Source organism: Cryptomeria japonica, chromosome 11 (genome assembly GCF_030272615.1).
Source record: "Cryptomeria japonica chromosome 11, Sugi_1.0, whole genome shotgun sequence".
In the NCBI taxonomy this organism is placed as follows: domain Eukaryota; kingdom Viridiplantae; phylum Streptophyta; class Pinopsida; order Cupressales; family Cupressaceae; genus Cryptomeria; species Cryptomeria japonica.
In genome coordinates this window covers 179,708,327-179,780,415 of record NC_081415.1, presented here as the reverse complement: position 1 = coordinate 179,780,415, position 72,089 = coordinate 179,708,327, and the positions used below count along the sequence as shown (strand labels likewise).

General features: G+C 38.0%; 1 long non-coding RNA gene across 4 annotated transcripts; it reads left to right on the top strand.

The window, feature by feature from the left end:
• The first annotated feature begins 14,323 nt into the window (after positions 1–14,323).
• LOC131068121 (uncharacterized) lies at positions 14,324–71,341 on the top strand. Of its 4 annotated transcripts, none has more exons than XR_009359381.1 (5): positions 14,324–14,827; positions 28,206–28,293; positions 28,418–28,528; positions 29,102–29,318; positions 70,921–71,341. It is a non-coding gene; the product is annotated as an uncharacterized LOC131068121 (long non-coding RNA). The 4 variants fall into 4 exon arrangements; XR_009359379.1 differs by having other exon boundaries at positions 29,102–29,325; XR_009359380.1 differs by lacking the exon at positions 70,921–71,341 and adding an exon at positions 28,729–28,929 and having other exon boundaries at positions 29,102–29,494.
• Positions 71,342–72,089: the final 748 nt, after the last annotated feature.

Sequence of the window (72,089 nt, the reverse complement as noted above, 5' to 3'; positions counted from 1 at the left end):
CCATAAACACAACATTTATAATGATGATGTAGTACTATAGATTCCTATGAAGATGCTTTCAAATTGAATACAAATTTTGAGTAGTCCTTGTCAATGCTTATGCTTGATAGTACTTGATAATACTAGTTGATGGTAAGACTTTTGGCTTGTTGATTGATGATATATCAAATATATCAAGTAACAACTAGCCTTGAGGCAAGCAATTTACAATTAAAATAGGGAGACTGGTTCATGCCATGTGGCCTAATATGAGGACCAAGATATATTGGGTGACATTGCATAACATAATTGCAATTCAAGAAATGTCATGATTAGTGATTGGTTCAAACCAAGGGAAACTATAGTGATAATTAGTCATTTGGTTCAAGGTAAGTGCCAATTAGTATAGTAAACAAAACAAAATGAATGATATGACAATGCATTTAGATATTTGTTCAAAGTAACAGAAATAAAACCGTAAAAATATAATATATGTACTTTTATATCTCACACCAACAAAATAAAAAATTAGCACATACATCATTAAGAAGTGAATATGTTTGTCAATAAAGAATACAAATACATGTCAATTTAAACAATTTTTTTATACTACAAAAATAATATTTCTCATAAAATAAAACAATTCAAAAAACTAAAAAATATTTTCCAATATAAAACAACTCAATTAACATTTTTTATACTTGAAAGAATTTTTAAAAAAACCCCAAAAAAGCCTTACAACTAATATGCCATGCTTTATTAATAAAATATATTAATAGAAAGATTGAAAAAAATGTCCTCAACATAAAATTAAAAAATCCCAAATATTAATAAAAATAGGCTACATCAAAGATGATTTAAAAAGAGATGCAAATACTTTTAGACACATTTTATATATTTTAACTTGTTTTTAGACCACATTAATAAATATTTATTTAAGTATCTTTGACCTCTTAAGATATAAAACAAATAGGAGACATTTATTTTCCCTAAGTTGATATGTGTAATATATCTGTCAAGCAATACCTATATAGGTGGGGTTGCCTTCAAAACAATACCTATATAGGTGGGGTTGCCTTCAAAACTAAGTGCTGAAAGAAACCATTATACAATCTACAAAATTCCATTCAAGCTGAATACAAAGAGAAGAAAACAAAGGCCCCCAAACATAACCACGTGAAAAGCTCTCCAAAAGACTAACGACCAAATTATAAAACGTTTCTAAGGGAGACATGAGATTTTGTATGCAAGAATATGAAAATCTTGCGCCTCACAACTCCTATTTTTTTTAATTATTGAATAAAGTTAGGTGAGACCTTATAATTGGGATCTCATGTTTATGAGGAAATTGAATATAATATTTTTTTATAAATATATATATATAATTTGTAAAGATATTTAAGAGTATTTTTAAAATTAATTATGTTTCTAATAATGTTTTCAATTATATTCGATGATCCATCATCATGTTTTATGATCTTGTTATTCTTTGGTATTGTACTTCTTGCTACACTATGTGCCATTGACAAACCTAAATATTATAGCCATTAGGTTTCCATAGTCCATGATAGTGTGATTTGAGCTTCTAAATTTGACAGTGTGTACTTTTTTTCTCATCGACGTTTTAATTCATAATCTATGATTCATCATATAAGCTAGAGAAGAAAAAAGATACACACAGTCAAATCCAGAAGCTCAAATCACAAACCTAAATATTATTTACTTAGAGGTGAATTAGATGAAGTAAGGATTTTGTCTTTTGATCAGTTGGTTCAATGTTACCATTTCAACTAGTTGTTTACAAGTGAAATATAATAAATCTAACATCAAAATATTTCAGCAATTATGATAATCTAGATTTTATAAAGGGTTGTTTTTTATTCTCATTCATATTTGTCGTAATTTACAAGTGTGTGGGAATATATTTGGGTTTAAATGAGCCTTAATTATAAGCTAACAAAGTCTCTTTGTTTATGGTTGTTTTTATTACTGAGGAGAAACTTACTAGAGATATCATTTTTTATGGGTGAATCAAAGGTTCTATTGAAGCTCTCACCTATAAAAAAATAAAACATTTACATTCTAAGAGATAAAAAAATCAAAGACAAAAGAAACAAAAAATTCAAAATTTTAACATAGCAGAACCAAAAAAAACTATCATATCACAAACACTTGATTCTAGCATCAACTTGATTTTGGACCATTGATTTTAAAACCTTTAAGTCTTTCAAAAGCTTCAGATTTTTCTCTAAAAAATGTAACCGATGCTGTTCTAGAATAATCATCTATGAGTAACATAAAATACATTTCACCATTAAGTCTGTTTTTTCTTGTAGGGTCACACAAATCTATATGAATTATCTCTAATGGATATGACGTATAATACTCCTTGTTCATAAAAATTCTCTTTGTTTGCTTCGCCAACAAACATTCCCTACACACACTGTCAATAGGCTTGATGATTTTGGTAAATCTCTTACTACCTTAAAGTTATCGATCTTTATCATGTTATCAAAGTTAACATGTCCCATCCTCTTATACTGTAACTAGGATTCATTGCTCTTACTCAAATAACATCTATTTCCACTTTTGTCCTTTATATAATAAACATTTCCACTTGTCTTGATTCCTTCTGCTACCAACTTTTCAGTTTTACCTTTTTTGATCATACATCCGGTATCGGTGAACACAACTTCATAAACTCTATTGCACATCTGACTAACACTCAACAAAATATGTATCAAACCTTCTATATAATAAGCACCATCAATTTTATGCTTACCATCAATCAAGATACTTCCTCTTGCAACTTCTTCTCATGCAAATTTCATTGATCCACCATCATACTTCTTAAAAGTGATAAACTCGTCTTTGTCTCTGGTCATGTGAATTGAGCATTTGTAATCAATGATCCATGATCTTGATTTAACTTTAGCATGCAGTGCAGTCTTCTCTTCCGATCTTTGGATTTATCCTGATTCTTCTCTTCTATAGCCAAGATTAAAGATTCTTCATTCGAGTCTTCAACATATTCTTCCTCAAATTAATGTGCCTCCTCAAAACCAAAACTTATTTTCCCCTTTATCTCTATCATTTGTTCTTTTTTTTAAATCATGTCTTCTATATCTACTTTTCTTTTCATCATCATCAAATTTTTATTAGTCTTTTTTGTATACACATTTAGCAACATAATGAACAATTCTTCCACAAGTAAAGCATTTCAAGGTCAACTTAATTGTGTACTTTCCAGTTCCTCTTTTCAGTCTTCTTACAAGTTTTGCTTCAATCTCATCCAGGTTCTCATTTGTTTCCAATTTATCTCCTAATATCCTTGAAATATTAAATGCAACTTCTCTTTGATAGGATTTTATATCTCCCATCTCTCCAATTTTATATGCAGACAATGTTCCAATAAGCTGATCAATTGTGTAGTTATTTAGGTCATGACATTCTTCAATAACACACTTCTTCTGTTTGTGAGGTTTGGTCAATGTAAATAAGATTTATTTGATGACATCACTTTCTTCTAAAATTCCACCAACATCTCAGATAGACTCTGTGGTATCATTCACTCTATGTATTTAGCTCTCAACACATTCATCATCATCCATTCTAAAACCTTTGAATTTTCGCTTCAGGTTCAAAAGTCTTGCTTGCTGAGTCTTCAAATCACCTTCATATGCATTAAACAGTTGACTTATTCCAAATTCCTTTAGCTTATTTCATTCATTTAACCTTGCCAAATACTTCATCACTAAGACAACTAATAAGTATTGTTCTAGCTTTTGCATTTGTCTCATGAGCCTTAATTTCATTTGGATTTGATGGTCCATTCGAAGGGTGTTGATAACCCGTTTGAATAATCTCTCAGATTCCATTTTGCAAAGCTTTTAAGTAAGACTCCAATCTTTCCTTCCAATAATTAAAGTTTGTTCCATCAAATATCGATGCTTTAACATGAAGTTCTTGCACCATCTCTATATCTACCTCAAGCAGTTAAGCTTTCCAGAGAGAAACTTTGCTCTGATACCAATTGTTGAACACCTGACAAGACTGAGAGGGGGTGAAATAGTTCAGAAATTCAAAATCAATTATTAATAAACAAAATTAACTTACTTAGCATTAACACATTAATCATCAACACACAAGCATCAACAATCAACACATGAACACCAGATTCACGTGGAAAATCCAAACAGGGAAAAACTATTGTGAGAATCTAACTCACAATATGAATAACAATGTTTACAATGTTTTAGGATTATTGCCAAGGAGCACCAACACCTGAAGGACTTGCAAAACTAAGGTGCACAACCTTAGGCAAAATAAAAAAGAGGACTTGCACAACTGAAGAACACTTCTTCAGGACAATATACAAATTGTTGCTGAAGGACTCACTATCAATCAACAACAAATGAAATAGTTGAATTAAAATTGAGAAGGATTCTCTTGAACATGAAATTGTCCTTGAACAAATAGATCAAGCGACCAATATCATGACAAACATCTATGCTAATCTTCACTGTCACAACACACTATCTTGTAGAATATATCACCTTCAAAGCTCTTCTCAAATTGTCTTTTGCATCACCAAAAATGCAAATATGCTTGCAAATCATTCACATACACTTATCACACAATTCACTTCTCATCCACACAGAATTCATCCATTCACACACCTTAAATATGAGATACAACATTGAAATCCTAATTAAGGGTCGACCAAGATAGAATAAACAATATTACACAAAATAAGCCACTCGAACCTAAAACACTTAAATGGGTCCACTCCAAAAGAAAGAGGGAACCAAAACATATCACAACACATCCTTCTAGATTGGTCCAACAATTTGCAGATGCTAACACATACTCCAAAGGTATTACAAAATGTAACATGTAGAAATAATAACCATTCGACCACACAACCTCTTCTGATGCAAAATAATCCATGTGGATCTCCACACATCATGGTGAGACCCAAATTAACATTTAAACACATCTTTTAACACATATCCGGACCAAAAGAATATGATCCACTAAACCACAATACAATTAGCAACATATCCGAGGGAATTAAAAGAATTCCAGACCACCCTAAATATAAGATGACAAAACCAACACCAAAAAAATTAATTACAACATAAAATATAATTTCGCAACAACCAAAAGCATATCTAGAACAACATCTATCTGGATAACTAGGTTTGACATCAATGATAACCACACAAGCTCATGCTATCAACAAACTCGAAGAATCTCCAGCATATCATGACAAACACAACACACACATTCGTTGCTTCAAGACACTATCATACTAAAAGATGTGATCATCAAAGTTCATCACAAATTGATATTCACACTTATGCTTCCCACACATACTTCTACATCACTTTAAATCGATCCACACCAAAATTCACATATTCCGTTATCTATTTTAATCAGCTTATTCACTGAAACTCTCAACTAGGTCGGCCGAAAACAGTATAAACATAATTTACACAAAGTTGGCCACCTTGAGCAACTACACAAAATGTGATCCACTCTAGGATATAAAGTGGATCAAAATACATGACAACATGTATTCCTAAGTCAATTCCAATGAACCACACATGACAACGCATCTTTTAAAGTCGGTATCAAATATAATGTGTAGATAAATAGTAAAACACGTTTAACTAGTCAGCCCAAAAATATTATCCAATACAAATGACTTAATGCAGATCTTAACACTCCACAATAAGACCCATAACAACACCTTAACACAACCTCTAATGTATATTCAAACCAAAAAGTATGATCCAAATAGGATGAACCAATTGAGTCAGCTAGAGACCAACACAAATGATAGCACTAAACAACATAACTTCACTTGCAGAGAAAACCAACAGTTGAATTTTGAACTGGAACGTTGCGTGAACAATATGAACATATCCTCCAAGCTGCAACACATGAAACAACACTGCAAAGTGTTCTCTAGACCAATCCTAATAGACAACCTTACTGTCAGCAAACTACAATAACCAACTTAAACACCTGAACTACCGAGGACCTAAAAAAATAATAGTGCAATATTCACATAATACATACATTAAATCCAAAATTGCAAGCCATCATCTTCAAAAGCAAAGTAATCTTGAGTATTCTCCTGTAAAGACTAAAAATATTCTTTCTTGCATATTTTAGCTTCCAATATTGTCACCTTTTAGAAACACCACATACTAACTCAATATCACCATTAGGCATCATAACAACATTTGAACACTCATTTCTAGACCTTTACATATTAGGCAACAATCCACACATATCAAGTTGACATCAGTGGCAATGTTGGGCTCATATGGATAACAATCTCCCCCTTTGTAATTGATGGGAACACCAACAATAAACACAACTGACTACTTCCTCTTACTATTCTCCTTTGTCATCAATACACACAAGTGTGACATCAATGACAACACAATGCAAACTACCAACAATCTACCTGTTTTCAATTGATGGAAACACTTGTACCACCAATCGGCAATTAACTCTCCAACTATAACTCTTTCCTCCATTGACATCAAGGAAAAAGTGCACAACACTTCAAACCTCTAAACAACTCTCTAAATAGTCAACCCCCTTCTAATTATATCTTTGATATCTGCAACATTTTCCTACAATCAAGAAACCACAACCTTCACTATTCTCCCTAAGAGTAGCCACCACATCAATCTAGGAGACAAAAGATATACTTTGAATCTCTCCTTAGAAATATGCACCACTTTTGTGCATCTAGTTTGAAGTAGGAGGGGCAATAACCCCTAACTTTTGTCAGAGTTACTCAAAAGTATCCTTTGATAGTGCCTTGGTGAAAATATCTACAATCTGATCCTTTGTAGGCACATATTCCAATCCGACTTCCTTCACTGCAACCTTCTCTCTTAAGAAATGATACCAAATAAAAATGTGTTTAGTCCTTGAATGCATCACTAGATTCTTTGAAATGTTAATTGCACTTGTTTTATCACACATAATAGGAATTGCCTCATCATACATCACCTTGATATCTTTGAGAGTTTGTTTCATCCACATTACTTGAGTGCAACAAGTTGCAATTGCAATATATTTTACTTCTATTGTAGATAACGACATTGAATCTTGCTTCTCTCTCAACCAAGAGACCAATCTATCTCCCAAGAAAAATGTACCACTACTTGTACTTCTTTTGTCATCAACACATTTAGTCCAATTAGCATATGTGTAACCTTTCAAAGAGAAATCATCATCCTTCTTATACCACAAGCCAAAATCTAGAGTCCCTTTCAAATATCTGAATAATTTTTTCACTGCTTTATCATGAGACTGCTTTGGATTAGCTTGATATCTGGCAACCAAACAAACTGCATGGATAATATCCGATCTTGAAGTAGTCAAATACAACAATCCACCAATCATAAATCTATAAAGTTTTTGATCCACTTTTAGAGATTCATGATCTTTGCTCAAGTGACAACCAGTAGCCATGGGAGATCCAACTAGCTTACAATTCTCCATACCAAACTTCTTAAACATCTCCTTGATATACTTGGCCTAAGAAATTAAAATACCATCTTATGTGCTACTTGAAGACCAAGAAAAAATGACAACTCACCAATCATTGACATCTCAAATTTATTCTACAAACCTCTTGCAAACATCGCCATCTCCACAAAAAATGATATCATCAATATATACAACTGCTATCAATAGTTTCTCACTTTCAACCATGCAATAAAGATTACTATTTGTGGTACCTTTCTTGAAGTTCTGTTGCAACAAATATTTGTCCAACCTTGCATACCAAGCTCTAGTAGCTTGCTTGAGTCCATAAAGTGTCTTCTTGAGTCTATAGACCATATCCAGATATTCTGACAATTGAAACCCATCTGATTGTTCAATGTAAACCTTTTCTTCAAGTTTTCCATTTAGGAATGTTGACTTAAAATTCATCGGATATACCTTAAAGTTCTTGCAGGAAGGAAATGCAAGAAACATCCTTATAGCTTCCATCCTAGCTACTAGATAAAAAATTTCCTCAAAGTCTATACCTTCAACTTGTGAATAGCCATTACAAACCAGTCTTGCCTTGTTTCTTGTAATTTCTCCATCTTTATTTAGCTTGTTTTGGAACACCCACTTTGTTCCTATCACATTCTTGTCCACTGGTCTGGGTACCAATTCTTATGCCTAATTTAGCTCTTCTTCCATTGCCTTCATCCATCCATCATCTTTGGAAGCCTCTGCAAGGGTCTTTGGCTCCACCTTTATTAAGAAACAAAAATTTTCTTGTTCACTAGCACTGGCTAGTCTTTTTCTAATCTGAACTCCTTTGTCTACATCCCTAATGATATGATCTTTTGAATGATTCTTTTGCACATGCTTTGTAGGTGTATTAGGTTCTTGTTCAGGTTCCTTCTCTTTTGCATCTCTCTCAATGTAACCAACAAGTCTAAATTTATCATAATGGATATAATAGTTTTGGGAGAAAGTATTTTGTTATGTTTATGTGATTATGATTTGTCTTATGGGATTATGATTAGTCTTTAGCATCAAGTTTTGACACGATGGTTGCATACTATTGTAAATGTGCATTTCAAAATCCATGTAAAGGATATTTTGGATTCTTGAAGAAATATCATCTCAATTGATGTATTTTTATTTTTTATAAAATTCAAATGCAAATTGATTTGACTCCATAATAAATTCTAGCTTACCTAATGGAATTCCCAAAATGTATTCCCCCTTTTTCTATATTCTTGACTTCATTTTGAATTAAAATAGGTAAAAATCACAAGTCGTTGATTATTAAAAAAATCAAATAATATTAAGTTTCTAATAAATATAATGTTATGTCCCACCAATTAATATAAACTTATTGATACTTAGCTCTACTGAATATCTTGAGATTTTGTACTTGTTAGTTATTTTAAGAGAAATGTGTATTTCTAGCTTTTCACAGGCTATAGATTAAGTATCAATCTACAACAAAGATCCATGGTCTAAGAGAATGGTAAGATACTATAAGAGGTATTTATTGAAAACCTTTTGGAGTGCATCCTTATGGACAATACCCAAAATGACATCTCTCTCAATGTAACCAATAAGTCTAGGCTCACAAAATATTTGTTAGAGGTAAGTGTTTGATGAAGTATCGAAGTACAATAGGGATCTATAGTCTAAAAGAATAGTAAGCTAGTATAAGGAGATGTCCACTAACAAGTTTTTGGAGTACATCCTCATGTGTAAGGTGTGGCTAAGTTTATTTTCATTATTCTATAGAATCTTTTTGAGCACCTTCCTTAGCTTGGTAGAACTAGAAGTGTAGAATAGTTGCTTGTTCTTGTTAGCTGACAAAACTAGTTGCAATTTAATAAAAAAAAGCTATTTGATTTCCTAGGGTTACTTATGATTGTGTACTTTTCTAGAATTGTTGAGTGTAGTTTATAGCAATAATACAATGATGTGCTTATGGCCAACATTAAGAGAAAATTGGGAAGAGGATACATCATTAAAAGAACTTGAAGGAGTCACTTTGACACCAACATCTTGGATTACTTTATACCCAAATGGCTCAGTAAGTGATAAATCATGAAAAATTGAACCACATTTCGAGTGGTATCACAAACAACTAAACTTGTTCGATCATGTGTAAATTGGTGTTGTTCCAAATGTGCTTCATGAGCATAATCTTCAATACCATTTTCAACAACAAAAATGATATTAATGTGTATGGGAACATCATTAAGAACACCATTCTCAATAGATTGATTTATATGATGATTCAAACAAGGATTTATTTTTAATAAAATGTGAGCATGTAATGAGATCTTGGTATGCACATGATAAATAAAACCCTAAAGGCAAAAAAAGGTAAGATTTGATTTAAAATTAGTTAACGCTTAGATTTGAAAATTTTACTAGCAAATGAAACCCTAGAGGCAAAATGGACAATGAGTGAAAACAAGATCAGTAAATGAATCACAGAATCCTAAGGAAATGTATATCTATAGAGTCCAAATAAAAGGGGATTCTAAACCTTATTAATATTTAAAACAATATAATGCAATAAAAAATAGATCTTAAAACCCAGTAAAAGGAAAACCCCTAAGGTCACAACCCTAGAGGTGAATGAGTGGACGTGTCCACCAAAAATGTGAAGAAAAATACCTTTATTTTAAATTGTCTAGGATACTTATATACAAGAAATCAAGTAGCAAATATTTAACCTATAGATAAAATGAGTTAGGATTGATGATTAAAACATGTTAAAAATTAAATGCTTAAATGCAATAAAATAATTATAATACTTTCTTGAAATTTGATGATAAAGTGTTGTGACATATGTTAGAAGTTGATCCAACAATGATTAGAAAAAAATGGATTGACTCAAATAAAAATTTAGGATCTTGCAAAATGACCATTTTGTGCTCTAAGGTCACCTATGTGAGTGTCAATTTGAACCTATGTGCACAACTAAATTAAAACTCACAAATCCAAATTGACAAATATGAATTGTTGTAATTCCCTTCACCTAAATTTTTGTTGTTTGAATGTAAGGATAGTTGATGTTGAGGAACACCTTTAGAAAATATTTTATCAAGTTTTGAGGGTCACATTCTTCTTAATTAGATCCTTCATGAAATGATTTTATGACTCCAAGAAAAATATTGGAGACAACAAGAAAGTGCACACTACAACTTAGGATAATGTTTTGTCGTATACTATGCTAATAATTCTACTATATTGCTCTCATAAATGCTAAAAATGATAAGACCTTGCACAAGTCCAAGGCAATATTCAACATTCCAGCATGATTCAAATGAATGAATGCCCTTAAATACAACCAAGTACACGAATCAACTTAACATGCATTAAGTTAACACACAATTAATAGTGAAGAGGTTGGTGAGATGTTATTTAAATTTTGAATATTAAAATGTTACTGATTAGATTTACAACTACAAAAATGACCCAAGTTAAGTATACACCCATGGTTTTGATATAAGACGACACATAGTAAATATCAGAGACCATGAATAAATATCAAGTTGTAATGATAAAGGGAAGCAATATGTGTGATTTTGTGAGTTGAACTCATGCAAGAATATGCCACTTGTAAACTAGATATTCTAGTTAGGAGAATCTAATCAAAAGACGTCTAAAACATAAGGGAAAAGGTCATGTGTATGCAATTTTCACCATTATAATTAAAAAAAGAACACATGAAGATGAAGAAAGCACACTAGAGCACACTCTTTAACTCTTAGGGTATCTAAAGACCACTCACACACATAGGCAACACGAATCTAATACAATGGGACCTCCATTATTAAACCACCATTGTTGTGGCAACACATACTCTTTTTCACCTATCTTTTGGTGCACATTCCAACCATTTTATAATATCTTTGTTCAATCAAGCTAAGTTTTTATTTGAGGTAGATATCCATTTGTGTCATAGGCACCATTTTAACTAAAAATAAGGATTTTAACTATAAGCATAGATGTAGAGGAAGTCAATAAAGTTTGCAAGTTTTTTTGTTGGAAGTTACAAAGGGTGTTACCACAGCTATATGTGACACTTGTGCCATTTGAATGCCAACATGACTATATAAATCACAAAACCCCCAGTTGGACATTATTGTCCACATTTCTATCCTTGATGAAACAGTTAGAATTCAAAGAACAAAATTTGATTATAGTAGTGTCACCCCTCCTCTTTCTCTTTTGTAGCCATCAATATTAACATCAAGTATTAAAACAAACACATTCTCTTCCCTCTTTTCTTTGTTTCCCACATTTAATCTCAATATCAACTCTCTAGTTCTTAGTGATTTACTATTCACCATGCTTTGCACTAGAATCTCTAAAACAAAATAAAATATCTTTTATCCTTTTTACCCCTTTCTTTTGGTGTAAATGCCTTTATTATAAAAAAAAATGAGGAATTTTTTTTGGCAGAACTTTGAAGAAAAGCATTAGATAGCTCTATAGCCTAGGATAAAATCATTAAACCAAAAAGTCAAGGAGGTCTAGGAATCAGAAACCTTTAGCTTCATAACAAGGCCTTGGGTGCCAAGCTCATATGAAAAATTCTTCAAGCTCCAAAAACCAAATGGGTTAAGATGGTCACTACTAAATACCTAACAGATGGAGATCCCCAGAATCTCCTAAGATCCAACTCCCACCCAAAAGGATCCAGGATCTAGAATTTCATTCTAGAATGCAAAAGCCTAATTGAAAATGCCATCTCCTGCGACATACATAATGGAAACTCTAGCCTATTCTGGGAGGACTCCTGGGCAGGGCATCCAAGCATTGATAATGTTATAATTGTTCCAGCAACCAAGCAATGACTAAAACAACATTGGGGCCTATGGGTTAGTGACTATGTAATAAAGGACAATCCTCAAAGCATTCAAGGCTGGAGTTGGAAACAACTGGAAGCTCAACCTACCCCTTTGATTGAGCTAAGGCAGCTAGTTGATCTCCTCAAAGATAGACAACTCCAGTTTAGGGACAGAGAGGATACATTAGTCTGGACTTCCTCTAAATCTGGCCAATATAATGCAAAGGATGGTTATAATTTGCTAGCTTTACAAGGAGAGCAGGAAAACCAAGAAATCCCACAAAATCTTTTTTGGAGTAGTAGGGGTGTCCCTAAAGTAGGCATCTTTACATGGTTGGCTACAAAAGGAAAGATACTCACTACCAAAAGATTCCAAAGGATGGGGTATGAAGGACCTTCCAGATGTATCCTATGCAAAGGTCACGAGGAAACAATGAACCACCTTTTACTGAATTGCTCCTTTACCTCTAAATGCCGGAGATGGTTATGTGGAAAATTGGGCTGGATAACAGCTTTACCGAATGACATTGTCTCTCTCTTTCAAAGTTGGCCAATGAAATCTAAGGAAATCACCCTAAGCTCTATTTCGGAAATATCCCCCTTGTGCTTGTTATGGGAGATTTGGAAAGAGAGGAACAAAAGACTCTTTGAGGATAAAGCTAGAAATGTAGAGTCAGTACTTGCCTCATTAGAAGCCTCTATTGTTGAGATTACCAACATCAGGTTAGCAACATCACCAAATCTTAGCAGGGTATTCACAACCTGGGATGACAAAATCAGGTTCAAATGGAATGGAATTAGGATCCCCCCCTCTGTAGGGACAATCCCTATTGCAAGAAAGAATGCCAAATGGTCTCCACCGAAGCAAGGGTGGTTGAAACTTAACTTTGATGGTGCCTCAAGAGGCAACCTGGGTGCCTCTGCCATAGGCTGTGTGATTAGAGACCACAAAGGAAGAGAAGTAGGCAGGATAGCCATGCCATTACCCCTTGATACCAACAATATTGCGGAATTCAAAGCTCTTCAACTAGGCCTCACTGATTCCCTCAATCGTGGAGTTAGGAATCTAATTATTGAAGGGGATTCTGCAATTGCCATTAATGCAATCAAGACCAAAAGCACCCCAAACTGGAGATTGCAAGATTTACTGGATAACATTCTCAAGAACCTATCAAAATTGGAAAACTTCAGTGCAAGGCATGTATACAGGGAAGCTAATACAGAAGCGAATGCTTTGTCCAAAGTAGCTGCCGAGGGGGGGAATATTTATTGGTGGGAGGACAACCTCTATCCTTATGGATAACGAAGTGTTTGAAAAGCTACACTAGCTGTTAGTTATATGGGGAAAGAGTAACAAATGGGCGATGGCCTCTGCATTTGCCTTCCATTGAATTCAGGTTGCATAGTAACTTGAAGACGACTGCAACATTTCAAAATAACAGATTGTAAATCCGGAAACTTCTAATCTGTGAATCAAGAAACTTCCAATTGAGATTTTCCTGTTTTGCTTAGTGCTTCACATTAAAATGATTCTAGAGAACTGGCAAATCACGCCTGTCTCAGCATCGCATACAACGGATATGATACCAGAATATTTCGGGATGGCTCTCAACAACCTGATAATGCAATCAGACTCAACCCTTTATGGAAATTCCATGGTTGCAAGTATCATATCAGACTTCAATGGTGCAGCTCGTGGCTCCAAATATTTGTCAACCTTGACATCTAATTGCCTATTTCTGAAACTGGGTAAGACCGAAGGTTTTCTTTCGTCTATTCTTTCCTACCAGTGCCCTTTGAATGGAGGTGTATTTTCTTTTATTATTATAAAAATTAAAAATTATAAGAACTTGGCCTATTACCGATCCAAAAAAAAAATATCACCTGAAAATTATTATATTTTTTTGACTTTATAGAACCATTCAACTTATTAATTAGGGAACCATTAATTACCAGATAACTCATAATTACTAACTAAATAAAAACTAATATCTAATTAATTAACATTAACATAATCTCTATCATGCGCTAAAATTCGGAGCATTATGATCTTCTAGACCCATGCATCTGTCCTCGCTTTTCCTGTTTTTCAAGGCCAGTCAATCTGTTGAAGAAATAATAATAATAAGAATTATGTTTTGTTGGTAGTTCGTATTTTCAGTTCTAATTCTTCTTTCAGTCACTCTTTATTGATGAGAGATAAATGATAGAATTGATCTTTGGTAGTCAATTGTGGTTATAAGATACCTCAAATCCCAAATGTAGCCCATTTCTCTGCGACTAGCATTCTCGATGATTACCTTAAATATCATTGCTTTCGAGCGCTGTATGTAGCGAATCAATTTGTTACGTGACCCAAGGGATCCAGGGTTTAGGGTTTAGGGTCAGGTCATCACTAATAAAAGAGTGAAAGATGATAATTAAATCACCATGTTTGAGGAGGTTATTGCTGTGGTAGAGAAAATGTAAGGAATTTGCGAGGTGAGTTACTGCCATTGATTCAAACTTTTAGTATTTCTGTTATTCCCATTTCCAATATCAGTCCCTTGGTTAAAATTCTCCTCGCTCTGATCTTTTTCAGATTGAGAATGTCCATTCTCCTTAACATCCTCCTCCAAATTTTGCGTCATAGGCTTCTTGAGAATCCTGCAACAAATGTGGCTTTCAGCCAACAAATCTCAGATAAATATTTAATTTATCTTTATGAAGATCAAATTATTTCAGTGGGACTTAGCATAGATTTATAAAAATATCACAAATGTGGCTTTCAGCCAACAATCTCAAAATAAATAGTTAATTTTACCTTAATGAAAATCAAATTATTTCATCGGGACTTAGATTAGATTTATGAAAATATCATAAATCTGACATCCCTTGGATGCATATACAAACCTAGAGTTGTGTATATTTGAGGTTAGATTCATAAAAGTAAAATTTAGAGGAAGCGTATATATGCAAAAGAAAAATCTTTTCCAATTTCTTTGGACCGAACTACTAATTTTATAATTGTGTTAATTCCACAAAAATATTTTCCTTGCATTTGTTTCCGCGTTTCTTTACTACTGCATATTTCACAATGAATTTTACATATTCACATCATATTTTACACAGCTTTAGTATGTTTTTTCTGTAGGCTTTTGTTTTATCATTCCATACATTAACCTTTGTAAACCTTTTGAAACACACTAATGATATTTGATGCAAGTTTGTCTGACATATATCCAACTTGCCATATATGGTATTATACCCTGTGCACAACATTGAAATATGGCGCCTGCATTACTTGTCTCATATACAACGGGGCGTGGTAATAAAATTAGATTTTATATAGTACTGGCAATGAAATTTGGCAGATGCTAGTGCTACATCTAAAAAATATTTAAAACCAATCAGCATTAAAGCTTACTTAGTAATTAAGGAGATTAAGTTTTATTTAAAGTGGCTATGAAATAACATAGCTTACAACCTCACGTAAACTTACTGTTTTTTCTGTGCATATCTATTTTCCATGCTTGAAAAATTTTGGTGATAGTGTGCATCATTTTTTGAGGGAGAGTTTAGAGAATTAATTTAAATTGCGAGGGAGGTGTCCCTAAATTGAAATTTGATTCTCATTAGGGTGTACATATATTGACGCAGACGAGCCTGGGGATATGCCAGGACAAGCAGCCATCTCAACACAATACAGAAATCTCATCTTGACATAATATTTGCAATGTCAAACTATGACCTCTCAACTGACATTTGATTCTTTATTCACTAACAAACTATTCTAATTTACAACATATGAATTCAAATCTACATCACACTAATGAGATTATACTTGCTCTGTTTCCTTCAAAGGTTACATTTGCTCCAAAATCTTTCTCCTGTCTCCAACGCCCACACCCTCACTCTGTCTATTCAACACTGGCACCTCTCAAAAGCATTAGCATTCTTTTTTCTGTTCAATTGGACAACCAACTACCAAGCACTCCTTTCTTTTCTTCTTATCTCCAAACATTCTTTCTTCTTCCATGCACCTTCTGAAGACCCCAATTCTCTTATTATCTACTGTGTATTAACTTTCTCTGCTTATTGCTTTCAAAAGCAAGACAAAACAACCACAATGCCTCTTTCTCTACGCATTCTCTCCTTCCTTCCCATGTGCTTACACATTTAACATTTGCAATCTAAATGATTGCAGCTTACTTTGCTAATTCTTGTGCCCCAATTCATAGACTCCTGCACCACACCACTTGTTCTCCTACACCCCTATTTATTTGCAATCTGCTCTTTAAATCTGCAATGAAGACTCCTTTTCTTCCTGCACCTACTCTCCTCTCTTCAGCGCTATCTCCGCTCTGTTCATTTTTAACTTTGAGAGGCCTTTCTATCCTCTACGCACCCTCCAAAATCTCTGCACTTGTCTCATTTTATTTCCTCACTCTCTTCACATCTGAAGAGTCTTTCCCACGCCTTTCTTCTCAACTTCCTTGAGCATTCTCTTTTTTCTCTTGCATTTTTTTGACTTCCTTACTCTCCCTTAGGCGCTCTTGTCTCTCTGTTATATTTAGCGCTACTGATCTTTAAAAAGGAACTGGCTTTTTATTACTTCTGAAAACCCATCTAATTGCATGTCTCCAAAGGATGGGGTCAATCCCCCTTGAAACTCCACCGCCCACTCTTGTTTTCTTTTAATCTTCCTGCTTAAACTGCCAATTAAAAACATTGTGTTTTTCTTTGCTTGCATGTATGAAAGTTCAAGTCTTGCGCCCAGTCCACTTTCCTGCTGCCACACATCCTCCTTTGTCTTTCAATCTGCTCTCTGCAGTCTTCAACCAAAACCTCTATGAGTTTCCCTTGCTCACGTGGGAAAAGACCAAATCCTTCCAGAATAAGCCAAATTCTCCCTTCAGCAGCCACGTTTGTCTTCCTCTTCTCTTTTATTCAGCGCTGTTTCTTTTCATCTTTTTATATTTGTAAACTATAGCTCCCCTGACTAAAGGCATTGAAGTCCAAATCATAGGCAATGATTTTATTTCAAATCAATTCACTTAGTCTGCTCCCGGATGCTCCTGCATCAACATATATGGATTTTATCAAGAGGTGGTTAATGAGGCACTACCTGCACAAAAAACTTTTCTAATCTGGAAGTAGCCTTTGGGTGTGTGCCTTTGGGTTGATACTGCCTCTGCATTGCTAGAGGTTTCCATGTTGTGCTGCGTGGGTCCATTCTAGATTGTGGTTTAAAAAGTTAGATATGTGATGCCTGCTGATTTACAAGCTATTTACTAGATGGGATTAAAAGCAGCTAGAAACTTTGGATATGAAGGTCTGTGTAAAGATTTGTTGGTTTTTATTTAATATGGGTTTGAATAGGAACAAGCTGGATTTGTTTTGAATATTGAAGTAGGAATGACAAAATGATGCAGCAATGGAGCTTTGGGGAATCTTCAATAGCCCCCCCCCACAGGGAAGGTTTTTTTTTTCAACTAAAGTAACTGATCCCATTAACATGGGCAATGAAGTCTAGGCTTTTGTGTCATATCATATTATTACAAAGGTCAGTTCATAGAATTTGTCTCTTTATTGTTTAGACAATCAAAAAGCACTGGAATCGCCAGCGTTGGCATGTTGTGATGGTTAAGCTGTGGTGTTGTTGTTCTTGCCATCAAGGTTTAAACCCTGCTTGGTGCTATTGTTGAATGTTTAAAATAGGGATGAGGTCCCCTAATTGTGACCTCACTGGTGCATAGCTCCAGGTCAAAAGCGTTTACCCTTCTTTAAAAAAAACGCATTGGAATTTCCCATTCCCTCCTATCATCATTTGGTTATAATTTAGTACTATTGTCTTTTTGGTGTTTTCCTAAATGATAATTATATGTTAATGCATTCTAGGCTAGTCGTTGTTTCGTACTCAGAAAATGACCTATTTAAAAAACATGGTGCTATTCAAAACATGGGAAAAATATGTGGTGAAGTGCATAAAGAGAGGCAAAATGATCGTGTTGAAAATGCAAAGATACCGTCCAAAAGAAATAGGTGCAATGAAGATGGCATATGGTGGTTTGTAGCATTTGCACTTAATATCAATTATACGATACTTGTATACTTACTCCCTGTGATGTAATTGGCAAATCATAATCTTTTGATATTGCTATCAGAACTCAATTGTATAGTTTTTGAGTCAAACTCATTGACCCATGTTTCATGAGTAGTGGTTCACAAGAACCCATCTCTCGTGAGAATGAATGGTCCACTTAGCACTCATTGCATCTATGTGATGCTCACAGAGGTGAAGCATTGGGCCTTCTCGAGATGTCACCCATCCCAATACTACTCCAACTCAAGCACGCTTAACCATGGAGTTTCCTCCAAGGTTAAATCCACTTAGCTTGCAACCCTGATTGCAAGCCTATCAAATTATCATTTCTTTGCATGTTCTTTTTGCATGTTCTTATTGCATGATAATTTCTAGATCTCAGTACAATAGAGGTATCGTATATTGATTTAACAGTAGGTATTTTTGGGTTTTTTCAATGCATAGTATTGGTTTTCCAATGTCTATTGTTTTGTAGGTGTTGTTTCCTTCCAGTTAGAGAGCACATTTGTCCTTCATTATTAGGTCATTGGTCTTTTCAATTCAATGTTTCTGATGACGCGGCTATTCTTTTAACTGTTTCTACTTTTTTTATGTTAGTATTGTTACTAGCCAGCTCATAACTTCATGTTTAGATTGCTGTGAATGGCTTCAGCTATCTATAATGTTAATTACATCTTGAACCTCAGAACTGATGTCATTGAAATGAAGGGTATTAATTTCTTTCGTTTCTTTTCTTTTTTAAAATAATCTTGTGTTTTGATTGCAATTTTGTTAATCAAATTGAACTATTTTGATAACAAACTATACAAGCATTTAGATTCCACAAATGTAGAAACTTTGGAATCCACTAACGATGGATACTATAGTTAATTTGGACAGTATAATTTGGAAACACCAAACATTTGACATGTTTGATGTCAATATGTGTCAACTCGTACTACTTGGGACGTTTTCACACATCACCCCATTGCAAATGGGGACCCCCTCTTTTTTGCTTGTTAGCTTATTTGTTTTGCTTAGTTTGCATAGCTTGGCAGTGGTTTTGTCTCCTAGCTCTAAAGGAAGGTGATGTCTTGTTAGTTCAAAAGAACAGTTGATCAATTCTCAAAATGAATAAGAGTGTGAAACCTTGTTCATGGAGTTGGATAGATTGAGTCAAGAAATTCACTAAGGTCAGGAACGGGTAAGTCGAGTTAGGAATCCAAGGTCTAGGATAGGAATTGAATGTGTAATCCACCATCCGTCTTAAGAAATTTCCTTGCTTGAGATTGGAAACGTGCAATTATTCTAGGGAATGAAAATGGAAGTTGTCCAAATTCAAGACCACAAGTGTGATCAAGTCAGGTTTTCAAATTTTGAATCCAAAATCATGAATTAAGTGTCTAGATTGAGAATTGAGGTATGAAAATGCACAATGTTATCAATATTGCTAAATGTTGTCGAAGTGCAAGAAAAGTAGCAAAATGTTGTCAATGTTGTCAAGGGAAGTTGTCAAGAGAAATGAAATTTGGAAATTGCAAAGTGTGAAAAAAGAGAAAATTTCAAGGAATGTGATACCAAGACAAGGAAAATTCCTTGTCAAATTTTCCAACCTTGATAGGGGAGGAAAATAGAGAAGATCTTGTGAAAAATCCTTGTTTGAAGTATGGAATTGCAAGTTTGAAAGAGAATTCACTAAGGGAGTTGAAGTAGGAATTCTTGAATTGAGATTTAAAATCCTTGTTTCAAGTTTGGAATTGAAAGGAAAAATGAGGAAATCCACTTCCAAGTAATCAAAGGCAAGGAATTTCCTTCCCATGGTGAATTAGCACCCAAGACTTCTTGTCATAAGTATGGAAATAAGAAAACTTTCTTGCGCTAGTCTAATTTGTGCCCAACACTTCACATTTCCTTTCCAAGGCTCAAGTGCGCTCAAGATTTCCATTCCAAACATGAAAAAATGCTCAAGATTTCCACTCCTAGCTGGAAATGCGCTCAATATTCCATGACCAAGGTGGAAATATGCTCAACATTCCATGAGCAAGGTAGAAATGCACTCAAACATTGCAAATTTCTTGTCCTATGTGAAATCTCGCCCATGGAAAATTCCTTCACCACCTTGCAAATGCACTCAGCATTATCCTTGTGCACATGCTAATGCCACTAGGGTAGTGTTGAGGCTTTGAGGTTGGCTAGGTAAGAAAGTGTAAATACAAAGAGGGCTGACTTGGAGGATAGTCTCTCCAACCGTGCAAAATTTGAAAGAGAAATGCAAGTAAAGAAAAATACAAAGGAAAGTCGGCTTGGGATGGCTCAAAACGTGTGGGTAAAGGTGAAAATAATGAAAAATCAAAATAAGGAAGGCAGCCGACTTGAGGGAGATGAAAGCAACTTGAAAAAAAAAACAATAATATTAGTCTGGCCGACTTCCCTTGACAAAGAGGTGTAGTATCCTTTGAAACATATATATGCAAGATCAAAATCACTTCCTCCATCAATCCAAAACCAATGCCAAGCGAATTTTATTGGTAGAGGTCAGCAAATAAGGACCAGATTCAATAAATTCCAAGCAGATGCAAATTGACTTACAGTAGATTCCAGAGAATTCTAAGAACAAAGTGAATTATATAAGCAGATTGATACGAATTCAGACCATGAAAATCAGACCCATTGATACAGGAGTTTTTGAATTTTGCTAAAATCAGATCTGGAGCAAAGGAGGTCATCATTGGAAAGAAAAATTAGAGTTTTACAAGAAGACCTGAGTGTTTCCCTTCACCTTTTTGAGTGTTTTCAGATCTGGAACATCATTTTCAGAAGTGTTAAGAGTGCATTTCCAGATTTTTTGAAGGGTTTTGTGAAGCGAATTTTGTGAATTACTAATGTTGTTTTAGGATATAATTCGTTTCATAGCATTGTCATTCAACATCTTTTAAGTTCTTTAACATGAATTGTAATGCAAGGTCTTGAGCTCAATTTTCTTGCATTGTACTTACACAAGGTTTCATTCACAACTATGATCTAAGAAATTTCCTCGATTTTTAGGAATGAGTGCGTGGAAGGATGCAGAAAGACAAGCACAAATGAAGAATGATGCAAGAATGGAGTTGAGTGGAGATATCTCAACAATGCAAAGGAAGGAACTCAACAATGTAAAGGAGGATAACCATATGGAATATATTACAACAACAAGAGGATCAATACAAGAAGACGTCAAGATGCACAAGATCAAGACATTGCAACACGAAGGGTTTAGCTACACCATGGAAATCCAGGTCAAGAAAGTTCAAGAAGGAAAAATTTCATGATTCCAAGGATGGGAATGGGAAAAGCGATAGAGGGACATCACAAGGTGGATTCCCAAACATGAAAATATGAAAGTGAAATGTGATCAAGGAAAAAAGATAGTTTTAGAAGTGTTAATCAAAGTTAGAAACTTGATCAAGATGATGCAATTTGGGAATATAAACCATCACATTTAGTCAAAGGCTAGAAATGTTGAGTATCAAGAGATATCTACGTTGATGTGGTGCCTAATCATTCTCGATCAATCAAGTGATGTCACATCGACATGTCCAATTTCATTGAACCCGACTCATTCCAAGAGAAGCAAGTGACATGTAGAGTCACATTTAAATATTATTTAATATACCTTACCTCATCTCTCATTGGTCCACATTCAAACGAAGGACGTGTGTCCAAAATTGTGTAATCATATAATGGTCAAATATTAAATGTAAGTGGTGGTAGTTGTATGTTGTAATTACCCCACATTAGGATTATGTTGTCCAAATCTTGGCCATTGATTTTAAATCAATTTGAGCCCTTGAATTGTAATTCAAAGTCTATAAAAGGCTTGCCCTTTTCATTTGTAAAGGTCGAGAGTTGATAATAATAGAGTAGGAATTAGAATAGTAGGAGGAGGAGGAGACAAAGATTGTTGCCAAGAATATGTTGGAATAAACATATAATTTTCATTGAAGATATGGTGGATCTTTATGTGTTGTTTCTACATATTGCATGGTTTCTACTTCTTCAGATTTAGTTAAAGTTCATTAATTTTGATGAAGAAATGTGATGATATGTGATGAATTCCTTGGTGTTCATACCGTTTGTAATTTTTTGATTTCAAATTGTAGTGCATGGTTAGTTTGAACCTCATTGTTGCAATAGTTCGATTGTGGATGTTCATTTGGATTGCGCCAACATTGGGTATTTGAATGGATGTTTGCAAATGAAAATCATTTACTACCTTTGGAGATTGCATCATTTTTGTGTGGTTGTTGTTATCATGGCAAAGCAAAGCTTGATTGAAGGAGTTTGTCTATCTGAGTATCATTCATTATCATCATTGTTCATAGGTCTAAATTAGATTAGATTCTGTATCCCTTTCCCTTTGATCTTTGTTTGGTAGAATAAAAGTTAGAATCCAAGTTCCAGCTGTTTTGTAGAAGCGAAAATCCCTTTGTGTTACCAGCATATCACATCATTTCATTGAGACTATCCAATTGCACGTCAAGACTTGACTAAAGAAATCCTGGGGTAACCTTACTTGATCACATTGTTTAGCATATAAGGTCTCCTTGTTCAAGAGAGGATAGAATACTTAGTATCTTATTTTGTGTTTGAGGTGTCATATAAAAGTTAAACTTAAAACACATCAACAATACTAACATTTGCACATTTTTTGATTTTCCTTACTTGTTACTGGCTTTTAAGTTTCCATTGTCCACCTTTGATACACATTAGTAGTTTACATTTTGTATTTTAGCTTGCATCAAGGGTTCTTGGTTGGATGCATTTTGGTTTGTGTAATGTCCCCAAATTGGGGTATACCTGATTTTGCCCAAAGTAACAATTCCACATCATAATTTGTTTAACAAATAGTATTCTATATTTAAATCATATAATATCTATTGAACTTTCTATAAAGTAAATAAGAAATTAATATCACATACTTAAATCTATAGCTTCATTTTCTAATAATCAACCATAGTAGGGATTGGTGAGGAATGCACGATAGGGCATCCAAAACATTTGCCACAACTAAGCCCAAGGGCGTGATATAACATCCCTTGCCCCACAAGTGGCAGAAACTATCGCCCATGCAACAATGGGGTGGCCTACTTAGAAGGGGAACCTACCTCTGCCCTCCCTACTCGTGTCTCCTTACTAACCCATACATGATTGCCTCTATTCTTTAGTTCACTTCCAACGACCAACCATTGTAAAGATTGGAGAGGAAAGCACAATAGGGCGCCCAGAACATTTGCCACAACTAAGCCCAAAGATGTGATATAACATCCCTTGGCCCACAAGTGGCAGGAACTTGTGTCCATCCTACATGAGGTCACCTACTTAGAAGGAGAACTCATCTCTGCCTTCCCTACTTGTGTTTCCTTACTAACCTCTACATGATTGTTTATAGGAGAATTAAAGATTTAATAGATAATTAAAGAATCTAGATTGATTAGCATTTCTCATCATTAACTATACCAAAATACTTAAGAGATTATATGTTAAACAACATCATCACAATGCATACCACAATACTAGCTAGAACAGATGTTTGTTGTATTCTGAAATGCAGATTGCTTATCCACAAACTGATCACCTTCAATTAATAACACAGATATTCTTATATTTCACTAGCAATCTTTGCTATATATATAATGCTTGTCCTTGCTGGGTGCGATGTATATAAATGTATATCCAAATCTGCTCTGATTGATTTCATTGATGAATATCATACCAATTACTTAAGAACTATAATAGTTTTGCTTAATAAACACAGATTATTACTGCCTTTTATCTAATCAGATCTCAGATTGCTTGATCGATCTCCACTCATAGACTTACTAATTTTAGGCTGTATATATAGAGTCAGAGTCTGCTCTTTATTGACTGGATGCCTGATTTCAGATCAAATGCTTCCCCTATTCAATGGTTTTCTTGATGACTTTTTTCTCCCTTTTATATTTCCCATTTGGAGGGAGTCATAACTCTTCATGACACCCCTTACCCTAGGCAAGGGTTACACCTTTTCGTAGCTGGGCATCATCTTAACATATCCCAGTCGGCTTCCTTATAGAGATTATTATCATTTGAATATTGTTTATACTTCTCCTTAGTCTAGTTGGTCCCTCTCTTAATACAGTCTAATGGCTCTTCGTCAGCCTTTTTACAACTAATCACTGCCAAATGTTAATTGTTTTTATCTTGTGTCAGCCCCTTGCATTTTAATTGCCTATACTTAATCATATAAAGCTGTGACTAGGGTTTATGTCTAGGATTTACAATGGCTGCAACTAGGGTTTATGAAGGCTGCGACTAGGGTCTAAGGCGGGGGCATGACAGTTTGAGTAAAGTTCAATAAACAATATTGATGGCTAGTGCCACATATCTATCATGATTTTAATTAGTTAATTATTCTAAAATTGCTTGAAAGCATTCCAATATGGGAAGGGAGACTGCAATCTGCCAACATCAAAACTAATTTGCAATTAGGGAAATGTTTGTATGGAATGGGAGGTTCGAGACATGCAAGTGTAACCAATCTTACATGTAGGATGTATCTCACATTGCCTTATGCTTTTGCAGCAACAATGCCCAGTTTTCAATGAAATGCAAAGTATTCTTTATCATGTCTGCACCTGAAATACTCATCATGCTGCTGAGCTTGCTAAATGCATTTCATTGGAAATTTGAAAAACTCTTTCCAATAAGCATTGTAGAGTTTTAGACATTGTTCAAGAGTTCACTGGGGCCAGCAAGCGTTTTTGGGAGAGGAGCATTTACACAAGTGCATTTGGGAGAGGAGCATTTACACAAGTGCATTAGGGAGAGGTGAGAATTTACAGTGTATATGGAAGAAGAAGAAAACATTCAAACAAGTTTATTTGGGAGAACAGATGATCTACACAACTCCTCGTGCAAATAGGAATACTGGCAATGTAGACAGAAATATATATTCATCCAGAGAGATCATTGCAAAGGAGTTTGTGTATGGCATGGATCTCATCGCATGTGACTGGCACTACACCTGAAGTAACTATTATTGTTTTTATGAATTCGAAGAGTGGCAGCTGCCGTAGCCCTACACCCAAGGCAGGCTTGAAGAACTTATCACTGAACAATAGATTAAATATATTCCTTGGCTCTTTGCTTCATTTGTATAGTTTTTAATTTTTATGATATTTAATTTTTAGGTATTATTTTGATTATCACAATTAGATTAAGTAGGAATAAAAAACTTAGGTTTGGAGAGTCATGAGCAGATTTTGGATGATTGAACAGTCAGAAGTGAGAAAGTGATGAGACTAAAATTCATAGTCCTCTCTGGCTTGGGTGGAATTAACTCAGAATTACATGTCATTTTTGGATGAAGTCATGCTGGTTAATTAGAACTAACAATGATGTTTGGTTTACAAACGACTCGGGTATGGATGTCTAGACATGTTTGATCCTTGGATGCTAAATTTAAATTAGATTGAAGTTAATAATAAGGCTAGGTTTGGGGTCCAACGAGATCACTTACAGATTTAACATTTATGTATGCAAGAATAAAATTACAGGTGGTGTATACATGTGTCTAGATATGGACTTGAAAGACAATGACCATAGATGAGAAGTTCTTAGTTAGTTAGAATATCTAGGGATATTGTGGTGCGTTAAATAGTTTGGATGCTACAAAATTCATATTGCACACGTGAGGCTCTAGATAGATAGAATTTAATACAAATTTGCATTCACAAGAGTCTGACAAGACAATGCAAGACACATTGAACATTAGACTTCAGTTTCATGACTTGTAGACATGAGAATTAGATTAATTGTGACATATTTGGATTCTTGGATTTGGGAACGTACAATGAGATTATATTTTAGATGCACATGAGAATAAAATTATAGGTGGTGTATATGCATGTCTAGGTATGGACTTGAAAGACAATTATGACATATGTGAAACTCTTGGTCAGCTCGAGCCTCGAATATTAAGGGGCATTGGGGTTCATTAAATAGTTTGGATGCTATGCAATTCATATTGTAGACACAAGGTTCTAGATAGATGGATACAACACAAGACATGATGGACTTTAGTTTCATTAATTATGGATGTGAGAATTACATTAATTGTGAAATATTTGCATGCTCGGTTCCTCAAACATGTGACAAGGGTATAAGTGAAGTAGACAATATAAAAACATAGGGTTTCAACAGAGTTTACATTGGTGGATTGGAATTGCTGCTTGTTTGGATTACAATAGGCACCTCGGGTTTGCACTTCGAACATGCTTATTTGACATTAAGGCCCTAGTTAATTGTATTGTAGTGGTTACTTTAGGTTTAGAAGTGTAAGATGAGATTTAACTTCGGATGTGAAGGAGCAAACAAAATAGGATTAAGAATAATTTGGCTTTAGGTTGGGTCGTCGCAAGTAGACAAAGACATGACACATGGTTGACACATCTACGAAAGGATTTTTGTACAGAAGGAGATAGAGACACTTTCTACACCATATGAAAAAGCATTAGAAGATTCAAATTGGATTAGATATTATAATGATTGTTCAGATGGGACCTTTAGATGTTTCTCAATGGATTTTATTTGGGGTGAGGTTATGGGTTGCCTTATTTGTATGATTGTGGTCCTTTTCTCACATTCAAAAGGGTCTCATGCTCACTGCAGTATTGTGGGTCTGTCACTTAGTGACCACATGTCTTCCCAGCCTTAAAAATCTAGTGGTATGGCAGCATGCAAGACAATTCAATGTTTCCCTTAGGAAGAGGGAGGAGAATTGTCTAAACATGAGTGCAATCTCATGTTAGAAATTTCAAATGACAATGTGCTCCAACCCCTTCTTGACTACACTTTGTACCTTGTTTTTTGTTGCCAAATTTTAGAAAAAACTTATGTTTCTTTCAAACTGAGTTTATTTACCTAATACCCATTGCAGATACCTTTTGGCATGCCTATTGCACAGTAAGTGCAATTGCTAGTGTATATTTCATTAAATGTGATTGCTAGTATATTCATTTTTGTATATTCCATTGTGTACTTTGCATTTTCATACTAATATTAGATGATAAGTATTTGAAAAATGTATGTGCATTTTGGTAGTTTTTGTAAGTATTTCAACTTTCCTATGTCATTCCCTCAAATTGGGATTTGAGATGCCCCATTTATGCCCCTTCTTTAGAAAAGTTGGTTGAACCTTGTTTAGCAATGTCTCAGTTATAAGATTTCCACAGTCCATAGTATTTAACACTTGTAGTTTCTGGATTAGACTGTATAAAATTTATTTTGCATCAACATTTCAGATCATACTCTGTGAGCCATCATCAGGATAATAGAGAGCTAGAGGAGAAAAATAAATTTTACACAGTCAAATCCAGACACTACAAGTGTTAAATGTCTTGGTTGATAAAATAGGTTGTTATTAGTATCTTGTATCTTTGCCAATTCAAGTCTCGAATATTTATTCTTTGAACTGTCAAGTTACAAAACATCTCAAGAGTTTAGAGAAGTTGAGGTGGAGCCACTTGTTAAACAGTCCCTTTCAGACACAACAGAATTGTGGCTTATTCAGATGCCTCTAACTCAAGCAATTGTTCTATGCTTATATCAGTAACTCTGCAGATTTTGTTTTGTTCACAGTCATTCTTCATATTATGTGTTACCACAAACTGCTGGATTTTGATATTTTAATATTTGTAGTTTGTAGTTGTACATATGTAGGTGGCTCTAGATAGGAACATAGTTGTTTCTAAGCTTTGTGTGGTTGATTTACTGCAGTTTGAACCTGCAGACTTTAAAGGGAACTAGTTATCACTTATATTGCCCAAAGCAGATAGTTCGATGGGATGTTTGGAAAATTCCTTTGGTAAGTTGTACTTTTTGGTGCTGCCCTTGTAAACTTCTATTCATAACACTTTTTCTCTGTGGCACATGGCTAAAGCATGATGTCACACATCTTTTTGAAACTGAATTCTTATATGCATTAGCAGAATTTTATTGCAAAGATGAACAGGACTTTCAAAGCAACATGCTTTGCGCAGGAAAGTAATCATGGAATGGAACCTTTTGCATTTCTGCAAAGACCCTCACATTTATGGGAGGTGAATATGAATGATCCCGTGAATTTGTTTTCTCTTGTTTTTCATGTTCTCTTTTACTTTCTTTAACTTGTAAATATGTTGGGTACTTCATAATGAAGAATTTTCAATCATCAAATTTTCAAGCATTTTGTAAGGCTCTCCTTTCTTTCAACATTGATCTCATAGTCCATCTATTATACTTTATTTATATTTTTAAACAGGACTGAGAATAACATATCGATGAAATCTTAGGACAGATAATAAACAGTGTGTGATGAGAGAGTCACAGTTTCAGTTTATATAATTTGAGAGTGTCAACTTTAATTATTCGAAGGATGCGGTTTGAAAGATTTCCCGTCAAATTTGCCTCCTAAATGCTAACACAGAAAGTCGGAATGCATCTGGAAGAGCAGATAGTTCAGGTTTTTCAGTTTCCAAATTTCAAGATTTTACAAGAAGTGCTCGTATTAGTATTTTCCCTAGAAGCTATAAAATTGTGCTCTATTTTTGGGTTATCTACTTATGGTCAGCTTAAGCACATATTTCATTTTTTTTTAACTTCCATGCAACTCATGAGTGAAATACCCTTTTCAGGAGAGGGTGTGTTTCAAACTTCAGTACCAGAGAAGAGCAGTGGAGAGTGTTGGTCACAAAAGTTCACGTGCTATAGTGGAATTACTTCCGAAGTTGGGGGAGTCTTCATCTAAGAAGAGGGCTAAGTTCTCAAGAGGAAGGGTTACTGGGACAACAACTCCTTCCCATTTGAGAAACTTCAAAGAAAGTGGAGCCTATGATTCTAATTTGCAACAAGGTCTGAGGTAGAAAACTAATGTAGTTATAGTGGAATATTCCATTGGGATAAAAAAGAAAAAAGCCAAATTCAAATAGTGAAGCTTAATCTATTAGAATAATATCTTTATTATTTATCATTAATGGTCGATAATGTAACACATGTACATATTAGTTAGTTTCTATTTTTCTTCTGTTTACGATTGTTTCTTTATAGAAACATTGTCTTTGTAATTCTTTGAATGATTGTTTGATCATTTAATTTAATTCATTCAATTTGTTATCAAAACATGGTATCAAAGCTAGAACACATAAATTCATCAAAAAAAAAATCATAAATTTTGCAAAAAAAATTTTGAAAAGTTTTTTTAGTAAGTCGAATTTTTTGGTCATTTTTTGAAGGGTTTCTGTTTTGGAAAGTTCGATAGGGAAGTTCATGCAAATTTTTGCAAATCCGTGGACTTTTTTTTTTCCGAGTTGCGTTTTTTTTTTTGGGCCTTCTGCGACCTACTTCCTGAGGCTTATGACATCTTTGTCTTGCGACTTTTCTGCAAGCCGTAACATCTTTGCACATCTATTGGCATCTTGTTTTCTTCTTCACACGACTATTTCCGGCCACAACCTCCAACATCGCCTGCGCGAAAGATTTTTGCATGTTTTTTTTTTTGTTTTAATGTGATTTAAAATCACGAGGTATTCTGATTTGGGTGCGCGACGTGATTTTTTGCATTTTTTTCTTTTGTGGCTCTGCAACCTTTGATGACGGATTTTGTGTTTTTTTAAAATGCGACGGTTAAAATTTTCTAGGCATTTGTTTTTCTTCCGCCAATTGTTTTTCGGATCTTTGATGCAGACTATTATTTTCGTGATTTTCTGCCAAAATTGTCTCTACATTTTAACCTAGGGTTTTATTTCTATCGATGGGTTTTGCACAAAATCCTCTAATTTTTTTGTCAGAATTAATTTTCAACAACAGATTCCTTGTGGGTTTTGGGTTTTTCTCCTACTTTTCTAGGTCTTCGTTGAATTTTTTTGGGTTTGTCAAAATTTGTACCTTGGGATTTGTGCCAATTGTACTTCATTTAGTCTCGAAGTTTGTACTTGAATTTGCCTCAGTTTCAACATTGGGATTTGTGCCTCGACTTATGTGATCTTCAAAAGTCAATTTTTCACCTCTTCTCTAAATCTAGTTTTTTGTGCCTCTGAACACGTGCAAGATGGCGTCTTTGACCAACATAATGTTGGAAGGCAGTCAGCGATTTAACGACAAATATTACAACACATGGAAGCAGAGGATGATGACTATCTTTGAATATCGTCACCTAGATGATCTCGTTCTGGGTAAAGAGACTCATCCTACCATAGTTGGACAAGATCAGGATAAGTTTGACAAGCGCAACCGAGAAGTGGTCATGCTTATCAAACTTTCGGTTACTAATGATTAGTTGCCTCAAGTGCCATCCAACAAGACAACTGTAGAGATTTGGACTTTTGAAGGATCTCCATGAGACATCAAACAAGAGCCATGTGTTCTTCCTAAAGAACCAGCTATTTTCTATCATGATGGATGAGCGTATGTCCTTACAGGAGCATTTGATGAAGATTAAAGACATTCAAGATCAGCTGGAAGCAATTGGTCCGAAAATGGAGGAAGAGGATATGGTAGTCATCACCCTGAAGAGTACCTAAATCCTATGAGTACTTCATAGAAACGCTCAACATTACTTCAACAAATGTTGACTTAAAGTTTCCAAAGTTGTGCACCAAACTTTTGCAATAGGATTGTTGGAAACAACAGTTTGGTAGCAATGCCAACTCGTCCTCCTCAAAACAAGCCTTTGCAGCCAAATCCTTTCACAAGGATAAAGGCAAATCTCAATCCTCTCAGGAGCAAGGCCCCAGTTAGTCTCCGGATAGCTCGAAGAAGAAGAAAGTTCAGTGTAACTACTGCCACAAGTATGGTCACTTGATAAAAGACTATCGGAATCATTTGGCCTCTGAATAGTGGAAGTAGGGAGGGTCTCAGCCTAAGGCTAATGTCGCAGAGCACTCATAGCAGAAAGAATCTACATTTTATGGTTTCATGGCAAAAAGACCTGCAGATCATGTGAAATCTTCTGCCTGGTATATAGACTTCAGTGCATCTCGATACTTCACTCATCGGCGTGATTGGTTCATAGACTTCTCACTTTTCACTGATTCAATCATTTTTGGTGGAGGAGAAGAGTATACTGTTGTCGGCAAGGGCAACGTTAAGATACAATCTGGTGGGAGGAATCTCATATTCCTCAATGTATACTGTGTTCCTAGCATGGAACTAAACCTTCTCTCTGTGAGCTAGATTATGCGGCACTCTCCTCAGCTTGATGTGGTATTCAATTCACACAAGTGTTCGGTTGTTGATCGTGCGACTTGCACTATTGTGGCTGTTGGCATCGAGGATCATGGTCTATACTGACTTGTGGATATGGGTGATTCCTTGGAGCATACCTTTGCAGCTAAATCATCTTCTATCAACAATCTCTAGCATCAACGGTACGACCACTTGAACATTCATTATCTTGCTTAGCTTGTTTGGAAAATTGAGTTCATGGCTTACTTAAGATTTAGACTCAAAATCAATGAGTTTGTGGAGCTTATCAGGCTGGGAAGCAGCACAAAACACCATTCAAGGATGGTGGCTCATGGCGAGCCTCGAAGGTACTACAGTTGGTTCACGTTGATGTATGTGGACCAATGAGTACACCTTCTGTTATTGATTCCAAGTATTTCTTTCTTTTGTAGATGATTTCAGTCGTAAAATGTGGGTGTACTTTCTTAGACAGAAATCAGATATGTTTACTATATTTCAGAAGTTTAAGGCCTTAGTAGAGAAAGAGTCTGGCTGTCCTGTTGTGAGGTATTCACGCATCGCCCCATCGCAAATGGGGACCCCCACTTTTTTCTTTCTAGGGTTAGTCCTTTTGTTCTAGGTTGTCTTAGAGTCTTTGTTGTTAATCTTTGCATTGAAGGGATTGAGTTTCTCAGGTAGCTAGAGAGTCATCATGTCAGGTTGGTCTCCTAAGTGGAGTAAAGTAAGTTATCAAGCATGTTGCAAGAATGAGTCGTAGATGAAAGACTTGAAGATTGAACACATTGAGCAAAGTCAGGTGAAAGGACTAAGTCAAGAGTCTGCACCTTTCCCCCTGATTGGAGCAAAACTTGCCTGAGACCCGTACCTTGCTAAGGCCCTGAGACCCTATACCTCTAAGGACTCGAGTGAATTTGAGAAATCATGTACTTTCCAAGGGTCATAGAGCGAATTTCCTACCTTGATCCTATCCTTGGAAAGGATTCAGAGCAGACTTGTTTCTTGTCCTTGCCAAGGTCCTGGAGCGAATTTTTGCCAAGTATGTATCTCACGGAGACCTTAGAACGAATTTGAAGATGTGCACCTTAGAAGGACTTTAGGGCGAATTTGTCCAAGTGGGGATTGAGAGTGAATTTTTAAAGTATTGGAGAGATTTTGAGCAAATTAGTTGAAGTCATGATTTGAGATAGAATTTTCCATCTAATTCATGTCCTTGCCAAGGTCTTAGGGCGAGAATTTCACAAAGGTGATGTACCTCATCAAGGTCCCAAAGTGAATTTTGTCTTTGAGTCCTGTCATAGAGCGAAAATCTTTATTTAGGTCCTGTCCTTGGAAAGGATGGTGAGCGAACTGCATTTGGGTCTTGTCCTCACCAAGGTCATAGAGCGAAATCCTCATCATGGACATGGAGCGATCTTCTCCACTTAATCTTGCATTAACTTGGAACCAATGCATCTTTTGGACCTTGTCCTTAGATGAGTCTTTGAGTGATCTGTTTTAGGACCTGTCCTCACCAAGGACATGGAGCGAGTCCCTCTTTTGAAGCTTGTCCTTAGGGTGGTCGTAGAGTGAAAATGCATTATAGGTCTTGTCCTTAGAGAGGACAGACAGTGAACTGCCTTAGGAGGCTTGTCCTCGCCAAGGACAGAGAGCGAACCTCACTTTGATCTTGTCCCTGTCAAGGACACAGAGCGAATTTATCATTTTGGGCCTGTCCTTGGGAAGGACATGGAGGGAAACATTTATCTTGACCTTGTTCGCCCATGAGACATAAAGCTGATGTACCTTGCTAAGGTCACCAAGTGAATTTTTCTGATATAGGTCTGTCCTAAGAGAAGACAAAGAGCAAATTCATGATATAGGGCCTGTCCTTGCTAAGGACATTGAGCGAAGTTCTTGCCTAGACCTTGTCCTTGGAGAGGACATAGAGCGATTTTCTTCCTAAGAACATGTACCTTCCAAGGGTCCTAGGGCGAATGTCTTCCTAAGGATCCTAGAGCGAATTCTAACATTTTGGCAAGAGGTGAAGCCGACCAGCATCAAGAAGGATAATTTATATTTTGTTTACACTAGAGCAAGTCGGCCTCACCCTAAAAGGACACATCTCCTCATTAAGACACCTATATAAGGAGACTTGAAGCAATCATTTAGTCACCAATTCAAAGCAATCTTTTCTCCTAGAGTGAACTTGATCAGTAGATCAGCATTCCCCATCAACTCCACTAGCTAATTCAATCAGCAAGGCAAGGAGTCCAATCAATATCAACAACAAATCTGATTCAGGAAACATATCATCAGCGAATTTGATTACATCCACAGTGAGTTTAGTAAGCATCAATATCAAATCTGATCCACAAGCAGCAACTCCAATCATTGGTGACGGCAAAGTTATAAAAGAAGAAACGAATTCATCAAGAAAACAACAAATTTGCTTCAACCAAGGAGTGACCCCTTCTATAGATGCTCTTGTTAAACCTGCAAATCACATGAAATTACATAATTACATCAAACTAGGAGGTTAGAGTATAAGGGATATCATATGTATTTGATGCTTTCTTGTTTGTTTTGCAGGAGATGAAGAAACAAATCAAGGAGATCATATTGAAGGAGGATTGAAACAAGTCGCTCCAGGATCAAATTTCAACATCAAGGTTGAAATACAAGGAAGATACACTCGAGGGAACTATTATCACAAAAGCTTGCACCCTTGCTAAGCTATCGACTCAACAACCTTGTGAAAAATGGAAACAACCCCGAAGTGTGGGACCTTGCGCATGGGGGTTGAATCTCCGGAGAAGGCCGGCTTCCTTCCTCAAATAGGTGCAGGTGTTGAACCAACTCAACACTTCAAAACTTACTACTAAACCTATCCTAACAACTTACAGAGGAAAGGGAAGAGAGAATTGCTTAAAATGAAAGGAGGTGATGCACCAAGAAGAGATGGTTTCTCTCCTCACCCGAAATGACACAAGGAATCAACTGAAATACCCAAGAGATGCACAAACTTCAGTTGTATGAGTGACCCAAATGCATGTATGGAGGTTAGAATTTGCTAAGTGTCAACAGGGGAGAAGGATTCCCACAAGTCACACTCAGAAAAACAAGTTAACACAGCATATATGGAGGGAAGAAAACCACAACATACACTTATAATGGAGGTAAGAACACATACACATCATGCATAAGTTGAAGTAAGGCAAGAATGGTAGTTTCAATTCATTCAAAGGCCAAAGGTCAAACTTATAGTTGCAGAAATGCAAAAATAATTACAAGTCGTCAAGAGAAGAGAAGAGCATAAGAAAGCTCAAGGTAGCAAGGAGAGAACCCTTTACAATGAGGCTTAAAAGCCATTATATAGAAAATGGTCACAAGGGTGATCATGACCCCTGCATGTCAGTCTGGAAGTGCATGCACTTGACTTGTACATGCAAGCAACCTAGCTCTACCCACAAAGGGCAATCCTGAGAAGGTGGATTGACTGACCTTCCAAAGTCAAGCATGACATAAGTCACCAAGCATGGCCCTGTACCTCCCTTGATGGAAATCCTGCCAAAAACATTAAATGCACCCCTGTAGCTCCACAAAAAAAGTGCATAAGTCACCAAAACTGTCAGAGCATTTAAAGCCTTGAGTGTCGATCATGCCATCCGGAAGTGTTGCAAGTCGGAAGTAGGCTTGGAAGACTTCGGAGACCAGACTCTCGAAGTGAGGAAGACATGGGAAGGAGCAAGGAACTTCGGAACCTCGGGGTTCCGGAGTTTCGGGATAGGAGAAAGGAGGGTTAGGAAAAGAACTTCGGAACCTCGAGGTTCTGGAGTTCTGGAGGAACTAGCGAGAGAAGGCGAAAGGGGAAGGAACTTCGGAACCTCGGGGTTCCGGAGTTTTGGGATAGAGAGGGAAAGGGTTAAAGAGAGAAGGGGAACTTCAGAGACCTAGGTCATCGTAGTTGGAGAACTTCGGGGACCGGAGTCACCGTAGTTGGGGAACTTCGGGGACCGGAGTTACCGTAGTTGGACAACTTCGGGGACCAGAGTCACCATACTTGGGGAACTTTGGGGACCAGAGTCACCGTAGTTGGGGAACTTCGGGGACCGGAGTCACCGTAGTTGGGGAACTTCGGGGACCGGAGTCACCGTAGTTGGACAAGGAACTTCGGAACCTGGGGAGTTCCGGTGTTCCGGGGTTGAAGACTAGGGAACTTCGGAACCTGGGGGTTTCGGAGTTCCGGGGTTGAGGAACTAGGAACTTCGGAACCTGGGGGTTCCGAAGTTTCGGGGTAGAAGAACTAGGAACTTCGGAACCTGGGGGTTTCGGAGTTCCGGGGTTGAGGAACTAGGAACTTCGGAACCTGGGGGTTCCGGAGTTCTGGGGTAGAAGACTTAGGAAACTTGCTTCTAACAAGACAACACTTCACACTTCATAATTCCATTGCTTTCTCCTTGATCAAATGGGCAGCGCTGGTCCATGGAACATATCTGTGATCGGTTCTCACTGATGGACCAAGGGTGTCATAAAATGACAACATTTTTGGCGATTTTTGCGGGATGCTTGCCTGCTAAGCATGAAGTCCAGAAGCCTTAAGCATCCATTGGGCACTGAGTCATGGAAGACCCAAACATGTGTGTGCCATCACTTGGAGGAAAACTAAAAAACTAGAGCATACACCCTCTTAAGGAGAATGCGGCATGTGCATAAGCACTTATGAAAGCAAAACAACCTCTAGTCTAATATTTACATAGTCATCAACACCCTCTTTAGAAGCAAGGCTTGAGATGAATCTCATTCACTGGGATTGGAAGAACTTCGCCATCAAGCTTGGAGAGATGAAATGCATTGGCCTCCTTGCAACTAGTGATGACATATGGACCACTCCAGATAGCATCAAATTTGGAGTGTCGCCCAGCTTTGGCTCTGTCTGCATCCCACTTCAGAACTAGGTCTCCCTCTTTGAAGACCCTATTAGTAGCCTTTTTGTCAAAAACCTTCTTAACCTGCTCTTGATGAGTCTTAAGTGTATGCATAGCTTGACTTCTAACCTCCTCCAGCTCCATCAGCTCAGCTAGTCTTACTGTCATGGCATCATTCTCTATTAATTCTAGCTGATGTGCTAGTTCAAGAGAGGGTAACTCTAGGGAAGTTGGGAGTTTTGCTTCCTTCCCATATACTAGCATGAAAGGGGAGTTACCAATCACCCTCTTGGGTGTGATCCTGTCAGCCCATAAGGCTGTCCTCAACTTAGTGTGCCATGCCCTCTGATTGTCTTCAATTGTCCTTTTAATTATCCTGATGAGGTTCTTGTTGGAAGATTCAGCTAAGTCGTTACCCTGAGGGTAATAGTTGGATGATGTCTTCAAGTATACACCATGCTTCATTGCCCAAGAACTGATTTGGGTTCCAACAAATGCCCTGGCATTGTCTGATATGATGGTGGAGGGGACACCGAATCTTGTCACAATTCCCTCAAGGAATTCTAACACTGAGGCCTCAGTAGCATCCCTCAATGCAACTGCCTCTATCCACCTAGTGAAGTAATCTGTTGCGGCCAAGATCCACTTATGGCCAGCACTAGAAGGTGGGTTTATCATGCCAATGAAGTCTAAACCCCATTGGGCGAATGGTTGATCTGCTTGGATGGGATGAAGGGGTAGGGCAGCTAGTCTTTGCTTCCCAGAGAGCACATTTCTTGCAATTCTTCACCTATCTATGTGAGTCACTGAATAAGAATGGCCAGTAATAACCAGCCCTCATTATTTTGATAACCGTAGTCCTTGCAGAGAAGTGACCCCCTGAAGAGCCATCATGAAATTCCTCTAACAATTTGCTGACTTGGTTTTGCTCGATGCATCTTAGTAAGACTCCATTGGAGTCTTTTCGAAAAAGAGTGCCATTCACTAAGACATACGGAATGGACTGCAACCTGAAATGTCTTCTTTTGGTCTGGTCCAGACCTTGGGGGTATCTACCTTCCATTAAGAAGGTGGTCATGTCACTTACCCAACTAAATTGAGTGTTGTTGTCAGTTGGTTGATCCTTTTGTAACACAAGGGCGACCTCTGAAGTAGTCTCAGAAGATGAGACAAGTTGTTCACATAGGCCCCTGCCTCTTACAAGCTTGGTGATCTTGATGTTGATGTCATACTCCATGACCTTGGTTATCCACCCAGCCCTCTTCTCACTGATATCCTTGTTTAGAAGGAAATCCTTGACACTTGCATGTGCAACTAAGAGCTGGATCCTGTTGTTGGACAACACGTGCCTGAACTTTTTTAATGCCCTTACAACAGTGAGGACTTGCTTCTCTACATAGCTATATCTAAGTTCATAGTCCTTTAGCCCCTCACTAAAGAAAGCAATAGGTTGCTCCAACCTGTCATCGTTCAGCTGTGTTAGGACAGCTAAAATGCCGGATTCTCCTCCGAAGGTATAGAGGATAAAATCCCTTTCATAATTAGGATTGACAAGGGTAGGGGCCTGATCAATTGCTCGTTTGATCTCTTCGAAACCGGCTCTTCCTTCCTTGGTCCAACTGAAAACCAAGTTTTTATTCAACATGGAAGTGAGGGGTTTTACCATGGTGGCAAGGTTGGGAATGAACCTCCTCACAAAGTTGATCCTACCAAGGAAACTTTGCAATCCTTTCTTGTGACTGGGGAGTGGAAGAGAAAGAATAGCCTCCACTCGCTCTAGATCAATGGCCAAACCCTCCTTGGATACGATGTGTCCTAGCAATCTTCCTTGATCAGTAGCAAATACACACTTGCTAGGGTTCAAGGACACACCATACTCCCTGCATTTCATGAACACTTGCTCAAGATGACCAAGATGGTCAGCTGCATGCTTTGAATAAACAATTATGTCATCAAGGTATACAAGTACAAACTTTGCTAATACACCCTTGAAGGCCATGTCCATTGTTCTTTGGAACGTGGCACCTGCATTGGTTAGCCCAAAGGGCATTTTACAATAAGCATAGGTGCCCCACTTAGTAGTAAATGCAGTCTTGTATTGGTCTGATTCCTGGACCAAAATCTGATTGTAGCCTAAATACCCATCCAAGAATGTAAATCTTTCTGAGCCACTGACCTTTTGGAGAATCTGCTCCATAGAAGGAAGGGGATAGTGATCCTTGAGGGAGGCTCTATTGAGATCCCTAAAGTCTACACATAGTCTGATTTCCCCATTCTTCTTCCTTACAGGGACAAGGTTGGCCACCCAGGAGGAGTGCTTGATAGGGAAGATGATATTGGCTTCTATTAGCTTGGTCAACTCCTTTCTCATTAGTGGCTCAATCTTGGGGTTTATTGGCCTTTGTTTTTGTCTTACTGGCTTTGCATCCGGGTTTAGCTCTATAGTATGTTGGGCTAGGCTAGGATCAAAACCCTTCAAGTCTTCATAGGTTTAAGCAACTATGTCATCATATTGTTGGCAAAGCTTAATGAAGGCCTCTTGCTCGGTGGAGGAACACACCTTGCCCAAGTTCAAGGACCTACCCTCAACAACAACAACTGGCTTGTAATCACCCCTCTTTGCAGCCAAATTCATCCTCTTCTTCAACTGATCATCTGAGTTGAAAATGCCCTCCAAGGTAACTAGACCTTTAGGCAACTTGTTGGAGTTGAGCTGCATGATTTGATCTTCATATTGGTCTTGCAGCTTGGACTGATTTTTAGTAGAAAACTCTACTTCATTTTGCAAGAAGTTGACAATCTGCTGATCGCTTTCAAACACTTGCCAATTCACTTGATTGTCCGGGACAGTAGGCCTCACAACAAGTTTGATGTGTTGCTTCCTCTCACTTGCAACATGCGTTGGTACGTCGAACTGAGCACCAACCGCTGCAAGCCTATCAGCATGCTTGTTCTGACCTCTAGAAATGCTTTGGATATTGAAGGCCTCAAATCCTTCAATCAAATCCCAAACCCTGTGTTTGTATGATTTGAGTAGGTTGTTCTTTGCTACGCTTTGGGCTTGGATGTGATTAACAACCAACTCACTATCTCCAAATACTTGCAGAAATCTGATCTTTCTTCTTTGTGCAAGTTGGAGACCTTGGATCAAGGCTTCATACTCAACGACATTGTTAGTGCAACCAAATTGAAGCCTAAAGGAGAACAAATATTTCTCCTGCTCAGGAGAAACAAGCATTAACTCGGTGCCTGCACCATTCTTGTTTCTTGAACCATAAAAAAACATGTTCCATAACCCCTCTGAATCTCCTTGCGTCTTGATGAGGTTAGGGATAGGAGTATCCTCTTCACGGATACAATAGGTGCCAAGCCCAGTCTCTTCAATCTCAGCTAATGGATCAAACTGAAAAGCATTGGCCCATTCGTCCAGCAAGCAATCAGGAACCTCTTGCAAGAGAGTAGCAGGCTCATGGACAACACACTCCTCCCCCTCTTCATGCAAAGTGCAATTCATGTTTATAGGGCTAGGGGTGTAGGGCTCAATGTGGTTTTGGGCAATGGGCTCTGCCCTTATGGTGACCTTGGTACCATACCTTGTTCGAAATAGCATATGGGACCAGTCGGAAGACAGGTACCCACCTATCTTGGCTTGAAGTCTCTAGACAGGCAGATGGCGAAGAAGGCAGGGAGGTTGATGATGGATACATCCTGCAAGACAGTGCAACCAGGGCATGCATGCAAGGTTAACTTTAGATTTTTTACCACCCCTACTGTCTTAATAGAAGTGCCATCTAACTGGACCACCCCTTTGGTCACGGGTTCATATTCTATGCCAAGAAGATCAGCTACCTTCTTAGGCATGACTGAGCTACTAGCTCCTGAATCTATCATGCAGTTGTGAACCAAGTTGTCTCCTATGATTAAGGAGAGAAGGGGGAGGCTTGCTGATCTTGCTTGAATCTTCTTCCTCCTTGGGCTGCACCAAGCTGGTGGAGGCTGCCTTTTCGTTGACTGCTGCCTCACCACCTGACTGATTGACATCCTTTAATGCCTCTTTAAGCAAATCCCTTTGGGATGGGATTGAAAGGGCCTCCCACATAGTGACGTTGAGGTTGGCCTTCTTCATTTGATCAACTATGTTGAAAGGAACACCAACTGACTTTAGAGGCCCCTTTGAGGCTACAAGGTCTACTTTTGCTCTTTGGACGACTTGGACCTCTTCCTGCCTCTTGTTCCCTTGCATGGTACTTTGGCTTGTATCATGGACATCTACATTGGGTGTTGGAGCTTGGACTGATGTTGAACGTAAGGTAGCCTCCATGGCTCTCTTCTTTGACCTCGCATACTGCAACATGGACTCACCATTTGTTTGGTTCAAACCACAGAGTTCTGCCTCCTGCCAATTGACAAATGTAGAATCCCCTTGTAAGTGAGCCTAGGGACCAACACTAGGCTGATTTGGGTCATATTGCTGGCCAGAAGTGGTCGGCTCATCTTGCACTACTAAGGTTTGGGCAAACCCTCCATTTTGGCATACACCTTGGTTGTGGGGCTGATTACATGGTTGACACCAATCTTGCTCTTGGGCAAGGTTATTTTGCATTGGAACTATCGCCTTTGAGTTGCTTGCGTTTGTGGGGTTCACACTATTCAAAGGCCTGACATTACTCCATTGGTTTTGCTCTTGAAAGGGTGGTCTGTTTTGCTGATAATTTTGACCTTGTGCTTGGTAAGGTCTGTTATACTGAGTTTGTTGTCTTTTTAGTGCCACCAATTCATTGCCAAAGTTTTGTAATAGAGCCTTGACCTCATGGAGCTCATTAGAGGAAGTAGATGGCATGGATGGTTGACTTGCAGGTGCCATGGGAATAGGAGCCAAGGTTGGTTGTTGAGTAGGAGCTTCTGGGAAGAGAGGCATTGGAGGCCTTGGAGCTATCTTCCCAGCCTGGATCAAACAATTTTTTGCTCTTATGGCTATGTCATATGCACCCGGTAGAGAGGCTCCACCCATCGATTGTACCATGACAGCTATATCGTTGTTTAGAGCTCTAAGGTAATACAAGAAGGCATGATTTGGGGATGGCTTCACTAGAGCAGGAATCCTATTCCATGTCTCATGGAATCTAAAGTTGAAATCTCCCATGAACTCGTGGGGTGCCCTCTTGATCGTAGTTAATTGCTCCACAAGTGATAGGTGATCACTTTTGTCTTCAAAATGGTTGCACAATTTCTCCCCCAATTCGTCCCAATTGTGGATGGAGCTAGACAGCAACCCTCTATACCACTGCAAGGCTTTGCCTTTCAAGGATGTGGCCAAGAGTATGACAGCAACATCATCCTGAGTGACGTTATGGACAGAGCAAATGTTTGCAATGACTTGAATGTGCTCAATGAGTGTAGTAGCTGTTTCACCAGTGAAGTATGGTATACTCTTCAATGCAGCCACTAGTATGTCATTCCATTGAATCAAAACAAGGGGACTCCCCCCATTGAAAGTAACAAAGACTTGATTTCTTGCCATGTGAAACAATGGTCTATTGATATGAGTGGTGGGAGCCCCTGATAGAAAAGGTCTTGTAAATGGAGGAGTAGAACGAGACATGGGAGATGGAGTGTTTACAACCTCATCACCCCTGACTGGTGATAATGAAGGTCTACCTATCCTCCTTCTAGAGCCTGCTTCTATGAATTGGAAACTGCCCCTAGAAGATGCCCTTGTATGAATTCTGGGCATGAAATCAGCAACCGCCATCAGGAGCTCGGAGGTCCGAAGTTGTGGAGTGTGACCACTTCGGTACCTCGGGAGCTCGGATGTCTGGAGTGAGGAAGCTTGGGAGTTCGAAACCTGGGGGTTCCGAGTTTATGGGTCTAAGCACTTCGGAACCTGGGGGTTCCGAAGTTTCGGAGTAAGATGGCTTTACTAACTTTGGAACCTGGGGGTTCCAGAGTAAGCGAAGTTACGGTGACTTGGGAACCTGGGGGTTCCGGGGTCCCAGACTTATGAACTTTGTGTGAGCACGAACTGGTCCTTGAGCAGAGTCGCCAAGTGCTTGAGAGATGACTGCCTCTAAAGGCCAAAACATTAAGAATGCCACTAAATCCTTAGCATGTGAATTGAATAAGTCCCATCGGGCGTGCCAAAAACTGTTACCACAAAAGCTTGCACCCTTGCTAAGCTATCGACTCAGCAACCTTGTGAAACATGGAAACAACCCCGAAGTGTGGGACCTTGCGCATGGGGGTTGAATCTCCGAAGAAGGCCGACTTCCTTCCTCAAATAGGTGCAGGTGTTGAACCAACTCAACACTTCAAAACTTACTACTAAACCTATATCCTAACAACTTGTAGAGGAAAGGGAAGAGAGAATTGCTTAAAATGAAAGGAGGTGATGCACCAAGAAGAGATGGTTTCTCTCCTCACTCGAAATGACACAAGGAATCAACTGAAATGCCCAAGAGATGCACAAACTTCAGTTGTATGAGTGACCCAAATGCATGTATGGAGGTTAGAATTTGCTAAGTCTCAACAGGGGAGAAGGATTCCCACAAGTCATACTCAAAAAAACAAGTTAACACAACATATATGGAGAGAAGAAAACCACAACATACACTTATAATGGAGGTAAGAACACATACACAACATGCATAAGTTGAAGTAAGGCAAGAATGGTAGTTTCAATTCATTCAAAGGCCAAAGGCCAAACTTACAGTTGTAGAAATGCAAAAATAATTACAAGTCTTCAAGAGAAGAGAAGAGTATAAGAAAGCTCAAGGCAGCAGGGAGAGAACCCTTTACAATGAGGCTTAAAAGCCATTATATAGAAAATGGTCACAAGGGTGATCATGACCCCTGCATGTCAGTCTGGAAGTGCATGCACTTGACTTGTACATGCAAGCAACCTAGCCATACCCACAAAGGGCAATCCTGAGAAGGTGGATTGACTGACCTTCCAAAGTCAGGCATGACATAAGTCACCAAGCATGGCCCTATACCTCCCTTGATGGAAATCCTGCCAAAAACATTAAATGCACCCCTGTGGCTCCACAAAAAAAGTGCATAAGTCACCAAAACTGTCGGAGCATTTAAAGCCTTGAGTGTCGATCACGCCATCCGGAAGTGTTGCAAGTCGGAAGTAGGCTTGGAAGGCTTCGAAGACCAGACTCTCGAAGTGAGGAAGACAAGGAACTTCGGAACCTCGGGGATCCGAAGTTCTGGGATAGGAGAAAGGAGGGCTAGGAAAAACACTTAGGAACCTCGGGGTTCCGGAGTTCCAAAGGAACTAGGGAGAGAAGGCGAAAGGGGAAGGAACTTCGGAACCTCGGGGTTCCGGACCGGGGAACTGCTCAAAAGAACTTCGAAACCTCGGGGTTCCGGAGTTCCGGGATAGAGAGGGAAAGGGTTAAAGAGAGAAGGGGAACTTCGGAGACCGGAGTCACCGTAGTTGGGGAACTTCGAGGACCGGAGTCACCGTAGTTGGACAACTTCGGGGACGGGAGTCACCGTAGTTGGGGAACTTCGGGGACCGGAGTCACTGTAGTTGGGGAACTTCGGGGACTGGAGTCATCATAGTTGGACAAGGAACTTCAGAACCTGGGGGGTTCTGGAGTTCCGGGGTTGAAGACTAGGGAACTTTGGAACCTGGGGGTTCGGGAGTTTCGGGGTAGAAGAACTAGGAACTTCGAAACCTGGAGGTTCCGGAGTTCCGGGTTTGAGGAACTAGGAACTTCGGAACCTGGGGGTTCCGGAGTTCCGGGGTTGAAGAACTAGGAACTGGGGGTTCCGGAGTTCCGGGGTTGAGGAACTAGGAACTTCGGAAACTTGTTTCTGACAAGACAACACTTCACAGTTCATAATTCCATTGCTTTCTCCTTGATCAACTGGGCAGCGTTGGTCCATGGAACATATCTCTAATCAGTTCTCACTGATGGACCAAGGGTGTCATAAAATGACAACAGGAACCTCATAAGACAAACATAAGAAGATGGGAGAGGACGGTGATTGCAAAGCAAAGGGAGAAAGATTGTAAGATCTACACCACTAGGCAAAGGAGGAAATTTCATTTACAAGCACTAAAATGCTCGAGAGGAATCTCAACTCTCACCTCACCATGGAGACATGAAGAGATGAAAGGAGCGTGATGGAGAAGTCATACAATCACTCCAAAACAAGCAAGCAAGCAAGGATGGAAGGACCCAGTTACATCAATAATTCTCATCATCATCATAATATTAAGCAACTTAATAATCTTGAGTATCAAGAGATATCTCTCAACATTCCTTCATGATGATGAATCAACTCAAGTCTACAAGGTGCAAGTTAAAGGGGGTGTCCTAGTCATCATCCCAGTCACCATTCACCAATCAGAGAAGGTCTACCTCAACAAGTCTTGATTCAATGAACCTGACTGACCAGTGATGGCACAAACTATGATGTACCTACCCTTGATGTCTATTGATCCACATTCTCTGAATGTAATCATTTCATTGGCTAAGGAGAGTTTGTTGTAACAAACCTTTATTAGGGTTTCATTGTAAAATCTCAGCCATTGATCTCAAATGGATCTAAGCCATTGAATTATATTGAGCTCTCTATAAAAGCTCAGAGTTTCTCATTTGTAAAGGTTAATAGCTAATAGTTAGTAATAGGAGAGAATAGAATAACAATTAGAATAGAAATTAGATTAGGAGAAGGCAAAGATTGTTGTTGAACCTTGTTGTAAAGAACACTTGATTTCATTGAAGTTATGGTGTATTTGATTTTGTTGCTTCAACAATTCGCATGGTCTTTACTTCTCGATTTACTTTCATGTAATTAGACTGAGTGGAGGAATTTGTTGAATGTATTCATGTGGAATCCGCCTAATCCATACCACTAGCCTCTTGCTGCTTGTAAGAGCGCCTTGTGTGGTCAACAAGAGTGATATGAGCTTAACTTTGAATCATTCTACACTTATTGCTCATGCATTAACTTGAATGGTGATCAATGTTCAATGGTAATGATTTGAATATCTTTGAATGGTCATTAGAAGATTGCACAGAGCTTGTGTCAAATTGTTCAGTTTGATGGTGAGACCTCGCTCAATAGGATTCCATCGAGTCGTTCATCTATATTCCTACATTCCAGGTCTTAGAATAGACTCTCTCAACCCTTTCCCTTTTGCCCTTTTTTTTCAATTCAAGTTAGTTTAGGAAACAAAGCATCAGCATATTGTAATATCAGATGATCAAGTTTTAGCAAATCAAGCATTCAGGCATTCTAATGTAAGTTCCCTTGTGATTCCAACATAATCACATCAACCAACTGAGCTTATCCACACGTAGTGACCCTACATTCATGAAGCTCGGAGTCTTCTCAAGTGATCCTTAAGCTAATCTTCAACATTTGAGAGATTTTGTTCAAGAGAGGATAAGATACTCTTGGGTATTTTATTCCATGTTCGCATGTGCATAAAAAACACATCAACATATCTCATAGTCACTCTAAGGTCAAACAATGGGGGGGACTTTTGTTCTATCGCTTTCTCCAACTTTCGTGATACACACGGCATCAAACGCCAATTAACCACACCTTACACTCCTCAGCAGAACGGTGTTGTAGAGCGTCGCAACCGAACTATCATTGAGATGGCTAGGTCAATGTTGGAACACAAGAATGTTCCCAAGAAATTTTGGGTAAAAGCAGTATATACCGTAGTTTATCTCCTTAATCGGTCTCCCACATAGGTTGTTAAGGGGAACACTCCTAAGGAAGCCTAGACTAGTTGCAAACCTAGGATCAATCATTTGAAAGTTTGTGGCTCTTTAGCATATGTTTGGATTCTAGATGCCAAGCGCTCTAAGTTGGATTCCAAGAGTTAGAAGCTTATGTTTATAGGGTACAGTGACAACCATAGTTTAAAAACTCGTGGACTCGCCACGGACTCGCGAGTCCGTGGGAGCCACGAGTGGACTCGCCAAGGACTCGTGAGTCCTAGTGAGTCCATTTGAAAGACTCGCGAGTCTTTTACAAGGACTCGCGCGAGTCTTTTGCACGAACTCGCGAGTCTATTAGATGGATTCGCGTGACCCAGAAAAACCATCAGGCAAGCTTTAAAAATGAGTTTTTTTTGCCTTCATTTGGCGTAACTCCCCCCCTTTTTGAATTTTTTGGGGGTTACCTAATTGGACGTGGGCCAATAGAAAAATAACACCCGACGCCTTTATAAAATAATAAAAGTATTTTTGGCCTCGCGAGGCACTGCCCCTTGACCCCACCCTGTATCGCGACAGGGAGCGCACAAGGGGCGCTGCCCCTTGACCCCAACTTGGGGGCAATGCTTCCAAAGCCCCGTCAAAAAATATAGGGGGAAACTGCGCTGATGGAAGTAGGGAAAATTTAACCTCCGAGTCTAATTAGGCTCCATTTAACAACATAATTAGCATTGAAGAAATCTTGGTATTATACATTTTAGAGTTGAAAGTTTGAAACTATCAGTATGAATGATGAAATTTCAAATATTGCGCGTTTGTTGATCATATGACATGTGTAATGTTTCAATTATGGCTCTTATGTTCTCTAAATGCATTAATTTCTTTATGTTTTTTTGTAAAACTACGGTTTTTTTTTTGCCGAGTCTTTCGCAAGTCTTTTACGAGTCCGAGTCCAAATTTTTGGTTTGCTCAGTCCGTGGCGAGTCCAAGTTTTTGAACTTTGGTGACAACCACAAGGCTTACCAGTTGATTGTTGTAGACACTGATCGACTCATCTTCAATTGCAATGTTGTCTTTATGAAGAATGAGGACCTTTTCAGTTATCCCCGTTTGTGCAGAATTCTGAGGACCAGCCTTTGAAGGCTACCAATTTGGGTGTCTGTCTTCCTTTAGATTCACCTAATGGGAAGGACGATGCAGAATCTGAATTTGATGATGTTCAACCTAAATTTCCTCCGGATGATGCCGATATTCAACCTGTTCTTGATCCAATTCCAGTTATTCCTCTTGCATCTGATGTTGGTCCTACTCTCTAGCCGAAATGGTGGGCTAAGACCATAAGTGATCTTCATCTTGATGAGCTCATCGAGTGTAGATCTTCTAGAAATAAGAGCAAGCAGCAAAATACAATCAACTTTTCTCTTATGGCCAATATTCACAATGTTTTTGAGCCCCATACATATTTTGAGGCTAAAAGAATTCTTGAGTGGGAAAAGGCTATGGAAGTTGAACACCAAAGTCTTTTGAAGAACAACACTTGGGTCCTTTCTGATCTTCCACCAAGGAAGAAGCTCATTAGCTGCAAATGGGTATATAAAGTTAAGTACAACATTGACAAAAACCTTGACAAGTACAAAGCTCGTCTCGTTGCTAGGGTGTTTTCACAAAAGGAAGGCATTAACTATGAGGAGACTTTTTCTCCTATAGCCAAAATGAGTACCACTTGGCTCATCCTTGTCTTAGTAGCTCAGTTTGGTTGTGTTGACGTGTCTGAAATCGCATTGCTGCAAACTCCATATGGCCAACGCAAAATAGAATAACCAGCTGAGTATCCTATCCTCTCTTGAGATAAGGGAATCCCTAATGCTATTTTCTGCGTTTTGATCAAAGGGGATAACCTCAAGGTTTCTTTTGTCAAGTCTTGACTGCGGGATCTCTCAGTGGTCTGATATGTTTATGTTGGAAACACAAAGGAGACTTACGTTGAATGGGTAATTTATAGATAAGTTCCCTGAAACTTTTATAATCTTTCTATCAAATGATTTCGGTTAAGTTGATACTATTTTAATGGGACTGCGGGTTTTCTTTGATAAAAAAGAGGAAAAAAGGAGGGAAGGATAGAGAGGGAGATACATGAAATGCAAATTCTAACTAGGATAGCAAATTCAATCAAGCAGACAGACACCTCCAAGTAACTAGATTAAGCATCATCAGCTACTTAAGCACAATGTTTGCATAAATCAAGTGCAATCTTCAAAGGAAAACAAGATTTTCATGTTACCAAGCACAACATCAGAACTTTTACATTCATAGTTAGTGTTTAATAACCAAACTAAGTATAAGGGATTCAGACTAACCATGCAGAGAGAAAGGCCATCAGCTGTTCCCCAATGGTGTGAATTGCGAGGATTCTATCAGATGCTTGCTTAAAAATGCTATGTAAAAGAAATGAACATAACTGAAAGATTTCTAAATTAAGTGAAGAAGGAGACCATGCACTCACAAGGAAACTTGAAAACAGTCTTAATCTTTGCATTATTTCCTGTAAATTTCTCCAGAGCTTTCACAACAATCCAAGAACTTCTTACAAAATAAGGGAAAACCAATCCCTTAAATAGGCTTCAAAACAGGATGAATGGCTTAAGATTCATCCATAAACATGATTGCCCATACCCATAAATGGGATGCAAATATCAACAACCACCCCAAAAATGGGCAATAACTACCCAAAAAGGATAATTACAGCAATTTGAAATAATCCAAAAAGGTGCATCAATAAAGTTTTACATTTTGTTGACTAAAAGTCAAATGTCACCTTTTTGGTGCAAAAGTGCACTTTAAGATTTAGAGAGAAAAAGCACTTTTCAGGAAACTATTTTTTCTTTTCCAACCCTAGATTCTTTAGCGACGAACTCAACTTCGTCGTGCAAATATTCTCCCTAGATATCCCGATCAACTGCACATTCTACCCGAACGTAGTCCTGAAATCTCAAGCATAACTTGAATAATTCGGTTGTTGGCGTCATAGGTGGGTTAAGCATTTTGTAACTGATACCTTGCAGGAGGCCATCCAAATTCTCTAGTTTCTCTCTCCAGTATGACTTGTGATTTTCAAAATATGATATGTCTGCCTGCAGCTCAGAAGCGAAATCTAGATCCCCTATGGAGTATGTGATTTTGGGAATAAATTGGTCCTCCCACTGCGGCTATACTTCACCATCCTCCATACTGTCCTTCCAACCAGGAACCATGGACTTGAGGATTTTCTCACCAAAGTCTTTTACGTTTGACAAAGTGTCATCACACTTATCATGCATTTTGTCGATACTATCCCTCATGTCGTCCTTCATGCTGAGAGTCCAATAACAGTCTTTGAAGGCATTGATACTATAAGGATTCAAAATAGCATCAGCAGTAGGAATCTGAGAACAGGTCCAAAATAAAGCGCGAACAAGGGGCAGAGTCTTCGCCATCGCCTCGTGAATATTATAGCATTCCTTTTTCAATTTACACATTTTGATAACAATAGCTTCCCTATGGAGGGCCATCTCACGCAAATCCTCGAAGATTTGCTCCCCTTTCACTTTGATGCCCTGCATCCATTCTCTAACAGCTTTTCTTGTGTCTCGCACTCCTTCAAATTCTGTAGTGGTCCTTTGTGCTAATGCTGTCGGGGGAACATGGGATTCGGAAGCATTGTGTAGCGGGCTCAAGAGCTGATTGATGTATCCCTTGGCCTGCTCAGTACGAGTCCGATACATGTTCTTTTCAGCTGTTATCTCATCAAGCTGCCTAAGTATATTCTGCACTGAATCTTTGAATTCTTCCTTTTCTTGCTCCTTAGTGGCTCATCCAATGGGGACAGATGTTATGCTATAATTTGCCAGTGTGATCTGATCTGCTGGCTTGTTTACAGGCGGGGTGGCAATGTGAAGAGTGCGGTTCCTTTGTTCGTCTTTGGTCACTCTAGAATATGCCTTAGGCTTTTTCTTCCCCTTAGCTTTCGCTTGGTCTATGCGCGAGAAAATGTCCTCCAGATCAATAGGTGATTTAGTGGCGGCCTTGCGCTGAGCTCTGGCAATCAACCACTCTTGAGGAACTGTCTGGGTTGATGATGTGGTTAAGTCTATATTCTGTTCTTTGGCGTTCTCAGCTGACTCACCACAGATTCGGAGTTGTTCCAACACTAGAGGGGTGGAAGAGGTGCCAAGTTCCTTACTTGCAGCTGAATTTTCTCCCACTTCACTGAACAACTGTCTGGTATCTTCATGTGATGGTTGTTCTTCAGTCCTTTCAAGCTCACGAGTCTCTTCTGTCCTTTGCTTTCCCTCAACAATAGAGTCATCTTTGGTTGTGTTGTGGGGCAGCAACTCATGGCGGCTCTGTTGGGTGGACTCATGCATCTCGATCCCTTGAATAGATGGAATCTCTCCTTCCTCTGTTCAGTTGCCTGGCTTGGCTGGTTCAATGGCCCTTAGTTCAGCTTCTAGCACATCAGGCGCAGGAGGATCATTGGCTTCAAATGCATCGATGTCGCTCTGGGAAGGCAGAGCAGGTATAGAATCCAATTCTACTACATCGTCGGACGAACTGGGGTCCTTTGAAGATGAAGTGACCTCTGGTCTCCTTATAGGAATCTTATCCCTTCTTGTTTCCTTGGACGTCTGAGTCCCTCTACAAGCCTTAGCCTTCTTTCTCTTCGTAGGTTTCTCAATTTCTTCTCTGGGTGCACTGGACGTTCCTTCATCCTCGGAAGACTGAGAATCGAGGCTGCCCATTAAGTGGTAAGTGAACTGGACTCCCTCATGGATTAGCCTTTCAATCTGCTGATGTAACCATTGATCTGTGTACCTTGCTGGGGCTGCCATGACTGCCTCGAAACCAGTGATTGGGTCCTGGGACCAATCGACGCCTGGCAAGAGATGCCTTACTGCTTCAAATTCTTGGACCTGGAGGCAATTCCCTGAATCAGTGAGCTGATCTGGGACCCGGCGGTATTCAAAGAGTCGCATTTGCTGCACACTCAGTCTAGAATATTCCCGCTTGCGGACCTCGTAATCATCAGAGCAATTCTTCCAATAGTCTTCAACTGATTCCTTTGCTCTGTACCGCCTGCCATAGGCTCTTTTTGCCAGATTATCATGATCGAAATATTTTCTTGGAAAATGGTCCTGTAGGCCATAAGAGGTCAGCTTTGCAAGGGATTCCTCTGCTAGGGTAGGGGTCTTTAGGTGGACATCGTGGTTGCCTATGATCATGGGGAATGTGAATCCAACCTGCTTACTTTCTCTGAGTAGGATGCCGGCCGGGCATGACTGCCTTGCGACCTCCATAAGAACTACTTTGTTGGTTGGGTACCGTGGAAGTCGGAGAGGGGCACCATCAAAGCCTGCTATTCAGATATAGGAGAACCTTGGGAATTGAATGAACCAGACTCCATACCTCTGTACTAGAATAGTAGCTTGCTTTGAGAGCCTTATATGTAGTCCTCCCTGCATTAGCCTGACCAGGCGCATTGTGAAGGCGTCATTGACACGCTCATACTGGCCAACTGCATAAGCTGGGCTGCTCTTTTCCCTCTGAGCTATATCTTGGTAGTGCAGTTGCGGGTAACAATCATAAACCTTCACCTGACCAGGCCCATTTCCGATTTCTCCTTTCATTATCAAACCTGGCAGCAGCTGGTTCTTGGCGAACATGTAGACCAAATAAGAGGTCATAGTGAAGTATTTCTTCGTTTCCAGCTCAATCAGCTGAGTGTGGATGTTGTCGCTTATGATCTGGGCCCAATCAAACTTAGACTTCCCAGCGAAGACCTACTCTATAAAATAGAACATCCACTCTTCAAAGTAGTTGCACTTAGGAAGTCCCATGACTCGGTTGAGTAATGTGATCATATCCCTATGCTCATTATGAAAATCACTTCGTGGGGTCTTCTTCCCAATTCTGGTGCTCGACAGCCTCTTCTCTTTGTACCATTCTTCATTGATCAGTGCTTTGCATCGGGCCGGATTCATATCATATGCCCCTTGTGCTTCATCTATGGTTGTAGCTGTGGGATTGTTTGGAAAGGGGATGTCAAATGCATCGCCAATGGCCTTAGGAGTGAAGTTGGCGATGGTCATGTTCTCGAGGAGCACCAGTCTGGAATTTGGCTGATAGTGCCGGGTGGCCTCTACCACTAACTCATAATTTTGCACTGATGGAGGAAATCTTGCTGCTTGGGCGATGCCACTTTCCACCATCTGCGGCTTGCCATATGCGTTAGGAGAGAAGACCCGATTCCTGAAGTCCTAGATGTTGATATGGCCTAGGTTGATATCACCGATATTGTCCGAGACGCTCTGAACTTTCGATTCCCTCAATCCTCCCCTTTGATACTGATACTTCATCCTCTCAACCTTGGGTGGGATATCCGACTTAGATGCTCGCGATGTCTCGGCTGTAGCGGGCGTCTTTGATGATTCTACCGCCAACTTAGGCATTTATCTTGCACAGCCGGACACGAATTACGAGGTGATACACAAAGAAGGAAGGCGGGTTAGATAGAGAATACCCCAACATTCAAAGGATTAATTCAAAATTCAGATTGGGCATGGAGCGACCTTTCTAGCTAAAAGGGCTTGATCAATTTTAAACCAAAGTATTTATGAAGATTTTGATCGTGCATTTATACTTACCGTTTTCTAGATTTTGGATTAATTTTCAACAAAGACAAAACATGAAAAATTCTCCTAAGTTTGAAAATGCGATTTCTGTTTAAACCTTAGGAGTGAATTTTAAATTTTGATTACTTTGGAGAACATTTTATAAGCGAAAGAGATGCAGATTTCGAAAAATTCACGTATTTTGATCAAATTTCACGCATTTGTCTATTTGATTTATAAGCATTTCAAATGATCATACGAGACGAAGCGTACTTACCTGATGAGAGTGAATGGCGAGAGATTGCCCGACTTTGCCGCATGAAGACGAATGGACGATTTTGCAAAGTTTCGAATTCCAACGGTTATCTCCTTGATTTAAATTTTTCGCGGCTGCTGGATGAAAGAGAATTTATCATTTTAGATGGTTTTTATGCTGGGTAACTGGCTATCTGAATTTGAATGATTCGGAATAGTTTATGCAACGTTTTACCTGAATATGAATCGCGCGAAACTAGCTTTCTTTGCCTTCCAAAATCGGACGTGGTCTCCTTATATGAAATAGAGCAACGTGGAGGGGGTTAATCAGATTTGAATGGCGTTTATTCTTCTTATTTTCGGACCTTGGAGAGTTTTGGAGGCCCTCACACTATTTGCAAGTAAAAACTTCAGACCTCTTAACGCTATTTGCAAGCTTTGCAAAACCTTGGAGCCATGGCGTCCTTCGCGATTTTGGTGATTTCTGGCAAATTTCGGAGTTCAACGCTTTGCCAAAAACTCCGGACCTAATGGGACATTTTGCGATTTTCGGAGCATTTAAGCGTTTTGCAAGCAAAAACTTCGGACTTTTAACGCGCTTTTACAAACTCGCACCAACTTCGGACCTCAACGTGTTTTTGGCAAATTTGATATGTTTTGAAATTTCGGAGCTAGGGTCCGAAAATGGGCGTCTAAAGCGAATTTCGGACCTGGAGGAGCTTTTTGCAAGATTTCGCACTTTCACATTGCGCCCCATGGTCCGAAAATGGGCGTTTAAGTGTTTTTCGGACCTTGGCCCACTTTTTGCAAGATTTCGCACTTTCACATTTCACCCCATGGTCCGAAAATGGACACTTAAAGTGTTTTTGGGGCTTGTAGCATATTTGGCGAATTTTAAAAGAAACTTCGGACCTAAACGCGTTTTTTACAAATTCGATTCATTCTCCCATTTACCCCCTAGGGTCTGAAAATGAGAGACTTAAGGCGAATTTCGGAGCTAGACCATCCTTTGGCAAATTTCGGAGCTCTCAGCACCTTTTGAGATGTGTCATATTTTGAAATTTCGGAGCTAAGGTCCGAATTTGGGGTTTAAAGTGAATTTCGGACCTGTGGGAGCTTTTCGCAACTTTCAACACTTTTCAAATTTCGCCCCAGGGTTCGAAAATGGACGCTTAAAGTGTTTTCGGAGCTTGAAGGTCTTTTGCAAGATTTCACGTTTTTTGCATTCTCCAGTTTTCGCTCCAAGGTCCGACTTTGAGCATTTCAAGTGAATTTCAGACCAAATAATAGATTTTGAATTTCGAAATTTTCGCCCCAGGGTCCGAAATTCGGCCCCCTGGGCGATTTTAGCAACCTTTTAAACCTTGTGAAATTTTAACCTTTGGCCTCTGGGTCCAAAATTCGGTCCATAAGGCGATTTTGGGAACTTAAGCAAAATTTCAGACTCCAGACCAGTTTTCGCCAGGTCTACAAACTTGGATTTCGGAGGTTTCAGAATTTCAAGGCATTCAGGCAAGTTTTGCAGCCTTGGCATTTTGGTCAGGAAATTCGATCCTTTATCAGCAGGCGAAAATCATCCTTTACTCCAATCCCACAAACATCGCGGAGACAAACCTTACGCAATCTACTTCATAGCTCTTCGTGCGAAAAAACAGCGACTTTGGTCCTCGTGCGACCTTTAGACACACTGCTCTTGCTTGGTGGGCTTCGCCAATTTCCATCACCTTACACCTATCCAAGGCGATCTTCAAAATTTCGAACAAACCCTCGGCATTTGTGCCCGAGGGCTAGACTAGCCTAATGGATTCATCGGCTCATTTCCTTGACATCATCACTTTACGGACCAGTCGCAGACTCGCTCGAAACGACGCGAGACACTCTGCGCGAAACTCAACAGGGCAAAGACGAGAGGCTCAAAAACAGGAAGGGGGATCCTGTCGGCGACAGGGAGCGTGTGCAACACACAACAGGTTGGAAAGGCCATCACATGGATGTTAAGAGTGCATTCCTCAACGGTGAGTTGCAAGAAGTCTACATGACACAGCCTCCAGGGTTCAAAGTTGCTGGAAAAGAAAACCAAATGTACAAACTGGTGAAAGCACTCTATGGCCTAAAACAGGCTCCTCGAGCTTGGTACATCAAAATTGACAAGTACCTCACAGATAATGGCTTTCAGAGGAGGCCATCTAATTCTAATTTGTATGTCAAAAACATTGGTGGTGATATTTGTTGTCTCAATTTTTGAACTTTCAAAAAAAAAAAAAAACCTTACAAAGTTTTACGCAAAATTTGTAGTTTTCTTCTCTATGGCATGTTTCACGAGGTTTAAAACTCATATTTGTTAATGTCAAATCATCAGTGGGTGTGTTTGTCATCGTTGTCCAAGTTTTGGTTGGTTTTTGCTTTTATTTTCCGAGATTTTCATGCAATTTCAGGTTTTGAGTCGGACATTGCAAGTAGGAAGTTTTTGGTCAAGTTGCAAGTAAATCAACTTTACTTGTAATCGGGGTTTTGAGACTCAATTACAAGTTAGTTTGTTTTTATAAAGTATATTTTACTTGCAATCGGGTTTTTAGGACCCGATTACAAATTTGCTTTATAAAAGAAAAAAGACACACTTTGGTCACTTGCAATCGGGTTCTAGAAACCCGATTGCAAGTATGTAGGGGTTATCTTCTCTTGCAAGTTAAAATTACTTGCAATCTAGAACCCAATTGCAAGCCCTTCATGTTTCACCTTGCAAGCCCTTCATGTTTCACCTTGGCAATGTATATTATACTTTACTTGCAATCAGGTTCTTGAAACCCGACTGCAAGTGTGCAAATACTACCCTTCCCTTGTAAGTAATGGTTGCCTGCAATCAGGGTTTCGAGACCCAATTGCAAGCATTGTTCTCCTTTGCATTTCTAAGCGAGTTTGGTTGCACTTGCAATTGGGGTTTTGAAACTCGATTGCTACTGCTAGTACATAAGCGTATACCTACCTTTCACTTGTAATCGGACCTCCAAGACCCGGTTGCAAGCTTATACTTACCTTGAGTTTGCAATCATCTTCGCTCGCATTCGGTCTCCAAGACTTGATTGCAAGCGTAAGCATCTTTGTCCTTCTCAACTTGTGTTCCACTCATTTTCGCTTTTCCAATCTCATTGCGATCCACTTGTAGATTACCTTCCAAAACCCAATTGCAAGGGGTTTCAATGCATGTAAAGACATTGACAAAAAGCAGTGCAATGCGGTAAAAGGCAGCGACTTTCACTATCACAATGGCCAATAAAGAATGCTCATTATCTTCAAAGTTCAGTAGTTGATCTTCATGAGTTCACTATCATTGCCATTCATGAGAACTATCAATGATGCAAGTTGATGTTCCTGGACAAATACCTTCATCAATCTTGAATACTTCAAGTGTCAGTATCTTGTAGCAGCATGAAGACCTCTTAGACAGAGGATGATGTACATAAAGTCATGTCTTGGACACTTATATTAATTTCAATTACGCATTTGTTATTTCCCTTGACAAATTACATGTAATGCCAAAAATTGTAATTGCAAGTAATCACATTACTTGTATTCTTGTAACTTGTAATTACATATAAACAAATTACAAGTTGAAAGACAGTAGGACTATAACTTGGAATAAGCCATAGTTAGTTGTGGAATAAGTTTTAGTTGGACTCCTCCCACTTTTTGCTCTCAGCCCCTCTCCTATATATATTGAAGGGTGCTCTATGTAATGGAGATCTTTTTAGCAAGCAAGAAAACTCTACAGAAATTTACAGTGATAAAGACTTTGTGTTTTATACTCGTAAATTGGATTTTCAAGAAATACAAAGTAGAGATTTGAGTTTTAGACTTTGTGTTAAGGCTTTATTCATATATTCATTGTGTTTTTATGTCATAGTGATATACTTTTCTCCATATACTTGACATTTCCGTGAAGTTGAAAAGAACTTTAATCTAATTTCTTGTAGACTTTGTGCTGCAAATATTGAGGATTAAATTATTGTAGCTAAGTGTTCATAATAGAGAGAGATTATAAGACTTTGTGCTTGTAGTTGCTCCTAGTTACAGTAATCTAGAGGTGCACAACACCAACAAACTTTGAGCTGTTGTAAGTTGTACATTGTTATCATATTAATCATTCTGGAAGGTAGATAGGACAATATACAAGTGAAGACTTTGATCTTTTGCTTCTATATTCCCGTCCCGAGGAAGTGACAGAGACTTTGTGTAGAAACTTTGATTCCTTTTATATAAAGCATCTTTATTGTTCTTGAAATTTCTATATTTGTTACTTTAGTTGAAGTTTCTTTTCTAAAAAGAGAAAAGAATATCATCTTTTTTTAAAAAGAGAAAAGGATGTTGTCCCACCCAAGTTAGATTAGTGTTTAGTTTGTAATGGTAGGAAAGGGGGAACCTTCCCTTAAAATTAGGAGAGTTTCTACTTCACACGCTGTGGTTGAAACCATTATTTTGCACGCCTTCCCAGGTGTACAAAATTTTCAACCAATAATATTCTTATTCTTGTTGTCTATGTTGATGACCTGATTATCACTAGTAGTTCGGTACTTTTGATTGATGAGATCAAACAGATTGTGTGCCAATCCTTTGACATGACAGACTTGGGACTTCTGCATTATTGCTTAGGTGTTGGAAGTTTGGCAAACTAAGGGTAGTATCTTCATATCTCAGTCAAAGTATGCTCGTAGTCTGCTGGACAAGTTTTGGATGCAAGACTACAAACCTGCATCCACACCCATGGAGAAAGGGTTGAAGTTGACAGCCAAATCAAATTCACCTGTGGTGGATTAATCAACATTTAGGCAACTGGTGGGCAATCTCATCTACCTTATTGCTACTAAGCCTAATCTCAGTTTTGCAGTGAGCTACATTTCATGCTTCATGACAGCCCCTAAGGTTGATCATTGGGTAGCAGTGAAGCATATGCTGCGTTATGTGAAGGGTACTTCTAGTTTTGGTCTTCTGTACAGCAGAAGTCACGATCCTAGACTCAAATTGGGCAGGTTCAGTTGATGATAGAAAATCAACCTTTGGGTATGTTTTTAGTTTGGGATCCGGTGCAGTCACATGGACTAGCAAGAAGCAGTAGGCAATGGCTCTTTCCTCAACGGAAGCAGAGTATCGAGGAATAGTTAAGGTAGCTTGTGAGGCAGTTTAGCTTCGGAGGATGCTTCTAGACATGCAAATGTCTCAAGTAGGTCCTACTCCCCTTTACTGTGACAATCAAGGGGTGCTCAAACTGGCCAAGAATCCGGTCTTCCACGAGAGAATCAAGCATGTTGAACTTCATTGTTGCTTCATTTGGAAGCTGGTTGAAGACGAATCAGTTCAGTTGTTGTATGTTCTGACAGAGGATCATACAACATATATTCTCACCAAGTCTCTGAGCCCGAACAAGTTTGTAAAATTTAGGGGGCAACTTGGTGTAGTTGACAAATTGACCATTAAGGGAGGGTATTAGAATAATATCTTTATTATTTATTATTAATGGTCAATAATGTAACATAATGTACATACTAGTTAGTTTCTAGTTTTCTTTTGTTTATGATTGTTTCTTTATAGAAACATTGTCTTTGTAATTATTTAAATGATTGTTTGATCATTTCATTTAATTCATTCATTTTTTTACCAAAACATAATCTTAACACAATTCAGTTGTTGATGTTGAAATGTGATGAGAAAAGGTAATAATTTGCTTTGTGTAAATTTATGACTTAATATTTAAACTTGTCATGTTATGAACACTTTGAATTTATAGAATATTTATGGGGCAAAATTTTATCCTTAAAAGACCTGGTTTCAGTTACTAGTGTTTTTCTCAGATTAAAGTTGTTCTAGACCTCTAAATGTACTCCTTGTAATATGGATTCAGCAAAAAAAAAAATGTTTTCAAGTTTAGAGAGCTTGGAAACAATGAAATTTTATGTGAATGTAAGGTAGCTCTTGGAGTAGGCACACATTAGAATGTTTGGAATATTTGACACAAACAAATTCTTTGCAAGTTAGGTTGCTAGTGTAGGTATGGGTTCAGATATATTGATACAACATTTTCCCCCTGTTTTGGTATAGCTGATACAATTATACTATATATAATATTAAAATACCTATAATTTGCAAAAAAATATGCAGATTCGAAAATACATTTGATACTTGATACTATGATAGTGATGAAGATAACTCAATATTTACATCATATATGCCAAATCATTATAAAATAGTAAATACAATAAAAAATTGGCATCTAGCTCCTCTTAATTGAAAGAATCTAAGTCATCATGTGGTTCAACTTCATTTGAACCACATGCAATTGTAGTTCCACTCCCACTAGTTTTATCATGTGTAGGAACCTCCTCATATTTAAAGTGACTCTGGTAAGCTCTAAAATAGATGCATCCAAGATGGTACACTTAAAGATTATATCCCAATTCTTCAATGCCCCTTGCTTGTAGTCGACTTCCTTACATGATAAAAGATGCAAGTTGGAATGCACATAGACCAAATCTTTTGCTTTTTTTTTGCAACAAATTGGTTGAGCTTTGTTGGTGTGAAAATGGTATATTACCTGTTGTCCTCATTTTTGGATTTTCAAAAATGTGACAACCCCGACAATTTTTTGCTTAAAATGTGTCATTTTTGTCTCCAAGACACGTTTAACGAGGTGCAAAACTCATATTTGTTAGTGTCAAATCATCAGGGGGTGTCTTTGCTTTCATTGTCCAAGTTTTGGTAAGTTTTGGCCTTCATTTTCCTAGCTTTTTGTGAAATTTTGGGTTTCAGAGCGATCACTGCAAGTTGAAAATTTTACTCCGAGGCATGCTTCCCAAGGCAAAAATTTCGCTCCTTGGTGAACTGGACTGATCTTCGGTCCATCCTCGATTCACATTTCAAATTTCATCGCATTTCGAGTTTGTTTGTTATGTCTTTCCTTCAATTTTGGGTTTTTTCTTCCTAACTGCAAGTGGGAAATTTTCCTTCTATTGCAGGTCAGGAGTTTTCTTTTGTTTTAGTGTTATAGGGGTTTTTTCTAGCAATTACAAGTGCACTTTATCTAAGACTTGTAACTTGTAACTTGCTTTTTATTTCCCATTTCCCCTTTTTGTCTTTTAAGTTGGTTGTAGGAACTTTTTGGACAAATTACAAGTGAATATAAAAATACAAGTTTAATGAGAACTTGTAAGTTCTCATAGAAGTTCCTACTTTATGTTTTTAAGTTGTAATAGGGATTTTATTTCCCTATTACAAGTTTTTATCTGTTTCTTTTAGTTGTAATAGGGATTTTATTTCCCTATTACAATTCTTTTATTATTTAAGTTGTGTTATTTTAAACTTGTAATGGGGATTTTATTTCCCTATTACAAGTTGTTTTGTTCTTTCTTTTTTCTCTTCTTCCTTTCAAACCCGAATTTTCCCAAGGAAGAGAAAAGTAAAGTAATTAAAACTTGCAATGGGGTTTTTTAAACCCGATTGCATCTTTTGGAGGGCATTTTTACTTGGAGTTGCAAATGAAGAACCCGACCTGCACATATATCTCCAAGATTCCGATTTTTGTGGCTTTTTCCTTTGAATCCGATTCGCTAGGAGGAGGGCGTTGAATGCTAGAGATGTGGGAGGATTTTTCTCCTCCATTTGTTGGGCGTAATAGACGTGTTTTGCCACGTTTTTTGATCTCTATTGCAACGTGTTTGTTGGTTCGGTTTGGGTCTCTCTTGCAACGAGTTTGTGGGCGTTTTTTTATCCTTCCAATGTGAAGAGCAAAAACCCTTTGTGCGTTATTTCTTCTTTCCTCTTCATGCCGTTTTTCTTGCTTGGAGGTTGAAACAAAACTCGTTTTTGGCTGCCAAGGGTTTTCAACATGTCTATTTATAGAGCTGATAGGTTCTTTCCAATCTTATTCATCTCTTTGAAGGGCATTTTGATCAAGCAAGGTGTGATTTTCAGTTGTGTTTGTTTTCTTTTGGTTGTTTTAAATTCCTTGATTCATCATGCTTTGTATATATTTGTTCTTGCTTGAATTTGGATTTGTATGAGATCTTCCCAAATCATTTTTGTTCTTTGAATGCATTTGTAAATTTGTATGATTTTCCCCTCTTGCAAATTTTTCCTATTTACTTGCAATCGGAATTTTAAAACCCGATTGTAAGTTGTGTCTTCACTTGCAGTCAACCTTCCAAAACTCGAAATTGGTCCAAAATGCACTCAAAAACACTTGAAAATGAGTCTTAAAGGTCCAATTACAAGTGCAAACTTGTAGTTACCCATTACACATATGAAGTTGCATGTTTGTTCTCCACAATTGCAAGTTAATGCTCTTGTTTTTTCACACATGTAATACAGCTTCCAAAACCCGAAATTCACTTGTGAGCCCATTTTTGCATCAATTTATCCCTTCCCTTGTCAGTCCTGTTTGCACACACAACCTACCGAATCAATGAATTAAGGCATGGGCCTTATTTTGCAAGTAGATTCCAAGATTGGAGGATGATACATAGAAGAGATACAACAACAATTCATGGTTGAGAGCATAGAATGCTTTCAAGACAGAGATAGGCTACTTACTTCAGCCTTGCAAAGAACTTTCCTCTTTAAAAGCCAGTACTACCCCAAGCAAGAAGATAAGATTGAAGTTCGTTGGCCAAGGACACAAAGATCATTAAGGATGCAGCTATTTTAAGATACGGGGAACACTTTTTGTGTTGCAAGGGTTTCAAATTTGCATGTTTTGATCTATAATTGGTATTCATGGAGTTTATCTTTGTAAAATCATGTGTTTAACAATCCATTCATCTATTATCACCTTGAACAAAGGGGATTATAACTTATGGTAAGACATCTTGACACATCTTAGGCGGCTTCATCTCTTGCCCCATCTCTATGGACTTGTCCTTGCTAGAAACACATTATCGAAAGTAGTATGGGATATCAAGAATGGTCATGTCATTGGATTGGTTGGTAGTAGTGTTTAGTTTCACGCTATGCATTTCATCTCATATATTGAATACCCATGCACACTTTGGACCAAAATTTGGGAGATCTTTGGAGACCCACATCACTCTCCATTTGTAGATGATTTTGTTAAGTACAATCTTGTATCCTTGATGATTGTAATAACCTGCCATATAGTGATGATACATGAGTAGCTTGATTATTTGATAGTTTTTGATAGTTGTGATGACATTGAGGCTTCTCTTGATGCTTCTCCTCCTATAGATATATCCTTTGATTCTTAATCTAGATTGGGAGACTTTTTCTTTATCTATGAATATTGGAAGTTTGTTTTGTGAGTCCCATCTTATAGATCTAAGACACCTGAGGACATCCATCTTCTCTTTAATGACAGTCACATCATAGTTGTTATTAGGCCATCTTCATCTTTGAATCTTGTTCTTCGTTGATTAGGCTTGTACTTGATTTGATTATGGTGTATTTTCATACTGACATGACATCTACTTGAGTGGAGATTAGAGACAAAATATGATCTCCTGCATCTCTATTTGGTTTTGTTTCTTCCCAAGGGAAGAAATATTGTTTAGCATTTTTGGATCTTCATCGATTTGACATGTTTATTTGCATCTTTTCTCTTTTAGAGAGGGGTTCATTCCTTTGGGATTTTCTCCTTTTCTTGCGAGAAATTTATTTGTTTGTATGTGGGTACCTAACATGGCTTTAGATTCAAGGTCCATCTTTACATTTTTTCACTCCCTAAGTTGCACTTAAGGGGGTTGTTGGTGTGAACATAGTATATTACCTAAGTAATTTCATATTAAGTCCTATTCACACTTCATACTTAAGCTTACTTAGGTTATTTACTTTTTGTGTCTCATGTCAAAGGACTAAAACACTTATCATGATTTTAGTATATCGTAGGGTTTCATCCTTGTCTTTGTAACAAGGGTTTTCTCATTATATATTGTACCAGTTTCAATTTTTGCTTCTAATGAGTTCTCTAGCTTTCCGTTTTTGCAATAGAATTTTGATTACATACATACATACAACCTTGCTTGTGGAGGTACCACCATGCATAAGTACACTTTTACTTGTCTCGAAGAGTGCAAATGTCATGATTTTGTGATGAAATGAACCTACCAAACTCATTCTTAATACTATCCAACACTTTTGGATTCAGGAAGGTTCTTCAAAATATGTTCTTGTATCTTTTAAGCAACTTCAATGTATGTATATGGTTCCATTCTCTTAAGTGAAGAAAGTACTTCCAGGCTACAATATTTGGGAGACAATGCAAATGCAAAGAGATGGAAGAGTGTGGTTATTGAAAAATGGTAGAGCATATAAAGAAAATTAATTGTAAAGGCCAAATCATTGTTGCAGAAATCAATATATATTTTTATTTTGTTAGTGTAACAACTTTTGTTACCTCCGTAATTCACAAATTTGACTCCAGTCTTCTCCTTTGTTTATGGTGATAAACTGATGATTGCATTCTCCAATAGACTTACGGTAGACTTATGTTTGCATGATCGCTTAGTTAAGCCTAACCAAGGTGAACAAGAAGTTAATTTTTCATGCTCCACCTCTTTCACCGTAACCAGCCAGTTTTGCGGTTGTTCTTTTTTGTTTTCTCCGTTGCTAATGTGGTGGTTCTTTGTATAAAACCATGCATTCAACAGATTGTAATTGTGATTATGAATTAATAGAATTTCATTCTTGCAACTTTATTTTTTTTCTCTATTTTTTTGCAAATTTTGTTTTTTCCTTTCTAGCTAGATCTGTATTCTACTATGCAAAATTTTTTACATGGTATCAGAGCCCGAGAGCTAGGAGGAAGGACAAATTATTTGCAGGCAGATTTCTGAAGAATGGAAGTTGACGTAAACCTCTGTTCACGGGCCTTGCCTTCATCTTCTCCTTTGTGACATATCATTTCAATGGACCTGTCTTGTTTCTCCTTTGTCATATTATGAGGGAGATTTTATACTGTTAGTGCTAATGCTTTTTGGTTTTGTTTCAAGTTTGATTAGTTCACTATTGGCACCTGTATTTTCGACTAGCAGCTTCTTCTTGCATGGTTGAGTAGTGTCGTTGGGGTCACTCGTGTAGATTCATGTGCTACTTGCATCTTCGAATGTCAGATGTTTTGCTTTTGTTTGCCATCTGATTATTGTTCGAGTAGTGTCGTTAGGGGCACTCATGCATATTCTTGATAATGATCATCATCTTGGCTTTTGAGGAGGTTTTTCATTCAGCACTATGGCAGCAGTTACCATTCGACAATTTTCCACACTTTTCTTGTATCTCAAAGGATGTTGTTTTGCACTCCATATATAGTTACACCTCTTGTAACTTTGAGGGGGGTTTTTGTTCCCACTAGGTTTTCCCTCTTTTCCTCTTTTCTCCTTAGTTAGGCTTAAGGGGGGGTGTTAGCGTAACAACTTCTGTTACCTCCGTAATTCACGGATCTAACTCCAGTCTTCTCCTTTGTTTATGGTGATAAACTAATGATTGCATTCTCCATTAGACTTACGGTAGACTTATGTTTGCATGATCGCTTAGTTAAGCCTAACCAAGGTGAACAACAAGTTAATTTTTCATGCTCCACCTCTTTCACCGTAACCAGCCAGTTTTGCAGTTGTTCTTCTTTGTTTTCTCCATTGCTAATGCGGTGGTTCCTTGTATAAAACCATGCATTCAACAGATTGTAATTGTGATAATGAATTCATAGAATTTCATTCTTGCAGCTTTATTTTTCTTCTCTGTTTTTTTGCAAATTTTGTTTTTTGCTTTCTAGCTAGATCTGTATTCTACTATGCAGAAAATTTAACAGATTTGATTCTTCAAAATGGTTTTCAATATAATGCATCATGGCTCTAAAAATCCCTTTATTTCCCTTACTAACTACCTGTTGTGACGTTTTCACACATCGCCCCATTGCAAATGGGGACCCATGTTTTTTGCTCATTTTGCTCGTTTTCGCTTTGCTTTTTAGGGTTTTGGTTTAGTTTGTCAGTTGTCTGGATTAGGGTCAAGCCTTAAGGTTTTTCATTTTGACGTTTTTAGGCCAGAATCCAGTCAGTCTTGAGAGCTTTTTGAGCTTCCTTTTGTAGGATGCAAATTTTGAATGAAGTAAATTCGCCAGAATGGTCTATTTTCAATTGGAATTTTGAGTGCAGAGTCTAAATTTGTCTAAGTGTTGATGATGAAATAAGAATTTTGTCCAATTGAGTAATTTTGACCAAATTTTGAGTTTTTTGATTTTTGATCCTGGGCATTGGAAATGATTTGTTTTTGCCTTGTGAAGTGATTAAACTTGTGAAATCTTGATATTTTGGCCTGTATGAGCAAAATCGCTCCTGTCCCTCAGTGAAGGACCGGAGCTCAAAATCAAATATTACTTTGTCCTTGCAGGATTTTAACAACTTGATGATTTGAAGAGGTCCAAGGAGATGTGTTTTATCAAATGAATATAACTTGAAGTGCCGTCGTGAAGGAGAATGACCCAAAATGCAAAAATCGCTCCTGTCCCTCAGTTAGGGACCAGGGCGAAATCCATTTGTAGCTCCCGTCCCTCTCCCAGGGACCAGAGCGAAGTTCTTCATAAGGCATGTTTTAGGCGAAGATCAAGCAAGTTTAAAGTTTGAGGCAAGCAAGGACGATGTAACGGATTCGTTGAGGACAAAATTGAAGATTGAAGGACACCAAATGAGACCTATATTGGCCTAGGCGCTCCTGTCCCTCACTGAAGGACCAGAGCGATTTTTGTCTTAGATGAATTTCTTGCCAAGTTTGAATGATTTCCAAGCCAAAGATGAATAAGATGGGGCGCAACAAGACCAATGAAGATAAATTTTGAAGTTAGCAAGGTGAGATGAAGCCTACAAGAGCAAGATCGCTCCTGTCCCTCACCAAGGGACCAGGGCGAAATTTTGATTATCTTGCCTTCCACTTAAGTTCAGGACCACTTCAAGTCAAGGTGAAGGGTGGCAAAGGCGTTTCGAAGCATCTCAATCAAGCACAAAGTTACAAGGACCGCCAAAATGAAGGATTTGCACTTAAATACCTAAGTTCGCTCCTGTCCCTCAGGCAGGGACCAGAGCGAAATTTCCATAAAGGCCTAGATTTTGAAAGTTGATCACGTTTCAAGTGTCCAAGGGGATCAAAAAGACTTTATTTTACACGATGAAAACGGTGGCAAATTAATGGAAGCAAGGACAAGTCCAAGACATTCAAGTTCGCTCCTGTCCCTCTCCAAGGGACCAGAGCGATATTTATCATAGTGGCCAAATCTCTCAAAAATCACGTTAAGAAAAGATCATGCGAGGTGGTAAAGGGTCTAAGGTGTCTTAAGGGGATGATATACAAAGGTTTCAAACGTCGAAAGATTATCAATTGAGCCAAAGAGGCTATATCGCTCCTGTCCTTTAGACAAGGACCAAAGCGATTTTTATTAAAACACTCATGTTCCTTCAAAATCATGACAATGCAAGGACACACAAGATCAAGGACATTATTTAAGAGGCAATGAACGAGGAACCAAGGTTGAAAGATGACGCATTTTGACTAGGGCTTCAAGTTCGCTCCTGTCCCTCTCCAAGGGACCAGGGCAATAATGGTCATAAAAGGCATTTGTTCACATAAGCAAGACACTCAAGCTCGAAGGACCCAGCGAAAGTGGCAAATTCAACGTGGAGATGAAGACTTTGAATGTTAAAATTGCAAGAATCAAGACCAAGATGATGGATCGCTCCTGTCCCTCAGTCAGGGACCAGGGCGATGAGGTTTGTATTTTTTCATCTTCCCATTTTGGCTCCAAAACAAACAATTGAATTTATTTTAAATGCTAAATTCGATAGGTTTTGAAAATTTAATTAAGTGGCATTTAAAAATAACGCATAACATTTATTAATTAATTTTGCCTATTAAAAATCAAAAAAATTAATTATAAAGGCATAAAGTTAATTAATTATAAAATCAAGTTGAGCGCTTGGGTTTATTTTGTCAAGGTCGGCCATTATTATTTATTTAAAATCGTTTTAATTGCCTCATTTTATCAAAGTCGGCCCAGAGGTAATTGTGAGAGGTGAGCGCTTATAAAAGGAGGTGTTTATTTCATTTTTAAATCATTATTCAAGCATCCTCTTTCATATGCGATTTGAAGTATACAAAGGAAGTGCGAAATTATCATTCAAGAGGAGGAGTGAATTTCAAAGGGAAGGTGCAAGCATTATCAAAGGAGTTCGAGTTTCAAGTTAGGCGAACTTGCCAAGGACATTGAAGAACACATCAAAGATATCCCCAAGGGTAGCGAATTGACAAAGAGGACGTTCATTATCCTTCAAGATCACGTTGAAGCCATCAAATTTTGATTTTTGCCTAGGCGAATTCCTTTATTTTGCATTTTAGAGTTAGCTCTCAAGAGAGGTATGGCGATGTGATCCCTTGTTTTGAATTTTGATAGGCATTACCTTAAAATTTGAATTTTGAAATTTTGAATTCCAGTAGCTCAATCTTTTTTTAGGAAATGATAATTCAAGGACTTATCATGAGGTTTCCTAAAATTAATTTGATCTATGCTATTCATTGCAAAATCATGTTACTAATTTTGAAATGTTGTGTAGGCATCAAATGGAGATCTCATCAAGGAAAATCAAGCCGGATCAACGACGGTCTTCGCCGGGACGATCAAGCCAGGACATGGGCAACCTTTTTCAATCCAACGTTCCAAGGCGAGGTACATCATCATCCTGCACATCAAGGACACAAGGAGTTAGAACAAGGGCTCGTTGAAGAAGTAAATAGTTCTAGATGAATTAATTAAAGCAAGCTTCTCAACAACATCAAGTTGAATATCTACCAAGTTACAAGTGTCAAATGAGGTGGCATCCTAGTCATCATTTCTCCAATCAGTGAGGTCCACCTCAGCATGTCCAGATTCAATGTACTTAACTCATGGAAGGTGGCACAAACTCCGATGTACCTACCCCGGCTATCCATTGGTCGATTTTTCTAGAGGGGACATGTGTCCAAGCAATACAATTTTATCATTGGTCAAGCATTAAATGTTATGTAATGGTTGTAACAAACCCTAATTAGGGTTTTCATTGTAAAATCTTGGCCATTGATCTCGAATTGATCTAAGCCATCGAATTGTATTGTGGGCACTATATAAGCCCTGACATTTCATTTTGTAAAGAGAATTAGAGAGAGTTGTAAATAGAAAGCAGTTAGTAGATAGAGAGTAGTTAGAAATTGATAGAATAGCAATTAGAGTAGAATAGGAGGACAAGGCAAGAAATTGTTGCCATTGATTGTAAACAAACTCCATTTTCATTGAAGTAATGGTGAAGTGTGTCGTTTCTTGCAATTTGCATGGTTTCTTGTTGAGTCTTCAATCCTAGATGGTAGATGATTAGATGAATGAAGGAAATGCGATTGATTAATGGTGGAATTCGTATATCCATACTACTAGCAGTTTGTTGATTGCAAACTTGCCTTGTGTAGTCAACTGGAATCATTCAGCTTAAGCTCAATTTCAATTTGTCGCTTCTTCATTGATATGCATCAACTTGATGGTGTCTATGCCTGCGGTGATGATTTGAACATCATAAAGCTTCCCTTAGAAGATCGCACTAGCCTTGTGGAGATGGTCCATTGATGTCAAAACAAGACCTAGTTAGAGTTTCATCAAAAATCAAATCATTGCTCCTACATTCTTAGTATTAGGATTAGATCTTCTCTTCGCCCTCATCCTTTTTCCATTCTAAGCAAGTAAGAGCCTGTGTTCCAGCAAAGCAGATCGGAAGTTCAATCATCAGATGTAAGTCCCCTTGTGATTCCAGCAAATCACATCATACCACTGGAGTTTATCCACACGTAGAGACCCTACTAACCAGATGATTGGAGTCATCCTAACTGATCCTTCATGCGAATCTTCAGCAGTTAGAGACTTTATTCAAGAGAGGATAAGATGCCTTTAGGTATTTTATTCTGTGTATGATGGTGTACAAAATACACGTCAACACTACCCTAACTACTTATGGGAAAGTAACTCCCAAAAACTAATTATTTCGACTTAATATAAACTAACATTTATTTGTAACTATTACCTAAAATTCTCATTTATTTATTATTTATCTAACATATAATCAAACTATTGATGTAATATAGTTCCAACATTCCCCTCATTACATCAATTCCAACAAAGGACTATACACTGCAAGAGTTGAACATAGCAACCCTTTTGGAGACTTTGATGAAGTGCCTTAATTAATTCTCCGTAGTCACCCAAGAAATGCCAAATTGACTTCATTATGGATCTCCTCACTATCAAACCTACAAAACCTCTAGACAATATGAGAGAACATAAAATATTCTCATTCTCCATGCACAATGAGGGAACAACACTCCTTGGAGCATCCACATCTCCTTCGAGTGTGTCAATATCCCTCTTCCAATGCTATTCAATGAGAGAGCAACTCTTCTTTGAAAGTCCACGTCTCCTCCAAGTGTGTCAATATCCCTCCTCCAGTGGTGGAAACCAATCCCTCCTTTGTTGTACAAAATAACTTCAACCAATGTAGATACTTTAACTGCACTCACAAGCAATAAATGTCAAGAAAAACCAAGCTCCCCTTTGAAGGGACACATGTGAAATGGTGCTTCTCATGCAATATATCATCTATAGTGAGAAGCTAGCTCAAGATGATAAAAATCCTTCTACCTTCGATGCCTCCAGCCTCTAATAAAGTTGTTCTTAGTTTTTAATCTCAATAAAACTAAAGCATTTTGCCTACTACATCATCTTCAATATCTGCTTCATAACCCCTTTTAAGTTTTCTCTTTTCATGTCTTGTGTGATATTTAGCATCAAATAGACTGTAATCAAGAACATCTCGTGCCACAAGGTGGACAAAGTTTAGAGGCCCTATTTCTTTAAGGGTTGCATGCAACACAAAATAAAAGCCATATCTAAACATTATCAAGTTGAAAATGCACCTTATTTATCAAAAAAAAATAATGCCCACCTTTTTATAACTTTTCACTTCAATAAATAAGTGATAGTTTTTTAACATTCTAAAAGAAAGTGAGGAGAAGGAACTTGAACATTTCACCCCTTACTGTAATTTTTGAAAAAAAATGCTATCACCAACCTTGTTGTATGTCAAATTATATTCTTGTCAATACAAGTTTTAAAGGCATCTTTTATGAATATGGAAAAAGAAAAATATAGTTCAAAACATCAAAAAATCAAACTGCCAATATTAACTTACAAACCAACCACTAGCCTCACCCCTTGCAGTCAAACTTTTATGATGCTTCTTCTAGTGCACATACACTTTTTTAATGCCATATAAATGAATGGAATTTACTCAAGTTATAATCTCAACAATTTTGATGTTCAATCTATCTGCCATTGTGTAACAACCCTCCTAGCATATCTCTTTCAAATTGTGATGTAGGGGCGTCAGGAGCATAATAAAATTCATTTTTGTTATTTTTGGTTTTTAGGTTGTTTTGGTTGTGTTTGGGTCAAATAAGACCATGTGGGATCATTTTTATCCATTTTGAAATGATTATATGTCAAGTTGTCAAAAATTGTCAAAAGTTGTCAATGTTGTCATGACAAAAACTTGTAAAAGTTGCATTCTTTGGTTATGGGCAGTTGGTGGTCAGTTGTAATAGTTGGAAATGGTTGTAAATGCATAAATATGTACTCCCAACTTGAATTTGAAGGTTGGAGAAGGATTGAATGATAAAAACATCATTTTAGCATATTTTAACTTGAATTTTCTGTGTGTTACAGTTTGCAAAAACCTTTGGTACAGCCTTGTACGGCCCTAAAACCAATGGGAAAAGATGAAGACATGATTCTAGTTTAATTTGCTTTTGGTTTGGTGCAATTTCATTAAGATTTGAATAAAAATGGCCATTTTGGTGACTGCGGTCCGAAACCCTACCTAGGGTTTCCAGAAAGCTTATTTTTTCAATATCTCGCCTTCCCACCGTTGGAAAATCATGAAAAATGGTAGGAAGGTCTGCACATATATGTTCTCCAATGCCATGAAAGGATTTGGCAAAACTTCTTGGTTTTCATAAGTTATTAACTGCTATCCTCCTGCTGTTACAATGTGACTACCATGAACACTAAGTGCACAAGGGTTTTTGATCTTATAATGCTTTGTTTTGGTTTTCTCAGTGGAAGAATTGGTTGTATAGACTCTAAATGCATTGTGTATGGCTTGGGAAAACCTGGTTTTGTATAGAAATAAACGAAGTTGAAAATGTTCTGCTCTTATGCCTTTGGAAAAACAACTTTCAATCCTTGTCAATGAGGGTTTGACATGTTAATGCAATATCTGGGTTGTTGAATTGTAATAAGTGTCTTGGGAAGTGTCAAATACAATTAAGGATGTTTGTTCAGTCAAGTTTGAAGGAGTTGGACAATGGTAACAAGAGTATGCCCTAATAGACCTAGTGGTAAGGCGACTAGGAAAGAGCACCTACTATGCATTTGGGTTGCATAGATGATATCATTGTGATTCTTTTTGTACTTGTTTAATTTGAAGTCCTTTCTCTGCATCAAATTGGAAAAATGTGAAACCAAAAGCACTAAAAATGAATTTCATGCTGCCTCTTGTTATGCCTTAGATTGATATGTAATCTGCACCTTGCAGTAGTTTTGATTCCTTACAAATTCTATGTGTAATCCTTCACAAGCCATGGTGTCATCAATAACAAACTTTGCTGAGATAAACTAAAGATTTACGATGTCAAAAACTGAAAACTCAATACAGGCAGCTATGGTAGTGGAACTTTCCTCATATTTGTAAGTTGAAAAACAACGGTGAACATTTCAATGTCCTTAATATTGCCAAACAAAAAAATTAAAATCCTTTTTTCTCTTTCAAACTATTATATCTCAGTGGCAGGAAATAAACTACAAATGGAGGGCGTGGTAGCCTTTGCTGATCA